The sequence below is a fragment of the Amblyomma mixtum genome, chromosome 3, assembly GCF_055824585.1.
Source record: "Amblyomma mixtum isolate Tamu chromosome 3, ASM5582458v1, whole genome shotgun sequence".
In the NCBI taxonomy this organism is placed as follows: Eukaryota; Metazoa; Arthropoda; class Arachnida; order Ixodida; family Ixodidae; genus Amblyomma; species Amblyomma mixtum.
The window spans coordinates 221701917-221774005 of NC_143014.1; the positions used below are offsets into that span (position 1 = coordinate 221701917).

Below are 72089 nucleotides of genomic sequence, written 5' to 3' on the forward strand. Positions count from 1 at the left end.
CTAGACGATACACTTCATTTATCGCATCTTCACCGGTACTCTTTTTACCCATAAAACACACGATTAAATAACGTTCCAAAACAAAGAACACCAGTCATACACATGCCCACGCCCCGGTGCGGAGCGCCACGTCCCCCTCATTGAAACCGGAAGCGGCGGCTGACGCAGCCAATAGCAGCGCAGAAAGCCCGCTCTTCCGGTTTGACTGCTTGCGCCTGCCGCCGCCAACATGACCGCCATAATCGACGAGCTACGCAGTCATTTTGGCAAGGAAATGTTATTATCGTGAACATAAACGCTTCATCAAGAATGAAGCGCCGCTTTTTTGAGAGCATACGACTTAATCTTGGATAAGAATGCCTGTGTTTCCTTCCTGAAGCGAAAAGTGTCGAAGAAAACCGCGACGCTGGTATCAGCGGCTGAGCGGGCATCCTAAGGTTTACGCGACTTCGTGCATTTGAGAACGCAAATGCTTATAGATACCCATGAACGCGCGCTAAAATTAGTACAATGGTGTCGAAATGAACAGTTTCGTGATTATAACAGAATGATCAACATCGCTGCTCTCAAAGACGTCCTTGCTCAGTGGTGTCAGCCACTTGTTGATCACATTTGCTTTCGAGTCGAGGGATACGCGGCGGCGTACGACTCTTATTCGCTCCGTGTATCTCCAGCCGAGCGTCGCGCCGCCGTGGCGTTTTCTGCCGCACGAACTAGGCTATACCGCTCAGTTGCGAACTCGTCGAACTAATCCCATAATAGACGAGCGGTGGGCCGCAGGATGAGTCGGTGTTCTGGTTGCCACGGGGTCGTTCAGTGTTGCTCTGACGAGCGGTGGCGCGCTGACAAACGCGACGGGAGTGATAGCGCGAGAAAGCACAGGCGAGAGCTATCAACTACAGAGTCGCGGACTCCTCCCTACGGATGGAACTCGGAGCTCCAAATGTGACCGATTATCTAGACCGAGCATACATCGAAGCCTCGTTTACATGAACTCAACAGCGGCGGGTCGAGTCAGGGGATAGAGCTGAGCAAGGGCAGCGCATCTCTACGACTGTCTGTTTACATGAACTAGATACGAGCGAGTCAACTCCGTGACGCGCCCTGCGTGACGTGACAGCACGAGTAGTAAACCGCCGACGCAACTTGGCGGCGTTTCCATGAACCCAGCAACCGGTTCTCTACCCGAAAACTCGACTCAACCTGCCCCTGCCAGGACCATGTAAACGCAGTGGCCAAGTATACGCTATAAGCTCCGCCCACATTCAGCCTCCGTGCACAGAATTCCTCTACAACAAAAAAGTAGTCCGCTGCTTAAACGTTTCTTGTGACCTAAACAAGAAGCGGTTTGGTTTGGTTTATGGGGTTTAACGTCCCAAAGCGACTAAGGCTATGAGAGACGCCGTAGTGGAGGGCTCCGGAAATTTCGACCACCTGGGGTTCTTTAACGTGCACTGACATCGCACAGTACACGGGCCTCTAGAATTTCTCCTCCATCGAAATTCTAGCCGCCGCGGCCGGGTATCACAAGAAAAAGATTATGAGCTCAAGAATTTTCATGCGTGGATTGTTTGATATAGTCAAACATTAAAAAGCTGATTCCGTTTACTGTTGCGAATGGCCAGCGGAGTAATAATACAGGACGCCGCGGACCGCGGCCCGGTGTTAGCCACTGCTGTTTTTTTTTTTTTTTAAGTTGTATCCTTCCATAGGTCGCCAAATCCTGTTCTGCTTTGAGGGTGAGTTGTCGGCTCTGGTCGCCGGCATTAGCCGGAATCAGGCCGCAACAGTGATTTTTTTTTTTTTTCCTCCTGTGCAGAATGAACCACGGCCCACTTGTGCGCGAGGCGGATGCTCTACCTCTACGCTACCGCTGCATCTAAGGGTTAATTGGAGAGAAAGAGGGCGAAAACTTTTAATTAGCGTAGAATAATTCGCAGGAGCCGTGTGGTCAGGGCCCCTAGTCCAGGGGTCCGCTGGCGGCAGCTCACTTGCGGACTAGCTGGATGATCCAGGCGTACTGGTCCAGGTTGTCGCTGGTCAGAGCCTCCTCCCGCTGCTCGTGTGACGGGTCTGGCACTATTGACGTTTTGTCCGGTTTGTCCTGGCATTCCCAAGATGCATGGTAGAGCGTGGGGCTTGCTGCGCACAAAGGACAGTAACTTGGGTATTGTGTGGGTCTTATCTTGTGTAAAAAATGGCAGTGGCTTAGTTCAGCTAGGCCAGGATATACCTAGCGAAAGCAGTTTTGTCTATTGACATTACGATAGCGACGTCGCATTTCGGCTGGCGAAGCGAGCGCAGGCGAGCTCAACGACGAGGCAAGCGCTGTGACGTCATACCAAACGGCGGCGGCGGCTCCGCGGCAAAGCGCGCGGTGTGACGTCAAGCCAGGTGGCGCGGCGAGCGCGCGGCGTCCGCCAGCTGCGGCGGTTGCTAGGCAACGGCTCAAGGTCCGTCTCTGTGCCTCCTCGGAGCACCGCCACAGCGAAATCGCATGCAAGTTCGTGGCCAATGTAGCTTTCGCTACAAAATGTGAAGACTTGGACGTGTGCTTGCTTGTATTCTCCTCCAGTCAATGGCATCCGAGGAAGACAGTTGTTTGGGTAATCGGAGAGTGATGAGAGAGACCTTGCCCTTTAGAGGCCCTAGTTATAAGCTGATGATGACTTTGATGAGACCCGGCCAGTAGGAGAAGAAGAAATCGTCCGATGCAAAGCTGTGAAAAGGGGGAGGGGCAGAGATGCCCGAAGATGGCAGCCGCCAGTTGATGTCCCCTCTGGATCATGTAGAGAGGAATTGAGTTGACGATGATTGCTGAAGGATGCTTGACGTCTTGCAGATTCGAATTGCTCAATCACATTGCAAGGGAACACTTCTGGAGAGGTTAACAATTAATAACACAACGGAAGATACAAGCAAGGAGAAAACATATTTACACTTGACTGACTCGTAGTTCTACGTGACGAAACCAGCCCTCGGTCTTGCCGAAACAGCTGGTTTTAAACCCTATGTCCCCGCCCTCGTTGGGGAGAATAACCAATCAGGTAACTGCACAAACATCCACCAATAAATTATTGATGAAAGGAAAACATCACCAATCAACAATTCGGAAAGGACAACACAACCAATCAATGATTGGGGAAAGAAGGTAACTCATCGCGGCAAACACTGTATACATGCATATGTCCGGATGACCCAAGTTCAGGGAAGGTCACTTCAACCCATCTGTTCAGCATCGTCCCTCTTCGTGCCTGCAGCTAGCGTGGCAATATCCTATTCACCGCGCTTCAAGCTGTCAACGCACGCCGCTGCAGACATGGGACAAAAGCCACGCACTGTGACACGGATCCGCCTCGCTGCAAGCACGTGCACCGCAGGATGTGACCTAATGAATCCGTCACTGAAGGGAGTTTAACCTTTCCCGTAATCCTCCGCTATCCAGCGCCCCCTTATCCTGCTGGGTAGCGAGTGACTCACCCCCTTCACTGCTGCTGTGCGGAGGGCACAAGAGAAATAACGTAATCGGCATTCCACTAACGCGAACCGGGTGCGGCAAACAATGTACAGCACCGCGAACTTCACTCCGCCCGTCCGATTGGACGTTCTCGAAGTGCAAGTACCCGACATGGGGACCTAGGGAAAGAAAGCCCTTTAAAAAACCGCGCGAACGGGGGGCAAAGGAGTGTGCAGGTGCAGCCAGGGGTACTGACGCCAAAGACCGGCCTCGCCAAGTGAGCCAGATATTCAGAACCACGAGGCAGCCTCAGTGCACCAAAATCCAATAGAGAAGGGTGGACAATATGGACGCCCAGACCAAGAATTATCCTACCAGCCAGCGGTGAGCAGGACTCCAGCTTTGCCCTTCCGGAGTAGCATTATATTGTTACGTAGCCGTTGGGGCTCGTAACCGAAACGCTTTAATGGTTGACGTGGACGGCACCGGAGAACAAGCCAAGAGCACCCAGAGGAAGCCGGAACCGATCTTCTTCTTCTTTCACTCGGCGGTGCACGCGACTTGCGAAGAGCAGCCGCCTAGTGGCTGCTTGTGGAAACGTATCATTACCCCCCTCCCTAAAAAAAAAAACATCGACCCGATGAATGCGCAAGAAAAGAAGGTAAGAAAAGCAGTTCACAAGAACATGGCAGAAAATAAGCAGTTAGTAAGCAAGGATGGTGCGAAAATGAACGGTCACAAGAAGCATGTGGTTATGGCGTGGCGGTAGGCTGCTAGCGGTGCTCGCGCGAAAAGTACGGCTTCATTCGCACGACGTGGACGACTTCGGGCTTCTGCTGGCGGCGATGAGAAGTAGAAGAGCCGTCTGGAAGAAGTTCGTATGTGACGTCACTGAGCTGACGGACCACTCTGTACGGACCGAAGTACTGCTTTAGCAGTTTCTCGGAAAGCCCTCGGCGTCGAATCGGAGTCCACACCCACACCATGTCGTCCGGTTCGAAGGTCACTACTCGGTGGCGGTGATTGTAACGCCGAGCGTCTCGGCCTTGCTGGTTCCGGATGCGCAGTCGCGCAAGCTGCCGTGCTTCTTCGGCGCGCTGAGTGAAGTCCTCGGTACCAGCTTCGGAGTCACGACCGTCATGGGGCAACATGGCCTCTAGCATGGTGGACACCTCGCGGCCATACAACAGAGAGAAGGGCGTCATGCGCGTTGTCTCTTGTTGTGCCGTATTGTACGCGAATGTGACGTACGGTAGGATGTCATTCCAAGACCGATGTTCAACGTCCACGTACATAGACAGCATGTCGGCGAGAGTTTTGTTGAGACGTTCGGTCAGGCCATTCGTCTGTGGATGGTAGGCGGTGGATTTGCGGTGGGTAGTGCCACTCAGCTGCATGACGGATTCCAGCAGCTTGGCCGTGAAAGCTGTGCCTCGGTCCGTTATGACAACTGACGGGGCGCCGTGCCTGAGGACGATGCGCTCGATGAAAAATTTCGCTGCTTCGGCTGCCGTGCCTCGTTCGAGGGCCTTTGTTTCAGCATATCGCGTGAGGTAATCGGTAGCGACTATTATCCACCGGTTGCCCGAGGAGGAAGTTGGAAAAGGGCCCAACAAGTCCATGCCAACCTGCTCGAATGGAAGTCTGGGCACTTGGACAGGCTGCAGTAAACCAGCTGGCCTTACAGACGGTATTTTCCGTCGCTGGCAATCATGGCACGTTCGTACATAGTGGCGCACTGCCGCCGCAAGTTTGGGCCAGTAAAAACTCTTTTGAATGCGAGCCAAAGTTCGAGCATAGCCGAGATGACCGGCGGTGGGCTCATCATGACATGCCTGCAAGACTTCGTCGCGGAGAGTGTCTGGCACGACGAGGAGATAATCCCTTCCCGTGGGAGAGAAGTTGATCTTGTAGAGCACGTCGTTTAGGAGACAAAACGAGGAGTGCGTTCTGGCGAAGGGACGGGGTACTTCCGTAGTACGGGCTTTCAGGAAGTCGATGAGTGGAGCGAGTCCCGGGTCCTCACGTTGGCGCTGCGAAACAGTGACTGTGTCGACAGTTGCGATAAGAGGGAAGTCGGGCTCTTCGTCTTCGTTCGCCGACTGGATAGGCGAACGGGACAAGCAGTCGGCGTCGTTGTGCTGGCGTCCGGACTTATACACGATGGTCATGTCGAACTCTTGTAGACGTAAACTCCAACGTGCAAGGCGTCCGGAGGGATCGCGCAAGTTCGTCAACCAGCAAAGAGAATGATGGTCGCTCACGACCTGGAAGCGGCGGCCATAAAGATACGGGCGAAATTTCATCACTGCCCAGACAACAGCGAGGCACTCTTTCTCGGTGGTGGAATAATTGGTTTCAGCACGAGACAAAGTCCGGCTAGCGTACGCGATGACTCGCTCAGCGCCATCCTGCCACTGTACGAGCACAGCGCCGAGGCCTACGTTGCTTGCATCCGTGTGAACCAGGGTCTCGGCATGGGCATCGAAGTGGGCAAGCACAGGCGTTGTTTGCAAGCGGTGCCGTAATTCATCGAATGCCTTTTGCTGTTCTTCTGTCCAGGCGAAGGTGACATCATCTCGGGTGAGACGCGTCAATGGGGCAGCAATTCGTGAAAAGTTTGCAATGAATCGGCGGTAATAGGCGCAGAGTCCCAAAAAACGCCGGACTGTCTTCTTGTCGGATGGAGTAGGGAAGTTGGCGACGGCTGCAGTTTTGGCGGGATCGGGCTGAACACCTCGACGGCTGACGACGTGGCCCAGGAACAGGAGCTCTTCGTAACCGAAGTGGCACTTTTCAGGTTTCAACGTGAGGCCGGCAGATCTTATAGCCCGTAGCACGGTGGAAAGGCGTTGGAGGTGTTCCTCGAACGTTGGGGAAAACACAATAACGTCGTCCAGATATACTAAACAAGTTTGCCATTTAAGGCCAGATAAGACTGCGTCCATCATTCGCTGGAATGTTGCTGGAGCGGAGCACAATCCAAACGGTAGGACCTTGAACTCGTATAGTCCATCCGGTGTGACAAACGCAGTCTTCTCACGGTCCCGTTCGTCTACTTCGATCTGCCAATAACCGCTTTTGAGATCGAGCGAGGAGAAGTAGCGCGCATGGCGCAGCCGGTCCAAGGAGTCATCAATGCGTGGTAGCGGGTAGACGTCTTTTTTTGTGACCTGGTTGAGTTTGCGGTAGTCAACACAGAATCTCAGACTGCCGTCTTTCTTCTTAACCAAGACGACAGGTGAAGCCCAGGGACTCCTCGATGGCTGTATGACACCGTCATTCAGCATTTCGTCTACCTGCTGAGCGATGACTTCGCGTTCCCGCGGTGACACTCGGTATGGGTTCTGTCGGACTGGTCGGATACGTTCGTCGGTTATTATGCGGTGCTTGGTGAGGGGCGTCTGCTTGACCGCGGAGGCAGACGAGAAACAGTCTTGAAACTGAGAGAGCAGCCCGACAAGTCGATCCTTCTCGGTAGGTGATAGAGCGGGGTTCACATCGAGGGCGAATTGGGCCGGTCGGCTGGCAGATGTCCCGGTCTGGAGTGCGATGCAATCAGAAGTTTCGGCGATATCTTCCAAGTAGGCGACCGTGGTCCCTTTGGCGATGCGTTGTCGCTCATTGCCGAAGTTGGTAAGGAGTACATCCGCGAGGCCGTTGGTCGGATGGACGATACCGCGGGCAACACAGACGCCGTGATGGAGCAGCAGCTCAGTGTTCTGTTCGGCCACCCCTGCAGCAGTCGACTGGTCGTCGCACCTGACGGTAACGAGAGTACATGAGCGTGGCGGCACGGTTACATCCGCGTCAAGGATGCGCAAAGGTGCGTGGCGTCGTTCGGCGTCTGCGGAAGTCGGTGCAGGCGGTGAAAACGTGACCAAACGGCGAGGAACGTTAATGACGGCACCATGCTGTCGTAAGAAGTCAAGGCCGAGGATGAGGTCCTTGCAACAGTTGGGCAGAATAACGAAAACCGCAACAAACACGGAGTCGGCAATGGTGACTCGTGCAGTGCAACGCCCTAAAGGTGTCATAAGGTGGCCACCAGCAGTACGAATTTGGGGTCCAGGCCATTCAGTCCGAACTTTTGCGAGCCGATCCGCGAAATTCTTGCTGATTATTGAGAAGTCTGCTCCTGTATCTACTAAAGCAGTCACTGGGTGCCCGTCAACAAGCACGGGAAGGTCGGCGCTAGCTGTGTCATTGGTATGAGGGAAGCTCGGAGTCACGGAATCACGCTGCGGCGGCGTCGCTGTCACGGAATCACGCTGCGTCGTCACGGGGGGGTCTTCGGGACGTCGGTTTCGTTTTTCAGCAACCTGCCCCCCTGAGGTCGCCGCCTTCAGTTTCCCCGGCGTGGGCTTGGCGATCGCCCCCTCAGCGTATCGCTGAAAGTACGACGGCTAGGTGACGAGTAGCGGACGGGAGAAGGTGACCGTTGGCGGCCGTTCGGTGAAGTCTGCTGGGCAGCAAGGTATTCCTCGATTTCCCGAGGTCGCTCACCGAACCGTGGGCGCGGGGCGTGACGTGAAAATCCCTGAAGCCCGAGTTCACGGTAGGGGCAGCGCCGATACAGGTGGCCGGCTTCCCCGCAGTGGAAGCAGAGCGGCCGCTGACGAGGAGTGCGCCAGATGTCGGCCTTCCGGACCGGTGGTTGCATGGCGAGTCCCTGCTGCGGTGGCCGCTGGTAGGAGGGTGGCGGCAGTACGGACGGCGGCTGCGAGTCGAACGGGATAGGCTGCGCGGGAGGCACCGCGGGCTGACGGACAGCTGCTGCATAACTCAGAGGGCGTGGCTCGGGCAGCAACTGAGGCGGTGCAAACGCTTGCCGGATCTCCTCGCGCACGACTTCAGTGAGGGCAGCGGGTGTGGGATCAGGCGAGATGATGTGGAGTTTCCGGAGCTCCTCGCGAACTACGTCTCGGATCAACTCTCGCAAAGAGGAATGTTCACTGGCGCTGCACGAAGCGGCCACTGAGCTGAAGGGCTGAACGTACGCAGACTCGTTTCGTCGGGAACGCTGCTGGAGGGCTCGCTCAATGAGGGTTGCTTCACTGATGAAGTCGGCAACGGTCTGGGGGGGATTCCGCACCAAACCAGCGAAAAGATGTTCTTTTACGCCCTGCATCAGGTGGCGCAACTTCGCGGCCTCCGTCATGTCGGGATCAGCCCGCCGACAAAGACGGGTCACGTCTTCGGCAAACATGGCGACGCTCTCGTTGGGCTTTTGGATACGGGCTTCCAGGAGGCGGCGCGCTCGGTCGCGGCGGTCGGGGCTGGAAAACGTATCGCGCAGCTGCTGGCGGAAGGCATCCCAGCTTTGAAGACCGGTCTCCCGGTTCTCGTACCAGGTTTTGGCGCCGTCTTCCAGCGCGAAGTATACGTTGCGCAGCTTCATGGCAGAACTCCACTGATTAAAGTTGGCCACACGTTCAAACTGTTCAAGCCAGTCGTCGACGTCTTCAGTAGGAGCGCCATGGAAACTCGCCGGTACACGGGGCTGCTGGAGGGTTAGATGAGGGGAACTCGCCTGCGCCATGGGATGAAGCTGAACGGGGCGGCGGTCGGGAAGGAGACCGAACTCTGGGGAGAGGCCGTGAACGCGGCGGCTGCTGCGATGAACGGGTGTAGACACCAGCGGGAGTCGGTCGGGACTCGCTGAACCGCTGCGAGAAGAGGTCCGGGACATGGGATCTTGAATGCACCTCCACCAGTGTTACGTAGCCGTTGGGGCTCGTAACCGAAACGCTTTAATGGTTGACGTGGACGGCACCGGAGAACAAGCCAAGAGCACCCAGAGGAAGCCGGAACCGATCTTCTTCTTCTTTCACTCGGCGGTGCACGCGACTTGCGAAGAGCAGCCGCCTAGTGGCTGCTTGTGGAAACGTATCAATATAATGTTTTGCCAGGACATCGCCTCATTGTCTCATTTCTCCTCGCCTCGATACGAGCCCTAAGGTGCGCCTCAATTTGTTGAGCTCAGATGAACCGCCGACAAGCGCGAACGTCACACCGGAATTCCTCTACGGCCGCAGTTGTTAACATCATCTGGGAACATCCCAGTATTCATGCACTTGCGGTTTGCACTCATACATTGTGTCTGAGAGAGCACATATTCGACACCTCACTCTTGCCCGCTGTCACTATTTCGCAATAGTTCCGACAGGAACGAACCCCGGTGGTTCCGCAGCATGGCTTAGAACCACACTACAGCGTGCCTCAGCGTTCGTAGCGCGCAGCTTCAATCCGGTAACGCTCATCAGTCAATATTACAAGGAATGTTAATAATCATTCATAAATTTTATTGGTGATATTGATTAGTGAGAGTGCTGGCTTCGAACTCCACTTCCTCCTGAGAATAGGAACCTGTTTTTTTAATACACGCGCAAGTCCCGAAGTTCGGGGCCGAGATAAGAGCTCCCTACTCCCTTACCGAAAAAAGTGCACACCAGCAAGCAACCAAAGAGCGAAAAAAAAAATAGATCTGTTATATCTCCTTGAGACACTGGCAGCCGATAAAAAAGTGTACTGGGACGGATAATGAACTTGCAAACAAATTTAAATGGGCAGCTAAGCTCAGTGTCAAATCTGCTTGAACTTTCTTGAAGTTCTTTTTTCGTTATATGTCTGTGCACCACACTGATTAGCCTGCGGTAATCATGTCAAACTATCTCAGTGCTTCAGTTCGTGGCGCTTTTTGTTTTGTTCCACTTTATGCCAGCAATTTGTAAGGGACCCTGTCAAGCTGTCTCCTGACAAGTTTTTTGTCCCTGTATTTCTCTCTATGGAATGCAAATAAATGCTTCATTTCACTGATACTATAGCAGGCCCGAGGACGTACAAAGTTCCTGCTTAGAGCAACTGAACGGAGATACAGCAGTGGTTTCTAATCTACTTAATTTGGTGTTTGTCTTTTTTATCTTGTCTTGCGAGTCGCGGATGACAGTTTCTTATGGATCACCCTTGCCGTTCCAGACAGCAGAAGAAGAGCTCGATGGGCGCGGCTGATGAAGAAGAGGAGATCGGTGAGTTGTCATAAAAAGTGACAAAAAAGGAAAGTGGGATGGAATATCCCCGCAACCGAGAGCCAAAGAGAGCAGAGAATAAAGAAAGTAAAAGCCAGCAAAACTTCGGACAAAAGGGAAACTTCGGCTCGCGATGAGCAAAGACGCGTCGGCTTCAAGGAGTGAACGAAAGAAAGAGAACAGGTCGGGGAAAGAAGCAGCAGCACTGCTCCTCGCTCTGCGATCTGACAAGCAGCTCGGCTTGGCGCTTGGCTTGGCTCGCGGTGGTGTAACCCGCTCTCCTCCTTGAGCGCCTCTCGTCTTCTGCTGCTGGGCGTCCCGAGCAGACGACGACGGCGCGAAGAAGGGGTGAACGACCTCTTCCACTATCTTTCTTTTCTTCGTTTTGCCTCAGCGTGCGTCAGGGCGGCCGGCAAGCAGGCAGGCAAGCGGGCAGGCCGCACTGCTTTTCTGAAGGCCCTTGCCTCACATCTCACCCTCTCCCAACTTTCCAGCTCTATATCCTTTGTCTATCCTCCTTTTTTTCCTTCTTGCTTGTCTCTTTGTATGCATCCTCGCCGCTTTCCTTCGCGGGCTTTCGGCCTGTCTGTCACTTCTCGCCGCCGGCATACCACCCTTTCCAAGGCAGTTGGGTTGCATGACTTCAACAACTGGAGCCCCCCCCCCCCCCCTCCCGACATCCTCGCGGTTTTTCTAGCTCTACCTACCCGGTCGTGCTTTGGCGCTCATTGGAGTACGCCGCGAGTTGGGAGCGAGGTCTCTTACACTTATTTATTAACCCAGCCCTGCCTGTTGTAAACACGTCCGAAATGCGGCGCGTTTCCGTATCAAACACGCACAGTCAAACACCCGACCTGAACGATGAGACCCATCCCGAGCACAGTTTCGCAGGCGAACCCTATCCAAGAAAGGGCCTGCGACTGCTTCCCTTTCCTCTCTTTCTCTTTTTTTTTTCATAATCAATTGCAACCCGTACTCTCCTTTCCCCTTCCTGCCTTCCTCTCGCCCTCTTTCCCTCACTAAGCGACGTCGTGAACGCCGGGGTTTTTTCCAACAATAAATAATCTCTCCCTCCCTCTCTCGGATGTGCTGTGGCACAACGCGTTCCTCTCCCCTCCCCTTTTTCTACCCTACACAGCCCGTGTACCCCCATAAGCCCGGCTTCGAACCCATTCCCCTCCCCCACCCTTCCCTTTGCCTCACCGACATCACGGCTTCGTCTTCTCTTTTTAGCTAGCACTCATGATGTATGCCTTCCTGTTTTCGTAAATTGGTGCCCTCCTCTAATCTCCCTCGGCAGAGACGTAATAGCTGCTATCGATTTCCCGCCGCCTCTATGCGGCATTCAAAAGAAAATGGAACATGCCTTCATAGCGAGCGCTTGAATGTATAGCGAAATTAAGCTTCTGTTTACAAGCCGAATATGATGAACTCGATCGCCGCCCTCTGCAAAGAAACAAAAATAGCTGAAGTGATTAAAGAAACAGGGAAGACGCGATCAAGAAACTTAATTAACGGTGATTACTCACCGCTCTAGTCTTTGGGTATTGCTTATAGTGCACGCGAAACAGTGCTCAACCTATGAGAAGGAGCGAAAATTCTCTGCGTGACTGCAGCGTGATGCAGCGTGACAGCGTTGTGAGTAGGGTAGGGTTTCGCCATGCAACCATTCGCACATCGTCCGAGTAACCTGAGCTGCTCAGTGGGTGACTGTTCAGTGGGTGACTGAGTGGGTGAATATCCTTCGTCCACATTTCTGATCAATACGGACACAGTTGAATGAATTTAAATAGCAGAAAGGAATCGTTCATTAGTTCCCCACATTTGTTCAATTTTGTTCCCATGGGTGTTCCTTTGAAACCTCATGGCGCAGCCGACAGGATCCGGATGTATACGACGATCCTGTCGGCTGCGCCATTATGGTAGGGTGCTACCTCCGTAAAAGCGAACCCAAGGCGCCATCAAGCTCTTTATCGCCGCTATCTTTCTTTCTTCGTCTGCTTATAAACGAATATGCATAGAGCTGTGAAATAAAATAACATGACATAAATAATAAAAGTAACAACACGTGAAATAAAATACTTAGCGCAACCTCGCGGGATTTTGCAGTTTATTCGAGTCGAAAGCCCATGCGGGCTAAACTTACAGCTTGACCGTTGTGTCCCGGACCAAAGAACACCCTTCTCATTCGTATGTTGCCCAACAGAATGGGCAATATGGTGTGAGAGGGAAGCAGGCATGAGAGGACAAGAGAAAAATGCAACACGTCTCAATACGCAGCAACTCTGGCGTTTTGAGGCATTCTGGGTACTGTGTGTTTCGTCAGCCCACGTTTCTCCGTAGATCCCGTACCACTCCCACTTTGCGACACAAATAAGTGTATTTGCAACATATTTTACTGGTGGGACTTTTATGCCATCTACTCCAGCAGCGACACTATTCGACAGACTTTTAATTATGTTATATATTTCAGTAGGTGTCGTTGGCACAAGCATAATAGATTCGAGTTGCTGCTCTGATACCAGACTGCATGTTTCATCACGAGCCTCTTAGATAGATAGATAGATAGATCTTTATTTAGACAACAAGGTCTCGGATGCAGGGGCAAAAGGCAGATGCACTCTGCCTGACGGGGCCCAAGCACCCGACACAATGCTCACGACAAGCGGCAAAAGAAGCAAGAGCTTCATACACTCTCATGACAAAAAACAACACATAATTATACAAGGTAAAAGTAGGAGGAAGGTGCATACTTTTGCAATGACATAATTAAAGTAAATATTTACAAGACACATCACAACAAGAAAAACACGAGAATTCAAAGAGTTGACGGAAAAACAGGGACATCAAGAATTTTAATCATTCGGGCGAGAAAGGAGGTAAGCTTTAGCATTTCTATTGAATGACTTTTGGGAAACAGATTTCTGAATAATTTCTATGGCCTGTGTATGTTTATTTAGAAGACTGGGAATTAGATATGAAAGCATTTCGGTTCCATAGTTAGTCCTTACAAATGGTACTCTGTAACTGACGTGCCTTAATTTATAAGGCGCGTCACTACTAGAGTTTAATTGAACATATTTAGTGGGATGAGGTTTGAAATCGTTAAACACATAAGAAAGCAGTTTCAACTCAAATAATTCATTGATTTTTAGAATAGAATGCTTAGTGAAATACAAACCTGTATGATCATTGTATGCAAGGTTTTCGACATATCGTATTGCTTTTTTCTGTAATGTTATCAGCCTCGTGAGGTTAGTTTTCGTTGTAGATCCCCAAACAAGTAAACAATAATGAAGATGTGATTGAATTAGGGTATAATATAACTGCCACTTCAGCCATTTCGGAACAAGGTCTCGAAGTTTATATAATACACATAATGACCTTGATATGCTGGCATGAATCTTATTAATATGCAGGGTCCAACTCAAGTGTTCTTCAAAGATTATGCCTAAAAATTTGTAGGAAGAAACACGCTCAATTACGCTATTTTTGAATGTAAGATTAATTTCACTGTTATCAGGCTTGTTACGTGCCTTAAATACAATAATCTTTGTTTTATTAACATTTAACTCTAGTTTATTTATATTCAACCATAAAGACAATTCTTGTAACCATGCATTTGCCTCAGCCTGAATATTACTAAGATGCATGCCAGAAAAAAATACACTGGTATCATCTGCATATAAAATTATTGTGGGAGTTCGAGGGATGGCTATTATATCGTTGATGTAAAGAATGAAAAATACTGGACCCAAAATAGACCCTTGTGGGACACCGTATATTAATTGACCAGGTTGTGATTGATGACCATTCAAACATGTATACTGAACGCGACCGGAAAGATAAGTACGGATCAGATTTAAGGCAACTCCTCGAATGCCGTAAAAAGGTAGCTTATAAAATAAAATATCATGTTTAACTGAATCAAATGCCTTCCTGAAATCTAAAAAAAGTCCAACTGTAAATTGTTTGTCATCCATATTAGAAAATATTTTTTCCTTTATACTAAGCAATGCCATTTCTGTTGACTTCTTCTCACGAAATCCGAACTGTTCGTTAACAAAAATTTGTCTGTAGTCAAAGAACTTACAGTCTGATTTTGATCAAATATTCCAGCAGTTTAGAAAACAAAGGGAGTACAGATATAGGTCTGTAGTTGTTTATATTGTCATAAGGGCCACCTTTGTGTAAAACAACCACTCTGGCAATTTTCATACCATCTGAAAAAATACCTTGAACTAACGCGTTGTTACATATATGCTGCAAGGGCAAGCTAATTAGATCGGCAGCAGCAATAATAGGCTCGGCCTTAATTTCATCTGCGCCTGCCGCAGTGGATTTGTCTAGGCTTCTAAGAAATGTGAATACTTCATGTTCGCTGCAAGGATTCAAGAATATGGAACTACCAATTGGAGAGGCAATATACTGAGCAATTTCATGATTTCTATCCTGCTTCTGAGATGATTCGCCAGAGGATAGGAAATGAGCATTAAACTTGTCTGCCAAAGCAGCGCCACTGTATTCAACACCATTGAATGTTAATGTGCTGGGAATATGGGTTGTCGCCCTTCCCATGAGGTCGCTCAAACAATCCCATATTTTCTTAGGGCAATTGGAGACTGCTGAAAATTTATTCTGATAATACTGTTTCTTAGCTTTTTTAATATCAGAGCCTAACTTATTTCTAAGTTTTTTGTATTCCTTAAGTATGACTGGATCTTTTGATTGGATGAATTTGTCAAAAAGCCTGTCACGGGTTTGAATTCGTCGATATAACTCTCTCGTAACCCACGGCTTTCGAGACTTTTTGTGAGTTTTTCCCACTGTCAAAGGAAATGCGGTATCATATTTGCTTTTTACTAACTGAAGAAAGATATTGTACGCTATACTAGGATTTAACTCATTGTAAACTTCGCTCCAGGCAGTGCTTTCCATCATGGATCTAAACCTAGCTAAGTTTTCTTGATTGAAACTGCGATATACTATCTGGAGAGTTGGTACTTGCTTCCTTTTTTTATCGCCCGAGGAAAAAAACAGAATATAGGCAGATGGTCGCTCAAATCAAATGTAAGCACACCTGATAGCACTCTTGATAACTCATGATTTGTAACACATAAATCTAATAATGAGTCCCTCTCTAAGGTTATTCTTGTTGGTGACTGAATAACATTGGTGCAGAGAAATGCATCAATGGTTTCACAAAAAAGACGTCGCGGGGAGCTGTTTGTCAAAAGATCAATGTTAAAGTCTCCAACCAAAACAACAGGGATATTTACGATACAAGCATATTCAAGAAGATCACGCACAAACTTGATAAATTCGGTACTTTCACTAGATGGGGGCCGATAAATGCAAGCGATCAGTGTTCCATGACATTTTATAGCAACCGATTCGTAGTGGGTATCGACAAGAGAAAAATCTGATAAAACTTCATAGTCAAGGTTTTCTTTAACATACAATGCGACGCCACCTCCTCTACGGTTTTCTCTGAACACGCCTTCAAACTTGTAGCCACGAAAGAAGATAACATCATTTTGATTTGTGAACCATGTTTCGGTGTACGCTAGTATATCAAATCTGTGATTCAGGGAATCCAAAGCTGATTGCATTTCAAAGTGCTTATTTTTTAGACTTCTAATATTCACATGAAAGACTGACATCCTGTCATTTTCGTGAACAAGACAACTGCGCACCGCAGAGTTAAAAGATAAAGCATTGTAGTAAAGAGGCTGTGTTTGTGATGCCATCAAAAAAAAAATAATGAAAAAAACTGATCAGTAAGGCGAAGTAGAGGCGGTGCCTGCTCAGATGATATTTTCCAGGTCAGCAACACACGCGATCCGTATTGCCGTTTCACCCTGGCACTTGCGTACAAAAAGCTTTCCATTACTGTGCCAAGCATATTCGTACTGCTTTTCTCTTCACACGAGCCTATGGTAATGAAATGTCTGTTCATTTCTTCAGCAACTTCCGTTACGGGAACTCGAACGCCGTCTTTGTAAATGTCTATTATGTCTAGTTGGTGGCGCTTTCTACCCATTACTTCGTTGACGATGTCCCATACTTTCCTAGAATCATTTTGTACATTTATAAACCTATTTTCATAATATGTGTTCTTGGCATTTCTTAAAACGGAATTTAATTGATTTCTAAGCTTCTTGAACTCCACAAATACGCTTGGATCTTTGCATCTTATAAATTCTTGGTACTTTTATTCTTTTGCGTTATTCTCTTATATAATTCCCGAGTGATCCATGGTTTCTTTATTTTCTTGCTCCTTGCTTCATACTCCTGCAATGGGAAGGCCGCGTTGTAACATCCAGAGAACTTCTTCAAGAAGGCGTTATAGGCCAGATTGGCGTTGGTTTCTTCATATACATCTTCCCACGATTCTAGGTCAATAAGTGCTCTAAACCTCTGAAGGCCCTCCTGGTTGATTGCACGGCACATAAACTTTCTAGGACGTAAGTCGCTTTCTATTGGTGAAGAAGTGAGGCAAAAAATTGGTATGTGATCACTAATATCATTGATTATAACTCCAGAAGTGACATGGCTGCATTACGTGTTCGTGATGCAAACATCTATCGAGGTAGTAGAACCGCAAGCAATCCGAGTGGGCAGTCGTATGGCATTAGTACAGGCATGAAGATTCAGGACATTTTGAAATTCTTGTTTTTCTGCATTTGTTGATATTGTATGTATATTTACATCACCAAGGATTAGGATGGACGAAGTTGAAGACTGAAGCAAAAAGAGTGCATCATCTAGGAAATTTAAAAATTTTGATATATTACTCGCTGGCGGTCTGTACAAAACGCGAATTGCAAAATTTGAGACCCTGACAAAAAGGCTTTCAACGTCGTCATCCATCCTTGTCAAGTCATCCATAGCTTGGAAATGCAAACTGTTCATCAGATAGAGCGCAACACCCCCACCTCTCTTCCCCTCTCTACTTAAGCTCATAGATTTGTATCCATCCATGTGGGGCGGTACATCCGTTTCAGACAGCCAGGTTTCAGTGAGTGCTAAGGCATGAAATTTCATTCTGAGTGAACCAAGAAGTAATTCGAAGTCATCTATCTTGTTTTTGATTCTTCTAGTGTATAAATGTAGTGCTGTGAATTTCCCCTGAAATTTTCAAATTTTGATTAGAAATTTTTTGTGTCATAATAACAGCAGTGTACATCGGTATCCTCATCCATAGATAGCGCCATTGCTGATGTCTTTCTTTATGTCTTGATTCAGTTTGAGATTTTTTCAACATCGGACAAGCTGGCGATGCGTACCACATCAGCTTCTTCGTCCTTCCTTGCAAGTATTCTTCCGCCAAGAGTCCACAAACTTCCATCCCATTTTATTCTTTTGAACGATTGCAGCGCGAATCAGTTCCTTGTTGAAGATGGTTAAATGCTCATTTATGAATATTTGTTTGCTGTCTCCAGCGTATTCCAAACCTTCTGTGGTGAGCTGCTTTTTTCTTGCCTTTTGCAGGATTTTGTCCCTCTTTGTTCGTTGCACAAAGCGCACGACAATGTTTTTCTCATCTGGTTTGAACGTAGGCACTCGGTGGCAAATGTCTATGTCTGAATCTGCAATAGGCTCATCCAGTAAGGCCCCGATTCTCTTAACAACGTCACATACGTCTCCGCTTTCTGGAACACCCCGTATCTCTAGATTATTCGACCTCTGGTATTGTTCCAGTTCTTCTAGCTTCTCACTCAGTCTGTGGTTTTCTGCTTTTTGTTCTTTATTCTCTTTGTGCAAATCCTGAAGCTCATTGCGCACCTCTTTCATTTCTTTCCGGAGTTCATTTACTCCATCGCAGGTGTCGCTACAATATTTGACGCCTTCCTTTAATGCCCTCAGGTCAGCTCTGAGCTCGCGTTTCATATCTTCCACCGATTTCGCGAGATCTTTCACTTCCTTACTCATTACGGAACGTTTTCGCATTGCACAATGACTTAATGGCACACCTAAACGTCAGCGAGAAAAGCAATGTACAAAAAATAGCAGTAATGTTGCTGTGTTCGGCAGCAGTGCGCAAGCAGTAACTTGTTTACAGAGTTATCAGAAACATGACACTTTCTCACCTGCACAGAATACAGAGCTGTTAGGTCCGTCGCTTATGTGCACCGCAGCCGAACTGAAGCTCGATGATTTGGGTAGGGTCCTTTTATAGATGAAGCTGGCACCGTCGTGTTCACATGTCCACTCGACGTTTGTTGTTCGCCGCCGCGGTGGCTCAGCGGCTATGGTGCTCGGCTGCTGACCCGAAAGACGTGGGTTCGATCCCGGCCGCGGCGGCTGGAATTTCTTTGGAGGAGAAATTCTAGAGGCCCGTGTACTGTGCGATGTCAGTGCACGTTAAAGAACCCCAGGTGGTCGAAATTTCCGGAGCCCTCCACTACGGCGTCTCTCATAGCCTTAGTCGCTTTGGGACGTTAAACCCCATAAACCAAACCAAACCAAACCAAACGTTTGTTGTTCATGACAATGCAGGTGGTTGTCTGGTCGATGTACTCGCTGACTATCAGTGATAATGAGGCACAGCTGAAGCTTGTCGCTGATGCTGCCAGATCCGGTGGACAGCGCCGCGCTTGCGCAGTGAAACCTCGTATCCCAGGAGCTGCACAGAATACAGAGCTGTTAGGTCCGTCGCTTATGCGCACCGCAGCCGAACTGCAGACCATCCTATGCAGACCATCCTACATTTGTCCTCAGTGCTCTAAAGAGCAAAACACAGGAAAAAATGATATTTTCTTTAGTTGCATTGATGAAAGCACTTTCTTTTCTGCATATTTTCAAGCATCGCATTTCAGCCTGCGCAGTATCAGTCCCTCTAATGTACAGTTTCGAAAAGGAGAACGCGATTGGCCAGGCTTCGTATTTTGTGCAGGCAATGTTTTACATGCCCTCTTTAGTCAGTTGGAGTAAATACTTATCTGGCAGCAACCTCAGAGCTGTCAGCCTCCATGTAAGCCTGTTAGTCCTCCTTCCTCCGCATCATCTGGGAGCAAACTCCGAAAAATGCCTCTCCCTTACCAGAGGCACAAACTATTTCAAGAGCAGATGCTGTTATAAGATTCATGATTGGTAGCATAGTAAAAACCAAATTTGTAGAGTCCTTTGGGCTAACCTGAAGCAGTAACACTCCAAACTAACGCAGAAGGGTTGAAGAGCGTCAAGTTTGCTCTGCGCACCGAGCAACACAGCAAGCCCCAAAATAAGCCTAGGAAGCTAAACAACTCGTAAAAAACGCAAAGATCAGTCCGTTGATGACCATGGATGTTCTGTCTCGGGAGCAAATTCATCCGCAAGTTTTGTAAAGCCGGAAAACATCGTAACGAAGTTACTTTTAACTCTAAGTTGATTTATCTCAAAACAAGAATTATTGTTTCAACAGTACCATTATTTTGAAAACGCAATAGACAGGGGGATAATGCATTGCCTGCATTTTATGTGATCACGTGGAAATATACTGAACCAGAATTAGGCACGAGTAATCGATTAGTTTGATTTTATAAAGAGAAACAACATTAAAAGTCACCCTAGATGTAGTCCTGGAGAAAAAAAGAAGCGTAAAAAATTGGCGTTATCATTCTGCTATATAGTTTTGGTTTAGTACAAAGAGCACAAATCACTTATAAGAACGACGTAAATATGTAGCCGCTAGCTTTATTTTTTATTAATAAAACTGTACCACAGCATGTCCTAAAATACATGGGAAGGGTAGGGCTTACCCTGTCTTTTAAGCACCACTATCACCACCAGCAGAGCTGAGCCGACTGCGACCGTGGTTTTCTATTAATTTATTAATAATTTCTTTTTGCGTCAGGCCTGGCTACTAGAGCCAAGAAATACTCTTAGCTGATCTCTTCATCTAACTCTCGGCCAACCCCGTTTACGTGTTTTTTTTTTCTGTCCGTAACCACTGTGACACTCTAATGAATCAACGGTCGACAATTCTGCGGTCTACGTGCCCTTCGGCATCCATATATTTTTTTTTCTGTTCAATTTCAGCCAGAATTGCTGCAACTTCCGTTTTCTCTCTAATCAGGTATGCCAGAACTCCTGTCTACGTTCCTTTATGTACTCCTTACGGCTTTGTGTTGCTTGATGTTACGCATGATTTTCTTTCCTATGCTCGCTATATTGCTTTTAAACTCCATTATAGGTTTTTCGAGCCTTCAAGTTTCGCCTCGACAAGCAAACGCAGGCCAGTTGCATCATATATATATAGTTTCCTTTTCGCGGTTATTGGTAATTATATAAGTCACAATAGTTTACAAGAGTCTGCCTCGTGCAACCCGCCCTATTCTTATTTGCTCGCGCATTTCTGTCTTGGGATATGGACCTGCCTTCATTATTTGGACCGAGTAAATATTCTTCTCAACTAGCTCGAGTAAATATTCTCTTTCTTAAACTGTTGTTCTTTTGTCGATCTTTTTTAATTTAGTATTGATTTCCGTATACACAGTTGGAATCGAGAAAATAGGCATTGCCGAAATGAGAGTGGTTAAGCATCCACCTCGAATGCGGGAGGTGCGGGGTTCGATCCCCAGCGGCCGCCGGGTACCCACCGGTGATACAATGGGTACAAGATTTCTGCTGTCCTTGTGCTCGCTTTAATCAGGATGAAATGTTTGGGAAATGGGTCTTTGACCCTACGTTGAGCACAACGAAAAATACCTTGTGCCACGGCGCTCTTTGGCCACAGATGTCCTTGCGCCATGAAAATTCGCTGTCATCATCATCATTGACAAAAAACGACATCTGCGAGTTGAAAACTCGCACCACCTTCGCAAATTGCATGCGTGCTTTTTTGTTTCTAATGACTTCAAGAATTATTTTGAAAAGGGCTCATCGAAGGGCCATACCTCCTACTACTGCATACACTCCAATGGTATGGTTTATTCTGAGGTTTCACGCTAAGCATAAGCGGCAAAGCTTTCAGCAGAGCCTACAAGTTACCATTAATAAGAGATGTTGAAGATATGTAGAAGATTACGTATCAAGAATTCCAGCCATCTTTTGTATACACATACTGGAAAATTTTCCTTTACGTCTATTTTAAAAAGTCTTGATTCTTTGGTTTGGTTTAGTTTGGTTTATGGTGTTTAACGTTCCAAAGCGACTAAGGCTATGAGGGACGCCGTAGTGGAGGGCTCCGGAAATTTCGACCACCTGGGGTTCTTTAACGTGCTCTGACATCACACAGTACCCGGGCCTCTAGAATTTCTCCTCTAAAGGAATTCAACCACCGCGGCCGGGATCGAACCCGCGTATTTCGGGTCAGCAGCCGAGCACCATAGCCACTGAGCCACCGCGGCGATTATTCCTCTTCTTATTGCTGAATGTTTTGAATGACTTCTGTTTTGAATGACCAGGCATGCTCTTTTTTGTATATAGAAGCTCCTTAGAACTGTTCACGCCTTCACTTAGATATTTTTAGAATTTTTGTCTCATTGTTCTTTTAGTTTGGTGTCCCAAAGTGACCCAGGCTAAGCTGGACGCCCTAGTGAAGGGCTCCGGAAGTTTCGGCCGCATGGGGTGCTTTAACGTGCACCGACACCGCACAGTACACGGGCCTCTACAATTTCGCCTTCGCCGAAATTCTACCATACACAAAGGTACTGCTATCACCTTGATCTATTCAGCACACAGGACTTATCCAAGGTATTAATTTGCTTGAAATTAATGTTGTCGCTTTTCATGCGTCTCTGTATTGTATATTCAGTTTCATTACCTTGTTTGTTAGTTTCGCTGTATTGCCATCTGCTATATGATTTTGTTGCGTGACGGTGCTAAAAATTGATTTTAGCTTAAAAGCTATTTTTCCAGTGTGGTTTCTGAAAAATTAACAACAAAATTAAGCAAGGCTCGTACAGAAAGAAAGAGAAAAATGTGGGAAAAAACACGCACATCAAGGTCGCAAAAAATAAAAACACATCCAGGTAGCGAAATTAAACTTCGTTCTCTCCCAATTGCGCCGAATGGGGCAAGGTTTGAAATGAAAATAAACAAGCAAACGGCAGACGCGCTGGAGCAAGACGCAGATCTCTATTGCGCAAATTACGGTGTAGGTCAAGGGAAGTCACTGCATAAGGTTTCCCAGGGACCAGGTCAAGAGCCGCCGACATCCCATTCTATTCAGCGCTTATACTTTTTATTTTCGCTTTCAGCTTCCGGTGTGCAGGGGAAGGGACTACTTGCCCTTTTCGCTGTAATTCGCGTCTATTGGGCGAGGTGTACTACATGCTCACGGACGCCGGAAGCATGGGTGGAAGTTATACGGGACTGATAGGCGCACCGCGGAAAAGGCCTTCAGCGACAATGCAAAGAACGGCTGTGCCTCTTGGGCCGGGCCGGGAGGGCGTTGTTCAAGGTGAAAGAGCAGATAGTGCCGCTTGTGGTTAAATATCAGTTTCTACAAGGTGTTTTTCCGCGTATGTTCCAATTAAGACAGCTGAAATTAAGACAGCTGAAAACACCGATTTTTCGCAGTGCGCGCTACAAGCGTGAACTACCCACATCGGGCTTGAAGATTTGAAGATTGGGAGGGTGCAGCAAAAAAAATAAAGAAAACAAGAATAACGAATTGGTATTACGGTATGTTTTTCTTCAGTAAACACAGAAAGGAAAGCTGGTCGCAATTATACACGTGCGACAGCTGTTGCTTTCTTTGTTGCAGCTGTCAGGTGCCATTTTGATGCTTCCGAATTTTAGTTAATTATTTTATTGATTTATGCATACTACTATCCGATGGAGGGATTTTAGCACGGTGGGAATACATCGAAAAGATAAAAACTTCAAAACTTTTGCGGCAGAACGGTTCGAAGGAAAAAAGAAAATGATAATAGATCAATCTGAATTCAAAGAGATGCGCTAAGCTTCCTGATGCGTCGTAATCAACGCGAATGTTAGCTATGGCCGCTGAATGCCGGGCAAGGGCTATGACAGGTCAAAGAGCGAAATCAAGCGAGAGACGCCATGCGAGGTGCCTAGCAGATGAAGAAAGAAGCGGCTGCGTGCGGTGGCATGTCGTGCATCTAAAGCAGCCAAAGTTAGGAAATAAGACGAGATAAGCTACCTGGGACGTTTGACCGCAGAGCGGTTGCCCGGGACAATTTTATCTCTCAGTTGCCCAGATTATGCTTACATAATACAGAAAAAAACAACTAGATCACTGAAGCTAAGCAAGCAAGGACCACACTACCGCTGGTTCTGCCATATGCACCCTTCAAGCAACGCTATTCCTCAAGGAATGAGCCTGCCTTGTTTCTTCATGAATCAGCGAAACAAGCACTCGCTAACTCTAAACGTCGTTGCTGTGTGTTTTGTAATTCCCTGTTTGCGGTCCTGGTTATGATAGTTCCCTCCTACAGCAGCGCTGCACCGTACTGCACTGCGCTGTTTTGTCGTCGTACTGTTTTTCCCTGCGCTGTTTTCTCGTCGTGCTGTTTTTTCCGTGTGCTGTTTTCTCCGGAGTGCTGCTTTGACGCGTGCTGCTTTTTCCTTGTGCTTTTTTTGTCGCCGATGCTGTTTCTTCCCTGTGTCGTTTTGTCGCTGTGCAGTTTTTTCCCTGCACCGTTCTGTCACTGTGTTGTTTTTTGTGCGCTGTTTTGACTCATGCTGTTTTGTCGTGTGCTGTTCGTCCGTGCCCCCCCCCCCCCCTAACTACGCTGCTGTGTCTCCCAACAATCTCCCAACAACAACGTGTCTCCCAAGGATAATAAGACTGTAGCGCCCTCGTTTGGCTGCGCCCAAAGCGCGGACAAAGCGCGGCCGCACGTAGAAGAGGAGAATAAAGACGGCGCTGGGCTGTGACACGTAACTCCACGGCATGGTTGTTCGGTTCTGGTCTTGATACTTGTCGGTGTTATTTTTCCTTCGCGCCCAAGACATAAGGGCATACAAGTCTAAAACTGGGGCCAGCCGGCCATACATCTTGATTAAGCGCACTACTATGCATAAAAAAAAAACGCTAGGAAAGGATAGACCAACGGACAACACAAGGCGCAATTTGCAAATGTTTAATACAATAGTCCTGGCCAGCTTTTATACGGTCAATGTGCTTACCATTCATCATCATCAGCCTAGCGACGACCACTGCATGATGAAGGCCCCTCTCATATTTCTTTAAAGGGATAAAGAGGTGGTTTTCAAATATTCTGACCTTTCAGGGTTCTGATGTAGACTCGTTGTTGATCACGTCTGTGAAGTTATTTTTTAGATTTTGGCCAAAACACTAGCCGCAATCATCAACTGAAAGCATGATGTTCAAATCTCCCACGTCCCGTGCAAGCGAAGGGGAGGAGAACATCGAAGAGGCAAACCTCGTCCACGTCGACCCACGGGACGCCAAAATGAGAAGCCAGGGTTACTTCTAGCCACCCGAGAGAGCTTTCAGCGAGCGTTCCTGCTCGTGTTGCGTGCGTTGCAGACTTATAAATCGTGTCAGCTGAACTCTGAGCGCCATGCTCAACACGAGGTACTGCTCCGCGTTCGGGTACACATACAGCTGCGTCCGCGACTGTGTCGTCTTCCACAGTTTCACGCAAGGTCAAAAGCTCTCAGTGCACAGGGTCGTTGCTGTGTAGACGGAGAATTTCAAGCGTGATCTCTAGAGCTTTCTGTCAAAAAGGCACGATGATTTTCTCGCATATGAGAAGCGTGTCACCAGTGCCAAGAAGCGCCCCTGCTAAAAGAAGAAATTTTAGGTAAAAGCTTATACTTCCGATTTTAATTTTATTACTTCGCGACAGTTGAGGTCTCTCTGTGTGAGGAGCTTTGCGTGAAGTGTTGACAACGATCAGCCCAAGGAGAGTGACCACGAGACGGGACGGACAGCTTCAGGGCGTGGCTGCATCGGCATGTTTCCTGTTTTCACGCAAGGGGACACACTACAGGTATATCTGTGCTAATTGTCGCGTAAACCCTCAGCGGCACGATTATTCGCGTGCGGACAGGCTACTGAGAACCCATTGTTGTGTCGGAGGTCGCGATGGCTCTGCGAGATGCTTTCCCTCAAGGCACGCGCCGGACATGCTCACTGAGACCCTGCACAAGCTTTATAGAGGCTCATTCATGTGTCGTTCTACTCAGCACATGCGCGGCCAGATCTGCTTGGGCGTGCTGAGCAAGGTTCGGCTCTACGCGTCCAAGGAAGTAAACATCGAAGCTGTTCATATGCGGAATCTTGTTTTTCCACCCCTTGCTTTCCCGCCCCTAATCACAGCAACGCAATTAAAATAAAAACGGTCGACAGACGTCTGTCCGGCCTTCACTTTCTTTCCACGAATGACTTACGCGTCCGAGACATCCAGCGCACCCTTGCCACCATTTCTCTTCACCGTCCTGCCTTCTTTTATCCTGTCCCCGCCAATAGTGGTGTCTGGGCAAGGAGCTCGCCGACTGGGCCCCCTCACTGGAGTCGGCGCGCGGCCTCCTGCGGCCATCGTGGCTGTAGCCCCTGTCAGTGCACACCTGCATGCGTACCACCGTACTCAGGCTGTGGTCATACACCTGGACCGCGGAACATTCTGGCACTCTGTTGGCTGTTTGTGTCCCCTTTTTGTCTTTCCCTCCACCCCGATCTCTCGTTCCTTTCCTAACTGACTACGGCCGTTTTCCCTCGTACTTCCCTCGCTTTGCACTCCTTCCTTCGCCTTCCTGTCCATGCGGTGCAGCTGTGGGAGACGTTCTCCATTACCTGCGTACCTGTCCTCTCACCGCGGACTCGTAGGCCTCCCTGCCTAGGCTCGTAGGCCTCCCTGCCATTTCTGAGCTTCCCCAAGTCTCATGTGGTCGGAGGCCCCATATGGCCAATTTTGGTGGGCCGTGGCCCTGCCCCTGCCTCATGGGCATGTGTATGGCATGTGGATCTTGCTAATTGCTCGAATTGCGTGCACACGCAGCTTTTGTTGTGGTTTGGTTGCTTTTCGCTTTTTTCATGTCTATTTTTTTATTCTTTTTTTTTCATTTTATTTTTATTTTTTTTAATTTCTTATAGCTGTTATATTTTTCCGTTTTTACTTGTCTAGTTATTTTCACTTTCACTTGTTCTTTCTCTTTGCTTCTGCACCTGTTTTTTTGTTGTCATTTACCTTGGTTAAGTTTTCTATTCACCCATTTTTTTCTTTCTATGCACCCTTTCTGCTTTCTGAAACCCATTCTCTTCCTTTTTTTTTCTCGTTTTCTTTTCTCGTCTTTTCTTCCTTCTTATATATCCGCGCACCTTCCCTCCTCCTGGCCATCTGCGACAACGTTTTTAGATCCCTTAAAGGGATCGTAAAGGACCTTAAGTTATCTTTAAAGGGATCTAAAAATGTTGATCTGCGAGCACGTGTGAAGCTTTTGGGCACGCTGGACCCAACCATGTTTCATTTGCATTCCGTCGTTCTTAATTCTTAATCCTTCTGGGGCCTCTCTGCCCTAAAATTCACTTTTGCCCGGCCATCATTTCTGCCTTTTTTTCTTCTTATTGGTTTTTATTAAATTTTCTCTTGGGCGTTTGCCTCTTTTCTTTTATTTTCAATTGGTTTGCCTGCGATAACGTCTGCTTTGGTGCGGGCTTCCTCACACATTTTTGTTGTTGTTTTTTTACTTCTTGAGAGTTTTACAATGAGGGGGCTTGGGATCCAATTTTAAGTGAGAAATGAACGCCAACCAATCTCTCGTAAGAAAGGACGAAGTTTCTAAACGTTACTCGATTTCTTAGAGAAAGTGTGGCGGTGGGCGAATTGCAGCTTGGCTTTTAAACACACATATAAGCGTCCGCCAGGTCACTGAACTTAAACTGCGGATCTATTAAGAGGGAAGGGTTCCAAGGGAGCCATTAATATTTTCCAGCGTCGGCTGAAAGTGCCATGACTGAAGCAGCAGACTTGTGCGCGGATTTAGCTTTGTCTCCAGCACAATAGTTCCGTCAAAGTCTATCCTGTGGTCGCTACCCCGCAGTGCTCGGCGCCAGCGCTTCGTTCCTTTGACGTCAGCTCTGGGCTACTTCATCGTTTCCGTGAAATACTTTGTTTTTCCAAAGTAAAACGCCGGGCACTCAGAGCAGCGCATTTTGTACGCAGCACCTTGAGCCTTTCTTTAGGGTGGCGGTCTTTCGGGCAGGGCAGGAGGCGTCCGATGGTCGTAATCGGATTGAGTATTGTTCGCACCACTTTGTTCCGAGAATGCGTCTTTCCCGCTGGCGTATGCTTGGGCTAGGCGTTCACATGTAATTGTTCTGGTTGCGTGTGAAACCAAGAGGTTTCACGTGATGCCTGGAGGGAAAGAACTGCGGTACCTTTTTGTTTAGAAGTGGCAATAATTGCTATGATAACACCGCGAAAGCTGCGGTCTGCACTCAACGTAGCGCTGGATCAATATTGGCAGCTTCTCCGGTGCGCAATGTGTCGTCAAAACCTCTTTACCAATCACAGGCAGCGGCGCGACCAACGGTGTGCCCCGCCGAGCTTCTTCCATATTTCTTGTAAGAAAAAAAACAATTCGTTCTTGTTTTTGCCTAATTTTGTTCGATATTTGAGTACGCAGCATGAAAAACTGTAGGACGTTGCTGCAAGCCCAATTTTCGCAAAAAGTGCTTCAGTGACCCTTCAAATTACCCTTTCTGGGCCAGCTGCAGCCACCTTATGCCCGTTTACTCCATAGTATCATCCACCCACCTGACTGTCTGCCACCATTTGCTACGCTTTCCCTCTTTTGGAACCCACTCCGTTACCGTGAAGGACCATCAGTTATCTTCCCTTCGCAATAAATGCTTTGCCCGTGCCAATTTATTCATCTTAATTTTAGTTAGGATACCAACAGCTCGCGTTTGTTCCCTAATTGCTGTTTTTCGGTCTCGTGATGCTACACTTATCAATTTCCTTTCCACAGCTCGCCGCGCTGTCCTCAATTTAAGTTCAAGCTATTATATTAGCCTCAAAGTTTTAACCCTATAAGTACTGGCACGATACAATTATAACGTATTTTCATCTTGAGGGACACTGGTAAGCTGATATTGATAATCTACCTGCCAAATGAATTCCAGCCCATTCTACTTCTCCTAGCTATTTTGTTTTCTTTGTCTATATCCATGTTGCTTGCCTGTCCTGAGTCGATGTATTCCTTTACCATTTCCAACGCTTCGTTTCCAATCGTTAACTGCTGTTCTTATCCGTGAAAGTATCGGGTACTCTAGCTTTATTCATGTTAATTTTCTGACCCACTGTTCTACAGTCTCGGTACTCAATCATACTCAGCAATTCGTCACCCGAATTACTTCCAAGGCAATATCATCAGCAAATCGAGTGTTTGTAAGGTATTCTCTATGCTTAGACTGAAGTGCGGACCGGCCGCCGCGGTGGCTCAGTGGCTATGGTGCTCGGCTGCTGGCCCGAAAGACGTGGGATCGATCCCGGCCGCGGCGGCTGAATTTCTTTGGAGGAGAAATTCGAGGCCCGTGTACTGTGCGATGTCAGTGCACGTTAAAGAACCCCAGGTGGTCGAAATTTCCGGAGCCCTCCACTACGGCGTCTCTCATAGCCTTAGTCGCTTTGGGACGTTAAACCCCATAAACAAAACAAATGAAGTGCGGACTGAGCAGGATGATTCACGAAAGGCGCAGCTCGCTCGCAAGCAGCCCAGGGAAATCGGGAGGGCAAATAAAGGTGAAAGAAGATACTGTCTTTCCCACGACAGATTTACTTCAAATGACCGAATCTGCACATATCGCACTACCAATGTCTGTGCGGCACAATTCAGAAAAAAAAAAAACATTTTCCTTGTGATTAATAAATAGAGCTCTTTCAGAACTAATTCGGCCGGGAAACGTGGTCTGATATCTGTCCTCGCAAACTTCAGTAGCTTATTATCAAAGCAAGATGAACTGCGGCCTCTAATCGGCGCGTGCGATGCAGATGTTATCTAAAGAACAGAAACGTAGCTCAAGTCGATCCTTGCCAGACTCCAAGCTTTACTTTTCGATTGCATTTACAATTTACAAAAACGACCGGATTGGTGCGTAGGGGCACGGAGTCATGATTGCTGCGAAAAAATCTGTTGCGTCATCTCTAGTTGATGTAGAGTCACAACTATGGACAACTATTGGACTTTGTTTTCAAAAATTTCATGGCATATGCTCCAGGTCATATACCTCCCTTTCTGGCTTCACTAATGGTATTCCTGATACTATAGCTTATGTGTAATGAACGTTCCCTAACGATGCTCTAATTCCAGAGGGGGATTTCAAGCACCAAGATATTAACTGGGCATGAAACACTCTTTAGCCGGCCTATGAAGAAAAGCGACAGTGCTAAAATACTCGACACAGCGAACTTATTCAGTTAAAAAGAAATGTTACCTCTCCGGCCCTTGAAAACACTGTGTTAGATTTATTTTTTACGACCCATCCCGAATATCCAACGACTATTATTAGTGATAAAATAAGCTACCATCGGGCTGCTAATTCTGCCTTTCACCTGGAAGTAGAGAAATGTCGCAAATAGGAAAGAATGCATGATCGTAAAAGAGCAGATGTGGAAACTGTGACGTCCATGATGTTCGAGTTCTCGGCTTTTTACTTCGACGGGTTTGACGAACGGTCGGTTGATGATATTTGAGAATTGCTGCGTGACAAACTGCGTGTGCACCAGTATTAATAATTGCACATTTTTATCGTAGTTCGTGGTTTTCACAGTGAAAATAAAATGCATTATCCACAAAAAGAAAGGCTATACAGGATTTCAGTCTGCGCGACCACGGCGAGACTGGAATCTTACCACGAGCAGTGTCTTCTGGTCAGCGACCAAATAAAATAAACTATAGACGTGTTTTTTAATACTGACATTAATGACATTATACGGAATGATCCTAAAATGTTTTGAAAGGCTGTGGACATGAATTCTGCTGATGTGTTTTCGTTCTTGGGCATGGATGGGATGAAAATTGATGCATCCCATTCAGAGGATCAGTTTAGCAAGGTTTTAAGCATTGTTTTCACTGACAAAGGTGCTTTGGCCATTTTAGAGTTTGTTAATTAAGTCATGAATGACACAACAATTGCTACCAGGTTGAGTGAGCCTTTGAGAGCTTGCCTTCTAACTCCAGTACAAGATCAAATGGTATCTTCCCGAAATTTTAAAGCTAATCAAGCATGTATCTGGGCCTGTGCTGTGCAATTTATTTCATCAATCTCTCTCACCTGGCAATCCGCCAGAAGACTAAATACCTAGGAATACACCTAGCTACCGACCTGACATGGAATACTCAGACTGGACATATTGAGAACAAAACTGCAAAAACTTTAGGCTTCCTCAAACGTACCTCTAATAAGCTAACCCAGAGACTAAACTTCTTTCCTAGTCTGAACTCGTTGGGTCTCAATTTCACTACGCATCTATCATCTGGAATTCGCACCAAGCCTACTTGACAGATGCCACTGAAGTAGTTCATAGCAAAGCAGGCAGACGTGTTGACCATGACTATATCTATATAACTGCAACAGCTTAACTTACAGCCCCTTCAAACCAGAAGACGTCATGACCACCTCTCTTCATCCATAAAATTTACCATGGCTCATATTGTTTTCGAGAAACATTTCTGCGCCGTGCTGCGCACGTATCCTCACGTGTATGCCACTAATTTAGGACTGGTTACATATTCACAGGCAACAGTTTACTTAAATACAGTTCAACCTCTCTATAATGAAGTCGAAGAGATCCCGCGATTTATTCGCTATAGCCGTTGCTACGTATAGCATTGCGCGACCTTGACTGCAATTGTCGCATGCCACAGTGTACGCCGAGGACAACATATCTAGCGTTTAGTGTGACACCGATGTTCGTTGCGGGAGACTTCAACAAGCACACCGGGCACCCAACACGTGGTCGAATATTAAGAACACCAACCAAATGCGTCAGCCTTGCCAACGCGCTTTCATTTCTTCCGCGGCCCGCACGGACTTCAGCACGTATGAAACCGCTCTTTCACGGATAATCTCTTAAAGGACAAGCAGCAACCTATTTAGAATATTCTGTTTCGTTTTCTAGCTGGTAAAGTAGATACAGATTGCTGTAAACGAGGGCACATGGCGGCAATTTCGTCGCGAGTACGTGCTTCGGTTGGCTTCGCTGCAAAGCGGGCAAGCACGTGGGTTACGCTTCTTTGCAGGACAGATGTGACCTGTGGAGAATGCGTGCGCCAAACCGAAGGCGTTGGCAATTGCTGCCTTCTGTCAACAGAAATTGTTTTTCTTATTCCGCCGCTTGGCCCCGAGAAACCAGCAGGATGTAGATACCGCGAAGCACACGAAGCGCACAGGCAAATAGTTTTAACGATAGGACCACGCTGGGTAAACGGAAACTAAACTGCACGTGGAATCAGGGAAGCAGAGCGCGCTCGCAGTGGTTAGTGTGCAGCGAGGAGGTTGGAGAAATTAGGGCGCTGCGGTTTGGCACATCATAAAGGTACATAATTGTGGGCATCATCACAAATTGACATACTCATATGTGAAATGAGCGGTGAGGTTCATTAGAGGTTAGGTGTATACTGTTATGGGAAAATTTTGTTTCCCAAAACGAAATATCAAATACATGGGCTTCTATAGGAGCTTCCTAGGGATATCTCTATTCCTTCTTTATATGCAATATGTCTTTATAAACCATTTCGCTATAGAGCCTAGCACGGATATATCCAACTATGATATTTATGTTCTTGGTGATACTGAACGCACAGACTATCCTCTTGAAAATCCTGTGCAAAAGTATAGGAAAGTCGCGCGATATATCAAACTCCAATTTCGGCGGTCACTGGATATACAAAACAACGCGCCGCGCCTCTTCTTGTGCCGCTTCGTCTAACGATGGCCTTTATTAACTTCAATCACGGGTCCAGCTGAGCGGCCTTGCGCCTGCTGACAGCCCTAGCGCTGTGAATCCGTGTGACGAAGTGAACGTATGATGTGCTTGAGGGTGACTTAGATCACTTGTACTCATTTTCCACGCCACATCAATGTGATGCGGTGAGGCCAAACTACCTGAAGCCAAGCAGTGATCTCAGTCTGGTGTGCGTTGCTCACTTCGCTGCCGAAGGAGTGGCGGAAACCAACTGCTCAATAATTTTAATGAGCCGTTATTTATAGTATATTGGAAACAAGATTTGACATCTTATGACAGGCATTGGCTGTGCAGCCAATGTGGATAATTTCCAGTACCTCACATACGCCTCTTCTTCGACACACTCGTTACGCAATGTCTGCTTGACTCCTGAAATTTCGACAAAGCCAAATATTTTCTCCAAATCTTTGAGGGCTATATATGGGGGTTGGTTACATTCTGCGCTTTTCTTTATCAGCTGATTGTTCCTGTGAATACGACCTATCGTCGAGTAGCCTTTCCGAAAGCACGCCCTGTCCTTTGGTTCGCTGAACTCTAAGGTTGCTCTAATTATACTTGCGATTATTTTAGTGAACACGTTTTAAGCAACGAACAGTAAGCTGTTCGGTCTGAAATTTTCAGCTCCTTCACGTCCTCTTTCTTACGAATTAAGATAAAGTTTGCTTTCTTCCAAGATTCCGGCATGCTAGAGAGGCTGTGAGGCATTGAGTATGCAGGGTAAAAAGATTTCCTAGCCCAATGGCCTCACAGTCCTTCATTGATCTGTGGTTATTTGAACTTCACCTGCTGTTTTCTTCCTTTGGCTTGCTTGTAAGACTTTCATGACTTAATTTATCTCCGGCGTAATATTCATTTCCTCAACCTCACGGCTCCCGTCATTGCCGTCATGATTATTCCGGCTACTCTGTAGGTCTGTGTAGAATTCCTCGGTTACTTAAACTACCTTATCTTTATTAGTAATGATACCGCTCCACATCTCATTTTCGCGTATGCCTAAATTCTCCTTGACTGCTTTTTAACTACCACCGTTCTTTAGGGAATGCTCAATTTTATCCATATTTTACTTCTTTATATCATTTATATTACTCCTTAGCTTTGCTAGTTCTGCCTCTTTTATTCGACTTCTATCTGTGGGATGAGAGTCTTGCACGCTTTGGTGTTTCTTAATCAGATATATCTTTTCTTGAAACAGCTTGCCACTACCCTGTCTACCCTAACCCGGACTTCTATTGCGTACTCTGTAAGGACATTTGCAAAATTACCGTTCATCGTATGTACGCCATAGTCGTCGTCTTCGGTTAAAGTATCTGTTCTCGAGCAAAATCCTGAATCCATCTACTTGACCTGTTATATTTTACTCATTTATATGTTTCTCTTCCTTACCGGTTTCTTCAATTCATAATTCAAATCTAGCTAATTCTACACTTCGCCATCCAGTGGTTGCGGCACCTTGTCTTGCCTAGCACCTCCCCAACCTACATGATGCCGAGATGGACGCAGTATGAAGTATGTCTTATGTTATTCTTTCCGCTCGAACTCTGCCAAGTTTACTTCCTCTTCCCCGTCTGCTAAAGAACGTATTGGTAATTCGTACGCCATTGATTTCTGCGAACTCTACTAATAGCTCCCCCCTGCTATCGCCAGAGTTTCTGCCACTGTTCACTACTGTCTTGTCCGCCTGCCTGCTTCGTACCTACTTTGGCGTTGAGGTCACCCATCAGTACAATACACTGCGTTTTAAGTGATAGCGTCAAGTCTCCCGTTGTGCAGAAAATGTGACGTCGTCGGCTTTGTGAGCGAAAAATCCCCGGCGAAGAAACCTAGGCGGCCAACCTAGGTCACGTGACCTTGTGGCGTCTTCGCAACCTGCCCACCGGATTGCGAGCAAACTGACCGCAGTGGCAGGGGGCAGTCGGGAGGACCAACCTGGGCCGCACAAACCCACAGGTGGAAGAACCTGCCATGGCAGGGCAGCGGCGCATCAATTAATCGCTCCAGCACTGCGCTAGAAGGGGTATGAAGACTCCCGGAGGTCTATAAGTGCAAACTCGAGAAAGAGAAATTACACATGCATGACCATTAATTAACCAATTACGCAATAGAGTCTTACCACTACGGCTTCCCTGATAGCCTGAGTCGCTTTGGGACGTTAAACTCCCACAAACTAAACCTTAACTCTTTCCCTACCGCGCCCATTGAGCATCGTTAGCCCGCTAACGATCATTTCACGCCCCGATTTCAGAACCTTCTGCGTTGCTAATGACCACGCTGCAGATATAGCTTGTAGGCAAGGAACAAAAGTTTTGTTTCCAATGCAGTTTTCTTTTGTTTCGCGTGGGGGCACTTCCTAACGCGCTGCGAAGAAATGAAGACGCGGACCTGCGCTCATTGCCCGCCATGTTGCCCGCAGATGACGACTTTGCCGCTCGACTTCAGAGCCTTCCGCGCTGCTTACAGGCACGACGCACATCTAGCTTGTGGCCGGAGAACTGAAGTTTTGTTTCTGATATACCGTATTTTCCGGTGTATAAGACGCACCCTTGTATAAGACGCACTTGCCATATATGCAAGCTGTCACTGGAAAAGTTCGTATATAAGACGCACCCGTGTATAAGACGCACCCCAGTTTACCCAGTTAGGCCAGTGAGGCTTAATTAAATACGCTTGCGCGACTATCGCGAAATGCACCGTACCTGTGAGCAATTCTTAAGCAACGCTAAGTGATCGAAAAAGGCAACACTCATGCCATACTCGTCCACGTTCTAGAAAAAAAGAACGGAAAAACGATACAGCTCCCCATATGTCCATAACATTTTATTCTACTTGAAACCTTCGAAGTCTTCATCTTCAGATGCGCTATCAAAAGGTTCACCCATTTCTGGAAGCAACTCGGCTGAAACATGCACTACGTACACGGAGCAAAAAAAAGTTGCAAAGGGTGACTAAAAAAGAACGCCGGCTTGTCTTGACAATGGCGAGAAGCGCGATTGTCACCATCTTTTGGCGCTTCTCATTACTTTTGCTTGGGGCCTCCGAAACAGCCGCGCGTTTGTGATCCCGGAAGTCGTCATCCCCGCCGTTTCATAATATAGATCACCTAGAATGTCGCGCACGGCGGTCCCGGTATTGAAGTATTAACCGTGTTACAACCGCGTTATTGGTAGTGATATTTTTTAGGTGAAAAAAGCTTGAGCATGAACTGGAGTAATCGATGAACGCGCAAATAAAGATGAAAAATTCGCATATAAGACGCACCCTTGTATAGGACGCACCAGCAAAATTTTCGAAAAAAAGCCGCGTCTTATACACCGGAAAATACGGTAGTTTTTTTGTGCCCCTGAAAGGGTGCATTTTTTGAACGCGCTCCGAAGATGCGGTACCATCAAAGTCGCTTGACAGCCTCCACATGCGCCCCACGCGCTCTAAACCATAGCAAATCTCAGGACTCCGTTTCGTCTGCGAGTGATTTAATCGACGACCTGTGCACCAACGAGCCTGAAAATGTTGGAAGGCGCTGAAGATAATTCAGTTTTCACATCAGTGATGATGGAAACCAGCCTGAAAGACAGGCGGCCGCGCTCCGATGCACAACTATAGTGTTCCCAGTTATTGTTTTGTAGCAAGAATACTATTTAATATAAAAATAATTTTTCTTTTGCAGATAGTGACTAACAGAGCAACAAACATTTTGCATATTTCAGAAAATTTTTAACATTTTTTTCTTTTCAATTACAAGCTTGTCTTTGCAAGTTTTTTTTCAATTTTTTCCTAAAATCTCGTTATTAGCAAATAATTTCCTTTGATGCAACATGCAATTTGCTGTTTAAACTTATATTTATTTATTTATTTTATTTATTTATTTATTACATACTGTTGGCCTCTCTTTGAGGCCGTAACAGGATTGGGTGCACATATGCATGAAAAAGTACACAATAAAAGACTGCAGAGAAGGAACTTTTCACTCTCATAGAAAGAAACATGGTAAATGACACATGGTGACAATGTTAACCGTTTTGAAAGTGGTTTGCTACCTTCGACACGAATGCTTCAGGAGTGAGCTGGCTTACAATTTCAGAAGGCAACATATTCCATTCACGGATTACATGCGGGAAGTATGAAAATTTGAATGCATCACTGTGGTATCTATATTCAGATAGATGTTTTTCATGTTTTGTTCTTGTGACACGTGTATTAGGCGTAAGCAGGTATCTAGTCTTATCAAGTTTTGTGTCGTTATTCAAGAGGAGGAACAAGAACTTAAGCCGCAACAGTCTAGCTCGTGTGTGAATTGTAGATAGGCCGGCTTTTTGCAAAAGCAGTGAGGGAGAGTCATGGCGACTGTATTTGTTATAAATGAAGCGGACAGCTTTTCGCTGAACACTTTCTAATCTATCAATATATTGTTTAGTGTAGGGCAACCAGGCAATAATACTGTATTCTATAACTGAGCGGACAAGTGAAATGTAGGCTAACAGTTTTGTTTCAGGTGAAGCAAGTCGAAGGGAACGTCTTACGGTATAAAGCGCGGAATGTGCCTTTGTGGCAATGTGTGTCACGTGCTTGTTCCAACGTAGATCGGAGCTAATAATCACACCAAGATACTTGAATTGCTCTACTTTTGTAAGGGATTTCTGTTCAATTCCATAAGTGAAGTTTAATGGTTGTTTCTTTCTTGTGACGGTCATGCAGACGGTTTTCTCCAGGTTGAGGGCCATCTGCCAGTTGTCGCACCATTCCGATATGTACAGCAGGGATTTGTTAAGCAGTATTTGGTCGGCAGAGCTATTGATTTCTTTGTACATCACACAATCATCCGCAAACATACGTACTGTTGCATCAATATTCTTGCACAGATCATTAATAAAGAGAAGGAAAAGAATTGGGGCGAGCACTGACCCTTGTGGTACGCCAGATAATACTGCTGCTAAATCCGACTGGCTGTTTTCAAAACAGACAAACTGGTGTCGATCAGTTAAGTAGGCTTTTATCCACTTAGTTATTGAGCCGTTTCCAAGAAAGTGTACTAGCTTGTAGTGAAGTTTAGAATGAGATACCCGGTCGAATGCTTTTGAGAAATCAAGGAATACCATATCTATTTGCCCCCCTTTGTCTATTGTCATAGCTAGGTCGTGGACAGTTTCTACTAATTGCGTTGTCGTGGACAAACCTTTTCGGAAGCCATGTTGATTGGGAATAAGTAAATTGTGGTTTTCTACAAACGTTGTAATGTGCTTCAAAATTAAATGTTCTAAGATTTTACAAGCCGTACATGTAAGGGAAATAGGGCGATAGTTGGAAGCATTTGCTGGGTCTCCTGATTTATACACAGGAATTACCTTGGCTATTTTCCACATTTCTGGGAGTTCTGCATTTTCTATTGATTTCTTGTATAAAATAAGCAAATACTTGGAAATCCATTCAGCGTAACGTTTCAGAAATGCGTTCGGTATATTGTCTGGGCCTGCCGATTTTTTCGTGTCAAGACTGAGAAGTAGGGCAAATATTCCTTCTTCAGTTAGTGTTATTTCCTCTAGTGTATTGCTACTGTCGTTAATATGGGATTCTATCGTATGGGTGGTGCCATCATCCAGCGTAAACACAGATTTAAAGTAATTGTTAAAGGAAGTGGCTGTGATTGGTGCAACATTCGGATCAGGTATACTCTTTCTAGTCCTTGAGTTCAAGTACCGCCAGAATTTATGAGGAGCCGTCTTAATAAAGTTAGAAAGAGTGACGTTCATATACTTCTGCTTGGCCGCTTTCACAGCTTGTTTGAGTGCTCGTGAATGGATGCTGATTTTCGTAGCGTAACTTGACAAGTGCAGTCTGCGTTTCAGCTTTCTTAGGCGTGCAATTTTGCGCTTCAGATGTATGATCCCTCTGGTTATCCATGGGTTTGTTCGGTGCACTGGCTTGGCTTTCTGTGGGATATACTTAGATACGCAATCTTGTACAATAGTTACGAAAGTCAGCCATAACTGGTTGACAGACATTGAGGGATCTTGGGAACTAACGCAGAAGTTTGAGTATGACAGTTCCAATTGATCAAGAATGCTGACATCATCCGCGGCTGACCAGTCAAGAATCCATGTTTTTTGCCTTTCAAAAGAAGTCGATATGCTTAACGGGAGGACACATAATGTAGCCTTGTGATCTGATAGACCATCTACTACCTCGCTTGAATAGTTTGCAAATTGAACTATATCGCTAATAAACATAAGATCAAGAGTGCTAGTACTTTCTTTTGTAACGCGCGTTGGGTCGCGGATTACTTGCATGAGACCGAAGTTAAAAGAGATGTCAAGCAGTGCTTTTGAGCTAGGTATGTCTGCATTACCGTGATGGAGTGTTTCCCAATTGATACCGGGAAGGTTAAAATCGCCTGTAAGGATAACTTTTTTTGACTCGTTTAAGTGGTGTTCCATGTAGTCTGCCATCAGGCATAACGTTTCGTCGGTATCATCAGGCGGGCGGTACATCGTGCCTAGATAAACCAAGTACTGACCCACAGTGACTTTGCACCAAAGCGCTTCAACGCCATCGATAGCTGGCATGGTCGCTGCGTGTATGCTATCTTTGACCAAGATTGCCACTCCACCGCCACGTGTACATCGGTCTTTACGCATGACAGCATAGCCAGGCGGGAAAATATCCGCATCTGATATACTGGGAGAGAGCCAGGTTTCTGTTATGGTGATAACGTCAGGGTTATGTTCGATTAAAAAGGCTTCAAGCTCAGATGCTTTATTCACGACGCTTCTGGCATTTATGTTGGCTATTGTTAGAAAGTAGGGCGTAACGTGTTTGCTTAGTTTTTTTTTCCTTCGTGGTTGTTTTTTTCCTACGGTTACTTTCGTTTCCGCATCGCAGTTCCAGGTATAGAGCACATCGTTAACTTTAATCTTGTCATAGACCAACGAAACTTTGTCACCTTTATCCTTGTTTGGCTTGCAGCTGTCCCAAAGCTTTTTTCGGATGCTACGAAGCCGCGGCAAAAAATCTTCGCTTACTGATATCTCGGAATCCTTCAATTTGTGACAGTTTTGGAAGATTTTCGATTTGTCTCGAAAATCACATAACTTGAGAATGACAGGTCTGGTTTTGTTGGCCTTAGCTACGCCTAGGCGATGAATTCTTTCAACTCCCGATATTGTGACACCAAGAGTGGTAGCTATGACGCCGTCGACAACTTCTACCTATAGGTCCTCTTTAGTTTCTTCTTTTGATTCTTTTATCCCATAGACAATTACGTTGGACCTTCTGCTCCTGTTGTCTAAGTCATCAACTTGAAGTAGTAATTTGTTCATAGTGCTTTCTAGACACGCAACTCTGTCTTCGACGCCAGTCATTCTCGATTCTAGAAGGGATAACGTGTCGAGTTTAGTGTGGATCGCTTCTAATGATTCGTTAGTGGCCTTGTTTTCGTTTTTGATCTCGCTGACATCAGCAGCAATCTTTCGCACTTCAGTCAACACTTCTTGCAAACTAGGGCCTGGATTAGATTCCACGTCGCCGGCTAACAACAGCAGGCACATTAAAGAGGTGAAATATTCAAAAATGGCAGAACACATTTGCCGTGGACATGGCAGCACCAACAGGAAGATGTCATTACTTCGAAAACATTTACCGAAACGCTTTCTCACCTGGACGAAGAAAACGAGAGGGTTACTGGTCATCATCCTAGCAGTGCCGCCATGCCCAATGCCGGTGTAGGGCGTGTCGCCGTATCTATAGGCAGGTGATATCGATGCCGTTGTGGTTCCCGGTGCGCTTCCGGAAAGAGCGTAGCCGAGAAATTCAGGCTGGTCGAGCATCCCGTTGCAGGCAGCTTGGTCCCACGGTTCGCTGAAACACTCGTCGGCCCGCAGAATGGATGGTGTCAGTGCTGTCTCAGGGATCCGGACGCCGTAGACATAGTCGTCGACGTACAGCACAAGACGAAGAGCCTGGACGAAGAAAACGAGAGGGTTACTGGTCATCATCCTAGCAGTGCCGCCATGCCCAATGCCGGTGTAGGGCGTGTCGCCGTATCTATAGGCAGGTGATATCGATGCCGTTGTGGTTCCCGGTGCGCTTCCGGAAAGAGCGTAGCCGAGAAATTCAGGCTGGTCGAGCATCCCGTTGCAGGCAGCTTGGTCCCACGGTTCGCTGAAACACTCGTCGGCCCGCAGAATGGATGGTGTCAGTGCTGTCTCAGGGATCCGGACGCCGTAGACATAGTCGTCGACGTACAGCACAAGACGAAGAGCCTGGACGAAGAAAACGAGAGGGTTACTGGTCATCATCCTAGCAGTGCCGCCATGCCCAAATGAATAGAAAGCCCCTTTATTCAGCTCTGTTTTTGGATATTGTAATAAATATTGAATGCAATAGTTTATATATAAAAAAAAATGTACTGAAACCTTCAGAAAATGGTCATTTTTCCCATGTCACGGAAAGAGTTAAGGCAGAGCTTAAGTGCCCCCTAAAAATTTTTACCTGATTCATTGCCGATTTAACGTCTTGAATGAACCTTCCAACCACCTCGCCGTCGTAACTGAATGTAGGTGTTTAGTCCTATACAACCCTCTACTTGCTCCCCTTCTGAAGCCTAATTATGATAAACGCCACATTTACGTCAGTGATGTATAATTCGTTGATGTGGCCATTTATATCCGAGAAAAGCTTTCTAGTGGTTGCCTGTTCATTCTTAAAAGCTGTCGGCACGTGGTTTGATAGCTTTGTGATGTGCAAGTCGCGAGCAGATTTGTCTCGACTGATAGCACCCAAGCGTAGCCAATTCTATGTTGTTCCAGACTGTTGGCGTTACTTCACATGCCGTATCTATAAAGTTCGTTGTCAACTTTAAACTGAGCTCGGCTGAGAGCGGAGGCGGGCATTCTGTTCGACTACCTCCGGGCTCGCTTGTGGCTATCACCGCCGCCGAGACATTCAGTTCTTTTTGGGCGCTAGTCAGCTCAGTAAACAGACTCCACCCCGTGACAACATTCATCGAATACCCCATTAAGTTCCCGCCGTTTCAGAAAAAAAAACACTACACAGCAGAATACATGAGCGGCCTTTAACTCTTTCCTTACCGCGCCCATTGAGCACCGTTATCCCGCTAACGATGACTTCGCCGCTCGACTTAGGAGCCTTCCGCGTTGCTTACATGCACACTGCGCGCCTGGCTAGTAGTCACAGAACCGAAGTTTCGTTTCTTATGTACTTTTTTTCTTCTCGCCAGGGGGCATTTCTTGAACGCACAACAGGTGGGTAGCTTAGGTATTTACAGAAAAAACCTTGGCTCAGAATGTCGGAAAACAACTAGGAAACTAACCAGACAGTATGGAGGGCACATGGACAGGCAAAAAAAACGCGGAAGGTAAAAACCTGTTTAATTGATTTGGTTTGGTTTCGTGTTTATTTATTTAAAATGAAAGGGAAAGCCAAAGTTAAAGGCGGTAGGCCTGACTAGGCCTTGGCTCCCTGATACAGGTGGCAGCACACATTTTGAGCGCAAATATGGGGCAAAGCGTGACACCAAACAATATAACAACAATGTGACACAAAAAAGTATGAATTGAATACATTACGTGATACCTATAGAAGCCAATCAGAAAATACATATAAAGTAGCAATACATATACTTGTTACAGAGAAGACAATAATGCATCTGCGTCACTAACAAATTCTATGCCACAGGACGCTTGCAAGGAAGCAAAGCCACTGGTAAAAAAACATATATCACAGCGAGTATAGGCCATGAAACTATACAGGATGCTCATGGAAATGTGTTTTTAAGCATTTTTGAAACACATTAGTTGATGTCAAGAATTCCCCGTCTATAGTGAAGTTTGGTTTATGACAAATGGAACCTGGAAAGTTAATTTCTGTTTCCCATAGTTAGTCCGAGTGATGGGTACAAGCTTCCTTCGTGTCCTCAGATGGGCAGGCCTGTCAGGTAGAGTGGCATGCAATCTGTTACGGTTAATATACTGCAGTAAACAAAATAATAAATTTGTTGTGCTGGTAGAATAGGATCTTTTTGTATAAGGGTTCAGTAGGCAAGTCTCGCTGCCTTCCACAAAAGCATTCAATGGCTCTTAGAGCTTTTTTTTGGAGAACAAGCAAGCTATTAAAGCTACCAGATCCAGTGCTTCCCTAAACAAGAATACTGCATAATATTTTGGAATAAAAAAGAGCATAATACAATGAAATCTTGAGCCAAGTGGGTGTTAAGTTAGTAATTTTATAAAAACATCCTACCGTTATACTAAGATCTTTTACTAAATTTGAAACATGCACATTCCATGAAAAGTTTTCATTGAACCAAACACCTAGAAATTTGTGGTTGGAGACTTGTGTTATAATATTTTTTTATATTTTATAACTACAGCACATTGTTCAGTAGAGTTGATGGGCCTAAATATTGTCACGTTGTAGTGACGGCAGTACAGTAGTCAGGAAGACACCAGCCAGTCTTGGAAACGAAGCTCTTTATTTGGGCTGACTTGCGCCCGCAAAATAACTGAATCACTCGGCGGCGGCGTAAGCAACAAACGTGCTCGTCGGTCGTCGAACTACGAATGTCCGCCGCTCGCGGCATCGCTCAATTTAAAGCCGGCAAGGAAACTTCCAGATAACAAGACAAGATCATCTACAGAAATCTGGAAAAACCTAGATGCAGCCTTTCATGGCTGCGATCAATCGAGATTAGTGTGGTAGCTTCTCGCGTCACGAACAAAAGTGATAACAACCCTTTCCTGCAGCCTTGAGCGTGTATGAACAAACACTACAATGAAACGTGGCAATATGATGTATGTCGTTCTCGTGAGATTCAAGCCAAGTTTATTTGCCATCAACCAGTTTTCTAACCTATTTAAATAATCATTGACCCTTGTTGCCAGTTTAGGCAAAGAACATTCTGTGAAACAGGCATTTTTATCATCAGCAAACATTATTAGATCGGGTGAATCAGAAATATTAGTTATGTCATTAATATACACTATCAGTAACAATGGTCCCAGAATTTATCCTTGGGGAACACCTTGTTTTATAACCCTACTAGTTGAAGAGCAATGATGACCTGATGAGTGGAGAAGAAGCGTAGTCGATACTAGAAAAGGCAGATCATGAAGGAATTGTTCTATGATATCTCAAGAGGTAGTTCAGATGAGAGGATCTTAGAACACGCCGCTACAGAAAGAAATTTGACGAAGATGACACATGTGCTGTATGCGGTAAATCTGTAGAAACAATTAAACATCTCATACTAGAATCTGTAGGCATCCATCCGGATGTCGATGGAGGCACAGTCACTCTGCCTGAGGCCTTAGGGTTTAGAGATAACAATGGCGATGTTGGTAAATCTACCATGGAAGTTAGTGGAAAGCGATTCGAATATTGGTGGCTCAAAAGTAGAGAGGTGACATAAGGTTAGAAATGTACCACTGAAGACGTATTTAAAGAAAATGGCGAGTTTTAGTACCAATTTTAACACAGTTAAATAAAAACGAAGAAAAAAGCCAAGCATGGATGCAACTGCCATCACCCCGTTTCAAAGGGGGCGCTCCTATCTTCCTTCTCCCTTTTTTCCATCCATCCATCCATCCATCCATCCATCCATCCATCCATCCATCCATCCATCCATCCATCCATCCATCCATCCATCCATCCATCCATCCATCCATCCATCCATCCATCCATCCATCCATCCGTCCATCCATCCATCCGTCCATCCATCCATCCGTCCATCCATCCATCCGTCCATCCGTCCATCCGTCCATCCGTCCATCCGTCCGTCCATCCGTCCGTCCATCCGTCCGTCCATCCGTCCATCCGTCCGTCCGTCCATCCGTCCATCCGTCCGTCCATCCGTCCATCCGTCCGTCCATCCGTCCGTCCGTCCGTCCATTCGGTGACGCAGTAGCGTCAGAGTGGCTTGGCAGTCTCCGCATGCGCGACGCGCACTCTAAAACGTTGCAAATCTCAGGACTACGCTTCGTCTGCGTGTGATTTATCGACCACCCTTGCAGCAGCGAGTCTGAAGATGCTGCCTTTTGTCAGGATTTATTCACATCGGCGACAACGGAACTTGCCTGGAACACAGGTGGCCGCACTCCGGTTCCTAACGAAAGGGCTTCCAGTTGTTTTGTAGCAAGAATACTACTAAAGATAGAACCGGATTTTTTCACAGCTAATGGCCAATAATTGTACCCAACATTTTAGATATTTTAGAAAATTCTTAAGATTTTTTTCCGCATGCATTCTTTCACTGGCAAGGTTTTTTTTCAATTTTCTTCTAAACTCTTGTTTTTGCGAGTAAAATTTTTTGCTGAAACCCGCATTTCATTTTTTTTTTGCTGAAACGCGCATTTGTGCTCAAATGCACCTATAGAGCTCATTTTATTTCGCTTTGCTTTCGTGCATTGGATTAAGTTATAAATTCCACAGTTTTACAGGAAAAAAAACTGAAATCTACAAAAAATTGAAATTTTCCCCGCCGTAAGCAAAGATTTAAGCCTGTATATGCTTCATCTGTTCTTTTAATCTCGCTGAGTACTATGAGTTCCCCCTTAATACCTAGGTCTTGGGCAGCACTGCTAGGCTACTGTCACTCGATAAGGCCATCGCGTTAAACGCAGTGAGGTTCAGTTTCAAATCGCGGCCTGTCTGAGTCTGCTCGGAGTCGCTCGGAGCTGCTGGGGTCTGAGAGTTGGAAGTTAAATAGTATAATTATTCCTTTAGGAGGCTGTGGCCAAGTATTACACTAGAGAGGCCATATCCTGCTCTGGTGAGAGGGTGCTGTTAACAATGGTCGCTGGGATTATACCTCGCCCGAGGCCTGGTTGTCCAATGCCATCAACGCTTTTTTTTATCCGGGGGAGAACTGCGGTGTCACCAGTATTGGAGCAGCATTTTTTTTTCGCACGCGAGGTGTACGCTTCACATCTACGCCATTGCTGCATCCATATTAGCATTATTACAACATAAATATAAAAAAATGCATGCATGACACTACAACCCTGCATGCAATTAAGCACGTTCCTCTGGCTGCAATTGATGTAAGAAACGTTTTTGAGATTTTCCCTTCCAATCTGTTCCTTGCACGCCCAACAAATTTCTGTTTTTTTTTTCTTGCATGCACGAATTCATGCATGCACCTTTCGGGTGGTAAGAATGCGAGGGAAAGTGTCCGTGCAGGGCGATCTTGAAATTATTCTGACGTTATCTTAACCTCTTATTTAGAGACTTTCCAGACTAACCTGCACTATATTAAATAGTTCTAAGTCGCTTTTTGCTTTTTTATGGTTTTGTATTCATAGTAGCGAGTGTATTCGAGATGTTTCCCAACCTTTCGCAGAAACAACGCATCCTCAAATTATTAAAAGCTATCCTTATTGCATAAAACGGCATTTCACCAACCCTTGTTGTTGGCGTCTTCAACCTGGACGTGATGAAACACAAACAATTCGTCAATAACATCTAAAGGCATCATTCTAGAAACGAACCCTTCGCCACCGACAACGTCTCGCAACTGCTGTTTCAACCTCACCTTCCGGTAATTAATGCAGAGTAAAAACCATCCCGAACATTACCACCCCGTTCTCTAATTTCAAAGAATGCGCCATCGAACTCGAATACAGTGAAAAGGAGGTGTCTTGTAAAGCACCGCGTATACTACCTCCGATTCACGAAGGCTTCGTGAATCACCCTACTTGCAGCATGCTTTTATTGGAAAACATGTTAACAGAAAGGGGTGCAAGATAGAAGAGAGATGTTTGGTTTGGTTTATTCGGGTTTAACGTCTCAAAGCGACTAAGGCTATGAGAGACGCCGTAGTGGAGGGCTCCGGAAATTTCGACCACCTGGGGTTCTTTTACGTGCACTGACATCGCACAGTACACGGGCCTCGAATTTCTCCTCCAAAAGAAGAAAGATGTGATTTAAGCTTATAATAAAGGGCGACGCGCATATTTTCTCCCGGCCTAACTGTTACATTACTACAACAACACGATTTGTCAGTTAGCTGCTTTCTATAATAATTAGGTTCTGATTTTCAACATGGTGGGCTTATAATCACAACATTGGTGTATTTAATCGTGTTGAGCGGAGCTTTTGCAGAGCTACAGCTTCTAAAATCCTGCGTATTCTCGCCGAATCTTGCACTCTTTGAAGATGCTGGAATGAATACAGTCCGTATCTAATCATCAAACACAGAAATACAAAGCAAAACAATTCGAGCAGCACTCGAACTCTGGACCCATCGCATCCAAAATCAATAGTCGGCTGATTGAGTTATGTACTCTTCTTTTTAATTCGCTTTGGGGAGAGAACAAAAGTCATCTATTTTTGCAGAAAATGACATCGATGTTTTTAGTATGAACATGCAGCTCAAAAGCTGCAGCCATTCCCTGCGCGCTTGATAAATTAATATACTCTTGCAGAAACATCTCATAAGCGCTGATTGCCCTCAGCCAAGAGCTTTGTCAATGTGCAGATGTAGTTGTACTTTTCAAAAAGAAATATGCACTAGTAGAAAGGCAGAAAGCGGGAAGGAAACCGTGCCTTATTCGGACGAAAATAAAATGATCCGTGTTCGTTGTTGTAAAAAGCTTGGCAGCTTCAGGATTCTGAGATGCAATGTCCCAGGCGGCATACGGTAATTGCACAGTTCTGTCCACTACATGATCACGGCTCGAAAATTAAGTTTTTGGGCGACAAATACAGCTCAGCAGCCTGAAGCTCACCACGTTTGCACTCCGAAGGCTGGCGCTTTCTCCATGTTTTTTTTTTGCAGCCTGATATTGGCATGTCTTTAGAATACATTTTTGCTTTTACTCGTACATTAGTACTAGTCATATTTGAAGTCTTGACCTAAGAGATTACGGTTTGTCTATGGCACAGAAGCGCCATGATAAAGTTTTGCAGAGCTAAACTTATCGACTTAACGCATTAATCAGAGAAATCTGTTATAGCTTTAGTTTAACCATTTAGCTTAATCCCGCCCTCCCTATCCTCTTCTTTTCTGCCCTGTCGCACTTCCCTTTCCCTCCTCTCTCCTAAACGCGGAGAGGGGGATTTCCGTCCTTCCACTTTTCCACCTGCCAAGCTCCACAAGTGGCTGGAGGCGAATGAATTGAGTTAAATTAAATTAGATTGTATAAATTAATTTACCAACTAATTAAAGGTCTTAAGAATGACGCTTTAGATTCTACGGCAGGTCGCAGGGCTATAGGGCAAAGCCAAAATCATAGGAGCTGTGCAAGGAAAGAAAACAATAAAATCATTCGTAAAATGATATATCTGTAATAAATTTATTTCTCTTTGTGCTTACAGTTCCCATCTACCGCGGTCTTCGAGTTTGCCGATCTAGGGGCTCCCTGATACATGATCTACTATTGTGGCGCATCCTGGGGTGCTTCCATCTGTGACTAGTTTATTTCACGTGGGAGAGGGGAAGGTTGGCTGTCTAGATGTCAAGGTAGTCTAGTACGGGCCGACGCCGCCAAACTGGGTGCCGAATCCTTGCTTTCCGTAGGATCCCTGAGCTCCGGACGCCCCCTGGTTGAAGCCAGCGCTGCCCTGGCCGAAACCGGTGCCGTAGCGGTTGCTGGAGGACTGCGAGAAGCCAGTGCTGCTGCGGTGGCCGCCCTGGTTGCTGTAGCCCTGAACGTTCTTGTAGGCGTTGCCCGTGTCGAAAGCTCCACTTCCCTGCTGGTGACCTGCGGCGCCAGAGCTGAAGCCACCTTGCGCTCCTCCGGCCTGCTGGTTGTAGCCGGCACCAAAACCACCACCGTAGCCACCACCCACGGGGTAGCCAGCTCCGTAGCCGACACCAGCGCCCAGGCCGCCTGCGCCGAGTCCACCGCCTCCCAGGAGGACGTCACCGGCGAAGCAGGCGCTCACGCCCAAAAGAACGAGGACCTGCAAATTGTAAAGAAAGTCGTCAACGTTGGCGGGTGTGAAAAGGGCAACGCAGCCGTCTGACTGGGCGGATAGCGTAGTGTCACGGCACTGAGAATGCAAAAACAAAGTGCAGAAGCGACTATTTCATCACTGCTGTCATAGCTCGAAGGTCACTTAATAACAACTTGTTATCATCCATTGCCCAAAGCCGAAGATTTGTTAGTGCAGACACTCTAAAACGCTTCCTACTGATTGCTTTATCTATTATAACTTTTTTTTTGCTAAATGAAAGGACACGAGCATATGCATCACAGTTATTGCGATGTGTACATGGTTATGGATACATATACCGTGCTCCAAGCAGAGGTAAGCACGAAAACATACTCAACATCGTTCAGTATCGCGACTTTTGAGTAACCAAGGGGGATCGCACCAACGCTCTCCGCATTAAATTTTATTCTTTTTGACTGCAGTACACACTTACATAGGAAAACCCTAAATGAAGGCAATAAACGTATTTTTTATTGACGAAGACTTAACGAACATTTGCACTCCTTATATCTAGACAACAAAACTCTTTTGGGTAAGGAATCTGAAAAGGCGTTCAAACATTCCGCAGACATAAGAGTGGACGCCTAGTTGAAGAGGAGCGATTTCTTTCTTTTATTTTTAGATTACGCAGCCAACATTCCTGCTTACGCAACCGATCATGAAAGTGGACGCGCGTAGATGGCCATGCTGTGTGCCACAGTTATGCTGAGAAAGAAAGTCCAAAGACAATTTTAAAACCATGGTACCATTTTAGGAATTCTTGCCCTTTTAAGGGCTGCCAAATGGGACGCAAAGCTCGTTTGGAGAAGCGAATGGAATTTCAAATTCGGAAGGCGTCTGGGCACGATTAAAAGGGCACGATGAGTGAAGCCGATCAATAAAATTTGTTGCGGGCGTTAGTGACAAGGTATATATGGTTTTGCGCTAAGCTGTTTCGTACAAAAGCAAGCTGTTTGCGCATATATAGGGGCTTAAAAAGTTGTAAGTGAAAAAAATAAATTACTCTCCGGTAAGTTAATTTCGAATCGTTGAGTCATAACCCTCGTTGGAAGTTTCTGGGATTCTCGTATGCGCTCCGTTTTTTTGGCAATGCTTGCTAAGCAGCATAGGAATGAATCATGCTGTCCAGCTTCTAGCTCCTGCTAATATTCATTACCTTATTCCGAAATAAAATTTTGAGAAACCGCCTGTGTTTCAGCTGTGCAAGTTAAGATATCTACTCTATAACGCGCTCAGGATTCATCAAGTTTTATCCTACCAATTTTGCTAAGACAAGACTGATCAAAAGAACTGTGAGCGCTTGCAACGAAGGTACCAGATTAGTAGGTTTAGAAATGCTCAATACTCTCTCCCCACGTGAGTTTTAAACCAGCGCTGAGGCAACAGGCAAAAAACACTTAGCAGGAAACTGGCAGTTACCTGCTACGTGTTTAACGAGAATATAGCGGAAAATATTCCAGTCTACATTTAAGCTTCGTAGCGCCAAATTCTGCGGCTGCTCTTTCAGACATGCACAAACATAAAAAGGGGCGCGGTCTCTGTGAAATATAAATACCGGTAAAATTGCAGTAAGTACTGATCTCTGGGTCGTACAACAATGTTTCGTCTACAGGTAATCCCGTACGGGATCTTTTCGCAATCAGCAATCATATATGCACACCGTTGCGCGGTTCCACATTTTCTGTCCAATGCCTTATAGCTTGCAAATGGCATGCAACAACAACAAAAGAAAGAAAAACCACTCTTGCCGCATGGTTTCGAACAAGACTTACGAGGGACAGCATCTTGGTTGATGGAAGATTGACTTCGAGACCTACACGGCAGACAGAAGCAAGTAGAGTGATGACTCCGCAGGGCATTACTGCGCGTTTTTATACCTTGCCGAGGGTTAGAGCCCTTTCTGCAGGAGCACTATCTGGCGATTGAGCGCGTGTCGCCTTCCTGGCGGAGTAAAGCGCGCTTCCTGGGGGAGGGCGGTGGGGGGCGGGTATCATCTCCCACGCGGCCGGTCGTCGTCTGGCATCCTGTCGGAGGATTTCCACCCAGATACGAGACGGTGAGCTGCCTATCTCGCAGCGCAACAGACTGCTTCGAGGGCGAGGTGTGCGCTTCACTACGTTGCGCTTCCTCCCAGGGTGGAGCTCAGGCGCACACGCGGCCTTCAGGGAACCGTGGTGGCATAAAGTCTAACCTAGTCGGAGAAATCAGTTCGCAGCACAGTGCAGATAGTGCTTTCTGCATCTGCTAAAATGAAGGCTTTAATGCTAGGATCGGTCAGTGCTGTTTCGTTATACTGACCGTACAGTAATTTTTACAACGACGAATGGTGGCATTCGTCATGCGGAAAACCTTCCCCGCCTCCTGTCTTTACCTTCAGGACATAAGGGGTACGCTTACTGGGAAAGATGTTTCCTTACACTGTCATCTGTATATGCTCGTTCTTGTTTATCTTGTATATAAAAAGAGAAGGGACGATAAAACGCACATTTCATATCTGCAAGATACGGTCATGAAAAAGACGAATTATAACGTTTTGCTTTTAATTGCAGCGTGCGACGACAGCTCTGGTTAACTGGAAACTAATTGGAGTGTCAGTTACCAATCGCCAATAAAAAATTTCTTTTGCAGGTGTTCAAGTTTAAATTATGTGTTTCGCGTTTCATTTGTTCTCGAACGCACCTCTACAGGTTTTATCGCCAACGCATTAATTGCTAGTGAGATAAAAAAAATCAAACAAGACAAAAAACAGTAGCCTTATTTTGGTAACGCGCTGAATCAGCTACCCTGGACAAGAGGCCAGCTTCACACCAAAATTGGAATAGCGTTTGATTAAATTGGATAGAACACTCCCAGAATAATATCTATGAAGTTACCCAATACTCTTCATGCGTGTAAAAAAAAAACAACGAACAAATTTTCTTCTCGCATTAAAAAAATGATATTCAGCTCTCTTTCATGTGTTTTTTTCAAGTCAGCTGCTTTCGGCTAGCTTCTGCCCAGATTTCAAAAAGAACCAAAGCGAATGTTGCAAACGTTTGACTGCATCAGCTTGTCCGCCAGGTGGGAAATTTCATTTTCTTAGCCAGATCCACTGCAAGCTTTACGATTAAGAAGCAAACCCTTTCCCCAAAAGAAATTTTTCTCCCGAAAATCACAGTAACACTCATGTTTTGAATACAGAAAAGCTTAATATACGTGGAACAAACATCCCTTTCATAATCTCACCTCCTGTTCCATAGGTTTCTCATAAATACAAACAAGGCACTGAGTGTGTTACTGCTCCTTACTTTTGATTTCTCAGGCGTTTACACGATGCGGCGCATGCACGCAATTAAACGTGTGTAAGTAAACGATATTTCTCTTTGCTACCAAAGCAGTTTTGAATAGCAGCGCCGACGCGCTCTGAGCAGGAATGAACCCCATGTAAAATCATCTGTTCGGCAGGAATAAAAATTCACATTACTAAGAAAAATAGGCGTAAATGTCCTCGGTCGATGTCAAAGCAGCTAAAAAAATACAAGCATAGTTCGGTACCGCTAGCATGGCCACTCATGTGTTGCTTTCATTAAACGTTTAGTACTTTGTACAAATATTTTGCAATGCAAATAGTGCGTTCTTTTATTTGAGTGTTAAAATCCTATATTTATACGAAAAATTTATCTGTACTCAGAGTGGTTATTTATTAAGAAAAGTATGCCAGGCAAAGTGTTCTGTGTTGATGTGTCAGTTGCCATAAAGGCAGCATCAATTGATCACGAAATGTTGTTGCATCGACCACGAGATAACTATATACAAGAAGCATGCATTTTACTGAATTTCAGAACGCCTCTGATCGCCGCATGAAGTTACCTACAGGCTGGAGGGCCACGGAATTGTGTGAATTTAGTCTCACCCCACTAGTGTGCGACATCCGGCTAAGCCTAACTAGATGCCTTTAAAAAAAAATCTATTATAGAAGATTGTAAAAAAAACAAGTAAAGTGTACCTGAAGCTGGAGTTGAGCTGTCTTACTACAATAGGCAGCTAACAATGTAAAAAATATATATTGCAACTAAAAACGTTCAAAGAACGTGAAACCTGATGCATAAAAGTGAAACTAAAGAACATATAAGGACCGTGCTAAAAGAAACTTCAAGCACGAAATGAGAGTCCGTGAACTGAACTCGTTTGGAAAATTCTTTCAAACAGCTTACGCGGTCTACACGGAATTACTCGTCCCGTTTAGATCATTTCTTTGGATAGGTAATCTGTAAGCCGCTTGCACAAGGACAAGGAGGAGAAACATTTTTTTTTCTCTCAAACAAAGGCTGCAGTGCTGCATAATTCTACGAATCTTCTGAGCAGCTGTTCCTGAGATTGATTCGTTTGCGTTCCGAGTGGTCGTTATGTTAGCGACGGTTGCTGACTTGAACATTTATGTTTGCCGCTAACGGCTCACCCGGGTACCCTGAATGAGAATGAAATCAGTTTTTCCCGCACTGACCACGTGGGTCATTTTTCCTTAATCACTCTAGCCTGTTTACACGTGTGGCATGTATACGGACTCGCATTTCTGCAGCATGTGGAACGTAGTTCCATTTGGTTCACTACTTTTGCGTCGAAATTACGCTTTCGGGCTCAAAATTTTCTTGTTTTGAAATCACCATGTTAGATTGAGGTCGGTGCTAAGACCCAGTGGTCTGGTCTCGTCAGCATCACATGCCAATTTGCAGCCATCACGAAGCCAAGAATTTGCAATAAATAAGCTGGTTCTTAAGAACGAACAGCCCCTATTTTGAGAGCCTAAAAAATGTCGTCTGAAGGATCGATGTTTAAGTCCGGATCGATTGGTTTCGCTGCTGCTATCCTAGATAGTATCTCAACGAGGTCTGCAATCTTCTGGTCCTTGAAAAGATATTGAAAAAGTGGTTAACTGTTCACTGTGCTGAGGCCAAATGTAAATTAGGCGCGCTAGCACTACGGTCTCGGCTCGAGGCTCGGTTTTCAAAGTAAAGCACGCTTCAGACAAACATCGGCGAAATTGAAAATGTACCAACTAGCCCGCAAGAAAGTTCGGACTGAAAGCTCCGCTTTCAGGGTATGACGCGGTAGCGTTAGTGGGTTGATGCCCACATACTCGATCAGGATTGGTCATTCTCTACTTTGCATTCATGTTCGCTGGTAGTCCTCATACCACTCTTGGCACAATGGTGCAGCGGTTAGGCAATGTGCCACTGCCCTTCGTAGGAAGGTACTGCCCCCGGTGGGGCTTGTGCAATCCAAGTAGCTTCAAAATATAGGACTGAACAACTAGCAACAATACGATGTCATAGCTTTTACGCCAGCATTTTTTTTAATGTTAAATATTGGCGAAAAGGCAGGAGTACGCCTTCTCGCCACCCAGGTTAAACCAAGTTTTAACAGAATAGCCTTTCACAGGCACCTGAAAAAACCTCGAATTCTTCAGTCCATACCAAATTTTACTCACATCAAGTGACTGTCTAAAAGAAGTGGCAGAAACATTGCTTCCTTCATCCGAGCTTCACCAGTTTAAGAAGGCTGGCTGCGCTCATGACCTCCCTCTTCCCACCGAAATTTGCACACACCGGAGGAACACCTGCCAACAGGAAAAAAAAAGAAATCCCCCCCCCCCCTTCCCTCCAATCGAAGGTTCGATTACCATTTCAGAACATATGCATGTTATAGGAAACAGCCCAACTGTTCCCTAAGGTTGTCTACGATCTTTATGTGTTCAATAATTACATACGAAGATACAGAAAATGAAGCAGCCAGTTTCTATTACCGCAAGGTCACCCAAAGAAAAATGCAGCAAAGGCTGTGGATGCGGCCGTCGCCAGATAACCGGAGCGACACACCCTTCCGTGCCGTCTCCCGGTGCATATCGCACGCCGTGGCAGCACGCGCCCAGGATTGAGGCTGGCAGATTTCTGCGACGGTAGCTTGAATGCACTTGCGGAGCCGCATTCATGAGGGAGGCAGAATGAAGAGAAACAATATAAGGTGGAAGTTTGAAGATAACTTACCGTAATGTTACAGCTGCTTGATCAACCGAGGGCACGTTTAAGGGTTATCGCATGCAAACAGATAAAACGAGCCGCTTTAGCTCATACGCCAAAGCAGCGAACATTAAAACACGCGCGCCAATAATTCCAGTAAGGTTCCCGTGTTTCAAGAAGTGTCATCAGGCTTGATCCTTGACCCGGCAATTTCATAGTTGTCAGCGCACGACGCTTTCTGTGGCTTTCTACCCTTCGTTGACTACAACCCCACGAGCTCCGCTTGGGCAATACACGAAGTCAGACAAATGATCAAATGAAAAAAAAAATGAAGAAAATGAAAAAATGAAAAATGAAGTCAGGAATGATCCTCTATGCGAGTCAATAATGTGGCGCTGTCTGAGAGAACATGCGCGGCACTGTGATCTACGTTGTGGGCAGTAGAATAACTGAAACAGTTCAGAAAACTGCCCTTTTTTGAACGTTAAGCGTTGAAGCCATGCTCCCGCTTCTGAGGCCCGTTATGCTTAATCAAAACGTCGCACCAACTTTTTTTTTACCACTGTAGACGGTGGGTTTATTTTCTACAGATACGAGAAAATTGTTGATTTTTTAAATTTATTTATTCAGCATTACATAAGAGTCATGCCCACCATGTAAAAAATGGAGCTAAAAAGCCTCCTGTCTTCGAACTTACCCCTCTTTAGGCCGCAGCGGTGACAGTGACAATAAAAAGATAGCGGAGAAACAGGCATCTGGGTGTATGGCCAATGTAGAACGAAGCAGAAAGTGTGTTGCAATTTAGTTTGCAGCAAAGCTAGATAGCATATCAGAACTCTTAATTTTCCAGTAGGGGCACTGAGTGTACCTTCAATGGTTCTTTTTATATGCGATTCGGTTTCCTTAATTTTTGATTAAATTTAGTGTATGCTAACCAGTGCATTTATTTAGAACTTTTGTATACTCGCCTTAACCTCTACACATATACCATGTTTTCTGTTCTTCTGTTCATAGTTCCGAAGACGCAAGACCTTGATCACTATGCGCTCCTTTTCCTTCCTTTACATAGTGAGCGTGACTCCATGTACGGCTGAAGAAATAAATTTAGAAAATGAACCATTTTCTTATGACTGCTGGAACTAAACTCCCCGTCTACCGTACTGAAAAAGAAAAAAAGTAGGTGACACATTTCCGTTAAAACGAATTGGGCTCAGAAGCGGGAAAACAACTTCAACGCTTTCCGTCGTCAAAAAAAAAAAAAGACAGATTACTCGAATGTTTCAGTCAATCCAGTGCCGACAACAGCGGCCAAGTTGCCGCGCATTTTCTCACAGACGGCGCTACATCACTGACATCCTGATTAGCACTGAGAATTATTCTGGTAAAATGGAGGCGAAATGCTAGAGGCCCGTGTACTGTGCGATGTCAGTGCACGTTCAAGAACCCCAGGTGGCCGAAATTGTCTGCAACCCTCCATTGTGGTCTTTTTATAGCCTGAGTGTCGCTCTGGGATGTTAAACCCCATAAACCCAATCATTCTGGTAAAATTTCTCTGCCATCACGCATTACCCTAGCGCAGCACGTGGGGTTGAAATTAAGGACGTGTGGAAAGCCAGGGTAAGCATCGTGGCTGGCAAGATGACATCACCGGTTGAGCAAACTTCTCGAAACATGGGAACTTTACTGGAGCTATTGACGAACGCGTGTTAGCGTGCGTTGTTTCGGCACGTGTTCAGATGTGGTTCTTTTTATTTGCTGGCGCACAAAAAATTCAGAAGGCACTCATAGGTGCCTGCATGCTGTGAAGACCAAAGCATTAGTGTGCCGTAGTGAGTGTTCGTTCGACCTCGACGCAGGTAGCGCACTGAGAAATGAAACCAAGACGTGCCTCCGAACGCTGATTCCACAAACGCTGAATCCATGAAGGTACGAGTGAAACACTCGGACACTCGGTTTGAATACCTGGCGTGAGCTAGCCTCCACCCTGACCAAGAAAGGGGTGGTATAAGCAACAAGAAATCTTATGACAGCTCCCGCAACGGGGCACGACGAGTGGTTGCGTCACAATTTTGATATGATAATTGATTTTTGGGACAGGAAATGGCGCAGTAACTGTCTCACATCTCGGTCGACACCTCAACCATGCCTTAATTAAGAAAAGAGGTGAAGAGTCAGGGAAGGCATAAAATTGATGGTGCATATATCGTCGGATCGAATCCCTGTCGCAAGCTAGTCTCTAACATGACTAGCTCATGTAAGCTATATGCGACGAGAAATCGCACGACACGACACGACACGGAACGCTGTACGAGAAACTGCTGCGGGCAATTTTCGTACGAATGTAGTCGGGTAAAATGGGGCGACATTGTGGTCAGCCAGTCGGAGGTATATATTGACCAACCACATGACTACGATTGTCTGAAATGGCAGTGCTCGGCTTCCTTTGTGCGTCGTACGGCCGCTTGATGACTTCACTCTATTTCTCTTGCCATCGCTGGATTTTTGCATCATCTGCGAGTACACACTAATATATTAGGGCATACCCGCCGCCGGCTTTTCTAGTAATGCGCCTAGTAATGTTTTCGCATTATAACCCTTGCAGACGTGTCCTCGATTGATCAAGCAGCTGTACAATTCCGGTAAGTTCCCTTCACACTTGCGCCTCATATTGTTCCTGTTCATTTTTCTGTACTCCGTTCTGGATGCAGCTCCGTAAGTGCATTCATGCTACCGACGCAGAAGTCTGCCAGCCTCAATCCTGGGCGCGTGCCGCCACGGAGTCCGATATGCACCGGGAGACGGCACGGAAGGGTGTGTCGCTCTGGTTATCTGGCGGCGGCGGCATCCAGCCTCTTTGCTTCATTTTTCTTTGGGCGACCTTGCTGTGACAGAAACTCGCTTCTTCATTTTCTGTGTCTGCGCATGCATGGATTGAATACATAAAGATAATAGACAACCAAGTATAAATGTTTGCTTGGACACCTTCAGGGCCTGGAAGGATGATAAAAAGGGGTTGGTAATAAACAAGAAAAAAGCTACAAAAGCGCAAAGTGAAGATTTTGTATAAGAATGGTTTTATTACAAAACTTAGCTAATATGTGCTGGCTTGAAATATGGCGCACCTGCAAATGAAGCAGTGGAGAGGTAAAGCTGTTCCACACTATGCAAGTTCTTGGTACACGCTGCGCTCTGGAACGACAAATTCTGGGATAATGCGCCAAGTAGCTTCACAACCTGCGAGCGTCGCAGTAACAAATGCATTTAGCATTCAGCAACATAAGACATGTATTTCACTTTAGAAATATAATTATGAGGTGAATATATGCCCCACCGATTTAGGCGCTATGTCAAGATGGCCCCGTCAGAGGTTATACATGTATGCTTGTTCAGAATGACGCCAGTTGCTTCATTTTTCTAAACAGCATGATTTAAATGCCACCTGCCCGTGTCATACATATCACTCCCTAAAAGAGATCATTTGTCCTCGCTGGTTTCTCAAACTGTACTCGCCACACTATCTCCTCAGGGAATTCATTTCGTGCCTCCGCATCCTTCTCAGCGAGTTGACATTCAGAATGGTATGTACCATGCGAGACGAATGCTTTTCTATATCCATTCATGTTGCATCCGTCGCAAGGTTGGGACCACTGTACGTTTTGAGATTGTTCCCAAGATGAGCTACAGCCTTTTTTCACCATTGTTTTGAATATGGCTGCATGCATTTCGTTTGCACACAGATTTTAAGTTGTAATTCTTCTTGCCACAGTATGAGAAGCCCGTTCGGTGTATTGCTTGTTCATTGATTTTTACAAAATTCCTGCCATTTAAGCGCACATTTTTGCTAACATTGTAACCACAACGCTTTACCGCAACCCCTCGAGTCTGACATAATTACATAAATCCTTGCAAATGAGCATTTCGTTATACATGCATTTTTCTTCCTCTTCCTGCCTTCTTGTGATAGAGTGTACGCGAATACTTTTCGCATTTGTGTTTCTGTCTCGCTCAAATTAGGGTTCAATGCAAAGTTGGGTTTTATGCATCCCGCGCAGTTTTATCATCTAGACTTATCGGAGTACAGTGCCTGCTTAAGTTTTTAACGCCCCTTCTGCATCGGCTAGATAGCCACTACTGATGCCCATATCCGCCGCAGGTATCTGTTTTATTTTTTATTTTAAAAGTATTTACTCATAGGGACAGTGGAAAGTGCAGTCTGCCGCGGACGGGGGAAACCTTCCTGATGGCTTCTTTCAAATACGCAGGCCTGGTGCAATCCGGGCAAGACACAATCTTCGGTCTCTAACGCACTTAAATGCTCGCTTTATATAATAACGCTTAGTTATTTTCTTATGTATCCCAAGATGAGCTGATAAAAAGGTGTGCTATATGTAAGGATTTTACTACTCAAAAAAAGAAACTGCGGTTTAAGCTTCTCAGTGCTAATATCTTGCTGTTGACAAGAAATTTAGAGGTTCTGATCAAAAAATTTTTGAACCAGGAATTTTGATTTGAGGAGTAGCACTTTACAGGAAAATCTGGTTTAAAACGTTCCTTCATTGAAAACTTTGTTAACATGGGCGCTCAGTAGATATATAAGCAGGTAGATAGCACGCATCTTTTTTTTTTGCACAGGACGCTGCGCTGCGCACATTTCTTTTTCCGCCGGCACTTATAGTGTCTGCGTATGACTAGCCTCGTTCCGCGCAAAGCTTCGCAATGGGCACATCCAAAGAATGTACATCGAAAAGAAGCCGTCGTGGTAGATCAGTGGTTATGATGCTCAACTGCTGGTCCTAAAGACGCGAGTTCGATACCGGCCGCGGCGGTCGCATTTCGATGGAGACGAATAACTAGAGACCCGTGATGATGTCAGTGCACGTTAAAGAGCACCAGGTGGGCGAACTTCTCAAGTCTTCAACTACGGCGTCTCTAATAGTCTGAGCCGCTTTGAGACGTTATACACGTTAAAACTAGAAGTTGATACCGGAGCATCCGAAAGTTAAACGTTTTTCTGACTTAGTGCGCCGTTCTGCATTAGAGGGCACGTAAGTATATAAACTCCCACTTGCCTCCTAAACGCATTTTTATGTTACATAGGGCGTGTGTGGGCAGAAGCAGGCCCAAGTCAAACGGTGGTTTACAGCCGAGGATGAGAATACTTTGTTACTTGAGCTGCAAACAATCCGCGCCCATAAGGGTACAGATGGACGTCATTTCCTTTAGTGTACTGCGGTAAACCTTGTTTTTCTTGCTGAGACAACAGTTCTTTCTCTTTCTCCGTTATACTTTTGTATTTATCTAAATGGTTCCAACTAAGCAGCGTGCAAAGCTGGATACGAAGCGCCACAAAACAGCAGCCGTGTTTACTATGTGCAGAACATGAACTTAACAAGCAAAACAGCCCTTTATGGCCGCGATGCTTGCACAAAACATGGTGAACATGTCTCCGGGCCGCCAGCAGTGAGGAGCAAGTGGAGAAATGATAGAGAGATTACAAAGGCCGCACCGCGTCCTTCTCTCCTAAAGTTCCATGGATGTGATGAGCAGGGAGTGGCCACGAGAGTGGTTGTTATGCAGGCGAAGGGGGACGGGTGCACACGGGCTTGAGTTGTGGATTCTGACCTGGGGGGGGGGGGGGGGGGGGGGGGGGGAGGGAGGGAGGGAATGCAAAAGCAGTACATTCTCATGTAGTTTGTTCAGCAGTCTACTACTCCCTTTCGTGACGGAGACAAATTACCGCAATACCACATATGGCTAAAGTAGAGAAGGCAAAACAGGACGCGTCGCTCATGTCATTCTATTAAAAGCCCGGAAATGCACGGTGGGGTTTTGAACCTCTGATTTTTTGCAGCCATTGCACTTAATAACTCTTCGTATTCAAATTTTAAAGACAATATTGGTGGACATTCGGCAGTTCTGGGTATTCGAGGGCTGTATGCTACCAGCACTGATGCTGACCATGACAGTTGTGTGGCTGACACAACCCTTGTCATCTTCGAAGCCTTGGCTTGGCAGTAGTGCTATTCGTGCGCTGATGATGCCGTTTGTCACGTTCGGCGGCAAAAACGCAGGATTCAGTGTTCTGGTAATAACCGGTAACGGCTACGACGCTATTTGAGGCCACAGATTTCGAAATACTAGGTGACCTTCCTGCATAGAGATACTGACTACGAAAAAGAATTGTTTACACGTAGTCCACATGCAACGACCACTTGAAACAGCGATAAAAGTCTATGATGGCTCGTGGATTGACTTTTGCTTTTCAACTGGCGCTGTTGATTTCCCCTACCCCACGAAGGCTCCTCCGGGGTCGGAATAATAGAGTGATTCAGTTCCATTTCCACATCACGTTGGTTCTTTCCGCCATTGGTTAGGTCACGCCACTTTTCATTCATCACAAGGAACTGTCATCTGGCACGGGGCATCATGAGGACGAAGCTAAATCGAAAGGTGAAGAACCTTTATATTGCTTGGGCCCTGGAGTCGAAATGATTTTTCGAAAAGGAATAAAAAATTAAGATGTCAGATTATCCTTACAATGTTTGATTTTACGTGCCAGCAGTAAACAAGCAAAGATCCAGCACATTGAACACAGCATTTTCTTCCCACTCTACTGTACCCCCCCCCCAAAAAAAAAAACAATTTGTCAGTGGAATCTTGTTACTGTACTTTTTCTGGTAGCGCTGGGTGTGAGAGATTCCCAGCAAAATTGCTTGCAGGATACAAAATTAAAAACTTTTCTACATTCGTACATCAAAGCACGGCACCATGACAGGTCACTGCCCCTGGCTACTCCAACACATTTAGGAAAACTTTTTCTCCGCTTCACGTGTGCGCTAATGCGAGTGTAGCGCCATAAACGCAATAAACAGCCATATCTCTGCCCAGAGTCACTAAACCACTTAGACTGGCATAAACAATGTGCACCAACCCAGCCGTCACCTAAAATCACATATTGACAAAGGTAAACGTCCAATTTTTCCCACGGTCTCTACGGGAAGCGATATAATTTGTCACCTGCATCCTTTTCGCCAATGTGACAGTCTGTTACGCAAAAGTACCGGCGCTTGTTCTTCTTCACTTAGGATTCGCGGCAGTTAAGGCGTCAGAGGAAATTAACGATGACTCATTTAAGCCTAATGGGACACAAATGATCACGCTTTAAGCAAAACGATGCCGCAACTAATCCGCAAACAACGTTCATACCCAGGAGTACCTTGAAAGGATACTATGTCCTCGGACCCACTACAGCATTTATAAATCATTTTTACGCCATAGGGGAAGGATAATCAGACACAGTCAAAACCATATTGCTCCCATTAAGGATCCAGAAACATTATTTCTGGAGGAAGCGTGCTTATAACCCCCCCCCCCCCCCCCCCCCCCCCCCACCACCACCACCACCACCACCAACAACAACAAAAAACACTCTATGTGGGGCATATTAGCCCCACATAGAGAACGCCGAGACCAGTGATTTTAACAAGAAATCGTAAAAAAGAATATCCTTGTCAGGAGCCACGGAGCGAGAAGGTTTCACTCTCGCATTGGTGCGTTTGAAACATAAAAGAGGAAGAAAAAAAACTTACTGCTGTACTAGCTGCCAGCATGTTTAGCTTGAACAAATAAAAGGCAGCGCAAGGAGACGAGGACTAGACGAGACAAGGACGGCGCTGATACTTCCAACTTTTATTGCCAACAAATCGTGCGAACATATATGCACTCTGAACAATCCGGCGTCGTCGTCAGTGGATGCGCAAATATGTCAGCTCTTAATCAGAGAGAGTGATAGAAGCAGAGCTGACACATGCTTCTCCCCTATTATATATCAACTCCGATTCAACAGCGCCTCTGAATCAGAGTTGATATATGATCGGGGAGAAGCATGTGTTAGCTCCGCTTCTATCACTCTCTCTGATTAAGAGCTGGCATATTTGCGCATGCACTGACGATGACGCCGGATTGTTCAGAGTGCATATATGTTCGCATGATTCATTGGCAATAAAAGTTTGAAGTATCAGCGCCGTCCTTGTTGTCTCGTCTAGTCCTCGTCTCCTTGCGCTGCCTTTTATTTGTTCAAGACATGTACCAACACGCCCAATTTTCCACGTTAGTCATGTTTAGCTTGTTTCTATTTGCAGGTCAGGTTTTATTACGTTTATAGTAAAAAGGAGTTTCATATAACCTGCTTTAAATTTGCATAATGATAGCATTGTTAGTAATTTAAGGTTGTTACATTCTTTTTCCAGCTTTTCGGCGTGGTCAGAACCTTAAAACATTACGTGCAGCAAGAGATGGTGCTTACTCGAGCTGACGGTGGGCAACACTGTGGCCACTCCTCTTCCCTCAATTGCGAATAAGCGCGCCCGCGTTATTCCGCGTTCTGCGCTTCAGTTAAAGCTTGGTAATCGTTTTTCCTGCCGTCAATTCGAAAGTTTTCGCCCCTTCAAGTGCTTCATGCAGGACTCATCATTTCTTCCCGTCTTTTTCGTTTAGGATTTGATCTAGCACTTACGCATCAATTACAACTACTTTAATTGCTTGCAGATAGATGGTATGATTCCAATATGCGGCTTGCACTGCTCAACGTTGCCCCAGTGGAAGCAAGGAAGCAAATGAATTAAACTTCCCCGAATTGCGCTGAAGGGTGGTATGAAATGTCAGAAACAGCAAGCTTAATTTCTGCTAACCGTCGTTCCGCCTTTATAGCAATTTGTACTGCAGTGCTGTGCTCACTGTTTCCAGGGAGAGTGGCATGTCCTCATGCTCTCTAGGAGAATGATGGAATGCGCTGTAGGATTAACGGTTGTTGCGTTTTAACTGTTTTGGTTCTGGCTTTCTGTCGGCAACATCATCAAGCCTACAAATTTTTCTCGTTTCTAGCAAATCGCAGATAAGTGCCTCTTCTTTTAATTTTGCAAAGATATCGCTGCAGGTTGCTCTGAGACTCGTCGAGGGCAAGGCGTCGATTCGGCACCTGTGAGGCTGGCTCACGGTCTCATGAGAACAGCGCACATGCAGGAAATGCCGCCTCAATATCGCAGCTTCTGATGCCGTGCGAGTAAGTTGCGAAACGGAGCTTACTTGCTTTGCGCTTGAAACAAGGAGCATTGCACTATAATTTTATATCGCTCGGTCCCATATGAGTGCCCATATAAGGTCGTTTGCCCACTCTTGGTTTATACAGTGAAAAAAAAAGCAATGAAGTGGGATTTTCCGCACTGGCACTTGAGATGTAGTTCGCCATTTGACAGCGGTACTGCGCCAGTCCCGCGATGACCATTGTTTTCACGCACAAATTCTAGTTTAACAGCGCCAACATTAATTTTATAAGTGACCACGTGTTTCTTATTTTTAAAAAGCTTGTCAAATTGTAAGATGGAAACACAATACAATTCCCTTATTTCCGAAATGCATCCTGCACATCTGGCTTGTGGCCATGTTCATTTTGTGCACATATGTTGCCGGTAACACTCAGCTCCTCTGGTTGCTGATTATGCGTCACAAAACGCTTACATTGAAACGAATTCTAGGAGTGCCGAAGGACGAGGAGCAGGAAAAGCCACATCTACACCGAATTTTTAGAGAAAAGCATGGCGGAAATCCCGTGTCTATTATTGCGCTCGTGAGAGCATCTTTTGTTTGGATACTTTCTGAAATCGCATTTTAGTCGCTATAGGCAACTTGCAATGGCTAGGCGGCATCACTGGGGCGCAACGTTCTGCGCCATCAACGCCAGCGCGTGTAACTCTGAGGTGACTTGTTATTCAGGGTTGTGACGAATCGGCCGGAGGGCATTTGAGTAAGTCCGCTATACATGGTTGCGGTGATCACTGTTTGTTTACACCTTAAGGCCATTCAGGGCGCTCTCGACTGTTTTCGGTCACCGACTTTGGTTAATGCACGCCGCCTCATTGAATACGAGCACGCATGAAGATGAAGCGGGCAAAAATTGATTGGCGAAGACCTCGCGGCGAAGCGTGTATCGTAACCATATATAGTACAACGTTTCTAAATAGCGTTTCTTATTTATCACAATAAGAGACACGGGATTTCCGCCACGCTCTTCTATAATAATTTGGTGTAGAAGAGGCTTCTTCTGCTCCTCTTCCTTTAGCACTGCCAGAATGCATTTCAATGCAAGCGTTTTGTGACGCATAACCAACAGCCAGAGGAGCTGAGTGCCACCAGCAACATACTGTATGTCTACAAAATAAGCATGGCCACAGGCAACACGTGCAGAATGCGTTTTGGACATAAGGTACTTGTGTTTTGCGTCTTAGAATGAGACGAGCCTCTTAGAAATAAGAAACACACGGGTGCTTATATAATTAATGTTGGCGCTGTTAAACCAGAATCTGTGCGTAAAAACAATAGTTACCGCAGGGCTCGCTTAATACCTCAGTCAAACGGCCAATTTCGCCTCGAGCGCCAGTGCGGAAAATACCATTTCATTGCTTTTATTTTCACTCAAACGGTATCGAGCGATATAAAGCTGATAGTGCAATGCTCCTTGTTCCCAGCGCAACGCAAGTAAGCTCCATCTCACAACTTACTCGCAGTGCATCAGAAGCTACGAGCGAGAGGCGGTGTTTCCTGCATGTGCGTTGTTCTCACGCGACCGTGAGCCAGCCGCACAGGTGCCGAATCGACGCCTCGCCCTCGGCGAGTCTCATAGCAACCTGCAGCGACATGTTTACAAAATTTACGCAGAAGGTCATTCTCTAGTTTGCATTCATAGATTCCTGGGAGTCCTCGTTCCCCTCCTGGCACAGTGGTGCAGCGGTTAAGATAAGCGCCACTGCCTGCGATGGCAGGTGCTCCCAGCGGTGGGCCTTGTGCGGCCCAGGTTGCTCTTCCCGAGGGATCATTCATTCATTTTACTGCTACCTGCTGCGGTGGGCAGGTTGGGATGGCGGAGCACGGTCACGTGACCTAGGTGGCCCACCTGCATCATATGTTGCTCTCTGGGTACCGCCTGCCAGATCTATGCCCGTGGTTCTTCGGACACCACGCCGACGACGCCGACGCCAGATTTTCTGGCGACAGGGCCTTTAAAGCTATTGCATTAAATGTGACGCACGCAGGTTCTTTGTGATTTGACCCCGTAATTTCTCATCATGCCGTAAATCTGCCTATCCTGCCTTTAGAGGAGGACTTTCCCTTATGTCGATATGAAAAAAAGCACGAATTCTCACTGTGCCACGTGTTTACCAATGTAAAGCATTTTTTGAACGCAAAGAAATGAGTGAGAAACAACCTGTCCACCAGAAAAGCGACGCACAGCGGGAAACTTCTGCTGCCGAAGCACATTCTGTGAGATCACGTTGTCGTCGTCGGTGTCGATGTCGATGTATGTACCCCCCACTGCACGCGCTGTTACCTTTATCTTCCCCTCTCCACTCGAACCCCATGACTGGCCACAGGTCCTGGCTTCCCCGACATATTTAGGAAAACGCTTTCTCTAGCTTACGCGTGCTCTGATGTCAGTGTAATGACATAAATGCAATACACATCTACATTCCTCCACTAAGCATTCGAGCTGGCACAAACAATTCACACCAAACCAGCCGTCGCTCAAAACCGCATATCCCCAAGGATAAGCGTCCGACAAACTTTTCCTACGGTCTCTACGAGAAGCGCTCTAATTGGTTTCCCAGGTCTCATTCGCGACTGTGACCGTCTCCCACGCAGCAGGACCGCCGCTTAATCTTCTTCCTCTTGGGATCCGCGGTTGTTGAAGCCTCAAAGGACTACAACGATACAATTAAAACCATGAAGCGCAATCCGGTGCAAATTTTCAGGTTCCAAGCAAAACGGAAGCAGCAACCACCCCTTACTCGATGTTCCTCCCCAGGAACGCCATTAAGAGGATGGAAGGTCTTAAGTCCCAGTAGGGCGTTCTTCAATTACTTTTAGGCCCTAGAGGCAGGAAAAACAAACACAAGCAAAAAACGTATCACGTGCATTAAGGATCGAGAGATGTGGCTTCGTAAAAGACAGTGGATTTAAATTGGAATCGAATTAGAATTGTAATAGATTAGAATCGAACAGTTGGAATAGAGTTGGAACAGATTGGCGCCAGGGAGCATTACACACTGGTGAAAGAAGGGAAGAGAGGTCATCTTGCTATCCACTGCCGGGACTGTAAGTGTAAACCCATTTTTCGGAAAACTAAGATTCTTGGGCGTGGAAAGGATCGGATGGAAAGAGAGATTATTCAGGCATATCACATCAGAAAAGCAGGTTGTCACTGACCAAATATTTAGGGGAATCCCCCAAGGTGGAGTAGATTTGTAATAAGGGAGTAATTACTCATTGACGTCCACCCGGGCGCAGCCATACGGCCACAAAGGAAAGCTATACAGCTTTCACAGAAACTTCGTAGTTAAAGAAAAATTCGTCCTGGTCCGGGGTTCGAACCCGGAACCACCGCCACACCGGAGCAGTCGCTCTACCAATTGAGCTAACCGGGACGGCAAGCTTATGGTAGGGCGAGAGCGAATTGATCTATAACTCGAAGTGGGAACAGTGTTGACCAAATATTTAGGGGAATCCCCCAAGGTGGAGTAGATTTGTAATAAGGGAGTAATTACTCATTGACGTCCACCCGAGCGCAGCCATACGGCCACAAAGGAAAGCTATACAGCTTTCACAGAAACTTCGTAGTTAAAGAAAATTCGTCCTGGTCCGGGGTTCGAACCCGGAACCACCGCCACACCGGAGCAGTCGCTCTACCAATTGAGCTAACCGGGACGGCAAGCTTATGGTAGGGCGAGAGCGAATTGATCTATAACTCGAAGTGGGAACAGTGTTGACCAAATATTTAGGGGAATCCCCCAAGGTGGAGTAGATTTGTAATAAGGGAGTAATTACTCATTGACGTCCACCCGAGCGCAGCCATACGGCCACAAAGGAAAGCTATACAGCTTTCACAGAAACTTCGTAGTTAAAGAAAAATTCGTCCTGGTCCGGGGTTCGAACCCGGAACCACCGCCACACCGGAGCAGTCGCTCTACCAATTGAGCTAACCGGGACGGCAAGCTTATGGTAGGGCGAGAGCGAATTGATCTATAACTCGAAGTGGGAACAGTGTTGACCAAATATTTAGGGGAATCCCCCAAGGTGGAGTAGATTTGTAATAAGGGAGTAATTACTCATTGACGTCCACCCGAGCGCAGCCATACGGCCACAAAGGAAAGCTATACAGCTTTCACAGAAACTTCGTAGTTAAAGAAAAATTCGTCCTGGTCCGGGGTTCGAACCCGGAACCACCGCCACACCGGAGCAGTCGCTCTACCAATTGAGCTAACCGGGACGGCAAGCTTATGGTAGGGCGAGAGCGAATTGATCTATAACTCGAAGTGGGAACAGTGTTGACCAAATATTTAGGGGAATCCCCCAAGGTGGAGTAGATTTGTAATAAGGGAGTAATTACTCATTGACGTCCACCCGAGCGCAGCCATACGGCCACAAAGGAAAGCTATACAGCTTTCACAGAAACTTCGTAGTTAAAGAAAAATTCGTCCTGGTCCGGGGTTCGAACCCGGAACCACCGCCACACCGGAGCAGTCGCTCTACCAATTGAGCTAACCGGGACGGCAAGCTTATGGTAGGGCGAGAGCGAATTGATCTATAACTCGAAGTGGGAACAGTGTTGACCAAATATTTAGGGGAATCCCCCAAGGTGGAGTAGATTTGTAATAAGGGAGTAATTACTCATTGACGTCCACCCGAGCGCAGCCATACGGCCACAAAGGAAAGCTATACAGCTTTCACAGAAACTTCGTAGTTAAAGAAAAATTCGTCCTGGTCCGGGGTTCGAACCCGGAACCACCGCCACACCGGAGCAGTCGCTCTACCAATTGAGCTAACCGGGACGGCAAGCTTATGGTAGGGCGAGAGCGAATTGATCTATAACTCGAAGTGGGAACAGTGTTGACCAAATATTTAGGGGAATCCCCCAAGGTGGAGTAGATTTGTAATAAGGGAGTAATTACTCATTGACGTCCACCCGAGCGCAGCCATACGGCCACAAAGGAAAGCTATACAGCTTTCACAGAAACTTCGTAGTTAAAGAAAAATTCGTCCTGGTCCGGGGTTCGAACCCGGAACCACCGCCACACCGGAGCAGTCGCTCTACCAATTGAGCTAACCGGGACGGCAAGCTTATGGTAGGGCGAGAGCGAATTGATCTATAACTCGAAGTGGGAACAGTGTTGACCAAATATTTAGGGGAATCCCCCAAGGTGGAGTAGATTTGTAATAAGGGAGTAATTACTCATTGACGTCCACCCGAGCGCAGCCATACGGCCACAAAGGAAAGCTATACAGCTTTCACAGAAACTTCGTAGTTAAAGAAAAATTCGTCCTGGTCCGGGGTTCGAACCCGGAACCACCGCCACACCGGAGCAGTCGCTCTACCAATTGAGCTAACCGGGACGGCAAGCTTATGGTAGGGCGAGAGCGAATTGATCTATAACTCGAAGTGGGAACAGTGTTGACCAAATATTTAGGGGAATCCCCCAAGGTGGAGTAGATTTGTAATAAGGGAGTAATTACTCATTGACGTCCACCCGAGCGCAGCCATACGGCCACAAAGGAAAGCTATACAGCTTTCACAGAAACTTCGTAGTTAAAGAAAAATTCGTCCTGGTCCGGGGTTCGAACCCGGAACCACCGCCACACCGGAGCAGTCGCTCTACCAATTGAGCTAACCGGGACGGCAAGCTTATGGTAGGGCGAGAGCGAATTGATCTATAACTCGAAGTGGGAACAGTGTTGACCAAATATTTAGGGGAATCCCCCAAGGTGGAGTAGATTTGTAATAAGGGAGTAATTACTCATTGACGTCCACCCGAGCGCAGCCATACGGCCACAAAGGAAAGCTATACAGCTTTCACAGAAACTTCGTAGTTAAAGAAAAATTCGTCCTGGTCCGGGGTTCGAACCCGGAACCACCGCCACACCGGAGCAGTCGCTCTACCAATTGAGCTAACCGGGACGGCAAGCTTATGGTAGGGCGAGAGCGAATTGATCTATAACTCGAAGTGGGAACAGTGTTGACCAAATATTTAGGGGAATCCCCCAAGGTGGAGTAGATTTGTAATAAGGGAGTAATTACTCATTGACGTCCACCCGAGCGCAGCCATACGGCCACAAAGGAAAGCTATACAGCTTTCACAGAAACTTCGTAGTTAAAGAAAAATTCGTCCTGGTCCGGGGTTCGAACCCGGAACCACCGCCACACCGGAGCAGTCGCTCTACCAATTGAGCTAACCGGGACGGCAAGCTTATGGTAGGGCGAGAGCGAATTGATCTATAACTCGAAGTGGGAACAGTGTTGACCAAATATTTAGGGGAATCCCCCAAGGTGGAGTAGATTTGTAATAAGGGAGTAATTACTCATTGACGTCCACCCGAGCGCAGCCATACGGCCACAAAGGAAAGCTATACAGCTTTCACAGAAACTTCGTAGTTAAAGAAAAATTCGTCCTGGTCCGGGGTTCGAACCCGGAACCACCGCCACACCGGAGCAGTCGCTCTACCAATTGAGCTAACCGGGACGGCAAGCTTATGGTAGGGCGAGAGCGAATTGATCTATAACTCGAAGTGGGAACAGTGTTGACCAAATATTTAGGGGAATCCCCCAAGGTGGAGTAGATTTGTAATAAGGGAGTAATTACTCATTGACGTCCACCCGAGCGCAGCCATACGGCCACAAAGGAAAGCTATGCAGCTTTCACAGAAACTTCGTAGTTAAAGAAAAATTCGTCCTGGTCCGGGGTTCGAACCCGGAACCACCGCCACACCGGAGCAGTCGCTCTACCAATTGAGCTAACCGGGACGGCAAGCTTATGGTAGGGCGAGAGCGAATTGATCTATAACTCGAAGTGGGAACAGTGTTGACCAAATATTTAGGGGAATCCCAGGACGAATTTTTCTTTAACTACGAAGTTTCTGTGAAAGCTGTATAGCTTTCCTTTGTGGCCGTATGGCTGCGCTCGGGTGGACGTCAATGAGTAATTACTCCCTTATTACAAATCTACTCCACCTTGGGGGATTCCCCTAAATATTTGGTCAACACTGTTCCCACTTCGAGTTATAGATCAATTCGCTCTCGCCCTACCATAAGCTTGCCGTCCCGGTTAGCTCAATTGGTAGAGCGACTGCTCCGGTGTGGCGGTGGTTCCGGGTTCGAACCCCGGACCAGGACGAATTTTTCTTTAACTACGAAGTTTCTGTGAAAGCTGTATAGCTTTCCTTTGTGGCCGTATGGCTGCGCTCGGGTGGACGTCAATGAGTAATTACTCCCTTATTACAGGTTGTCACTGTGTCAGCACCGCTTCCTTGTCTCTTCTTGATAATGAACTGGCGTTTTTGGACCATTGCGGTTGACTTCCACGAGGCGATAGTAGCGATGTGTACTTAAGCTTTTGGTCTTCTAATTAAAAAACAGTTGGAAGTGCAGCATATGTCTTGTCGTGCTTGTGTCTATTTCGTCCCCGTTTTTTTCGTGCTGCTGCGTTTTTCAAGATGTCCCACACTGGTTGTGGCCTCTGTCGTTTTTAAGGCGAAAGCCTTTAGTGCCTCATCGTTGTCGACAGAAGGTTGTCAGCAGAAGGTTGTCAACAGTGGAGTCACGCTGTTTCTAGTCAGACCCGAACAAAAATCTTCGTGCACGATGGGATTTGAACCACCATCCTTCCGTTCCGCAGCCGAGCGTGCTAATGGCTACGCTACTTCCTGCCAACGCATATGTAGTTCTTGTCTAGGACGCTGGAGAGTGTTTGCAAAAAGGCGTCGAATCAGACGGATGCCTCAAAAACGCCCTCCAGAGTCTCCAGTATTTAAGATTCACCAACAGTTGTGTACTTAATAACATCTTAACCACGCATCAGTGTCACAAGCAGCAACACCTCGCTAAAGGCTTTCGCCTCACCGCACTTTAGGTGAACAAAGTGCCCCCTGAATTTTAGGCCTGTAAACCAGGACCCTTTATTATTGGCAATGTTTGCGCGATCGTTGTCAACCTTCTGGTATAGCTAGAAAAACAATTTTTAACTCAATGGAAAGAGCAATGTGTTTGCTTTTCACTGGTATTCATCGTTAATATGAATTGTTATTGCTACGAGTTGAGTGAGCAAAATACTTCGATGACACGTTAATTTTGTTTGACTTGGTTGCCTTAGCGAAATTTTTCGCAAAAACTACTGCGCAAAAAAAAAAAAAGATCCGCGTGTTGACGATTTAGAACAGATCATAATCTCGTGACACGGGCGCTTTTTTTTCTCCACTGTCTAGCTGTTTAGAAACGGCTCTGAAATGGCGCTGAAAGGACATGAAGTGAACAAAAAAAAAAACGAGTCGTGTTAGAGGTACTGTAGTTTCAGATCTATTTCACAAAACGTAAGAATATTTGTCACATTTTTTTATTGTGCCCACTTGTTAAGAATTCCTCATTTTTCTGAGCTGCATTGCGTAGTTCTTTAGTTTTCATTTTTCAGATTTCACTGTAACAAAGAGAAAGTGATTTTTTGCATGAAGGAAAAAATGTTTTGCTGTTATCTGGGTGTCAGCATCGCAATGTCATCGAAAAACGATTACATTTCTGTTTTATTTAGCTAAAGCTTATTTTCCTAGCGCTGGCCTGGAGGCCACAGCGATAGCAGAAACATTCCCAAAATGGCATGTTGCCGCCGCCAGCGCGGGAACTTACTAACAAAATGCTAGTGGCGTAGCTCATAGTCGACCTTTACTCATACAGAAACTTTGT

The 72089-nt window shown here is 46.2% G+C and overlaps 2 protein-coding genes across 2 annotated transcripts; both read right to left on the bottom strand.

The window, feature by feature from the left end:
- Positions 1-2058: 2058 nt before the first annotated feature.
- LOC149353764 (uncharacterized) lies at positions 2059-40668 on the bottom strand. The gene is made up of 2 exons (XM_089577403.1): positions 40019-40668; positions 2059-2142 (listed from the first exon to the last, which is right to left on the bottom strand). The coding sequence occupies exons 1-2, from the start codon at positions 40658-40660 to the stop codon at positions 2080-2082; spliced, it is 705 nt and encodes a 234-aa protein (XP_089433529.1). The 5' UTR covers positions 40661-40668; the 3' UTR covers positions 2059-2079.
- A 6982-nt stretch (positions 40669-47650) lies between these two features.
- On the bottom strand, positions 47651-50242 carry LOC149353765 (uncharacterized). The gene is made up of 2 exons (XM_089582821.1): positions 50090-50242; positions 47651-48284 (listed from the first exon to the last, which is right to left on the bottom strand). The coding sequence occupies exons 1-2, from the start codon at positions 50174-50176 to the stop codon at positions 47847-47849; spliced, it is 525 nt and encodes a 174-aa protein (XP_089438947.1). The 5' UTR covers positions 50177-50242; the 3' UTR covers positions 47651-47846.
- Between the last annotated feature and the right edge of the window lie 21847 nt (positions 50243-72089).

Coding starts and splice junctions, on each gene's coding strand:
- LOC149353764 (XM_089577403.1), bottom strand. CDS start 40,660: ATGATGACCAGTAACCCTCTCGTTTTCTTCGTCCAGGCTCTTCGTCTT. Junction 2,143..40,018: donor CTCTCGTTTTCTTCGTCCAG/GTGAGAAAGCGT, acceptor CTTTGTGCGCAG/CAAGCCCCACGCTCTACCAT.
- LOC149353765 (XM_089582821.1), bottom strand. CDS start 50,176: ATGCCCTGCGGAGTCATCACTCTACTTGCTTCTGTCTGCCGTGTAGGT. Junction 48,285..50,089: donor CAACCAAGATGCTGTCCCTC/GTAAGTCTTGTT, acceptor TACAATTTGCAG/GTCCTCGTTCTTTTGGGCGT.